The sequence below is a fragment of the Vanessa tameamea genome, chromosome 21 (assembly GCF_037043105.1).
Source record: "Vanessa tameamea isolate UH-Manoa-2023 chromosome 21, ilVanTame1 primary haplotype, whole genome shotgun sequence".
NCBI lineage: Eukaryota > Metazoa > Arthropoda > Insecta > Lepidoptera > Nymphalidae > Vanessa > Vanessa tameamea.
The window spans coordinates 19,295-88,881 of record NC_087329.1 but is presented as its reverse complement, the minus strand read 5'-3'; the positions used below and the strand labels follow the sequence as shown (position 1 = coordinate 88,881).

Sequence of the window (69,587 nt, the reverse complement as noted above, 5' to 3'; positions counted from 1 at the left end):
TAGCCTTTCCGGCCGTTTGCCTTTCCGGCTTATGAGAGTGAAGGACTAGAGAGAAGACTCGTGTTTGCGCCCATACTTTAGTACTAGATGTCTAGATGTGGTGTCCCCTGGGAATGGCCGCCGTTGCCGAAACGGTCGGGAGGAAATCGACCTCAGAGTTTGTTTTTGCGAATTCCTTGTATCGTCTCAATCGATCATAGTTTCGCTGACCCCCCTACTATTAACGATTATATAACACTATTAACTGACGTCCGCTTCCGTAATTCTAAGCTCCTATTATCTACATATATGTAACTCATCAATAGCTTTGGTGCATTGTGTCTGCGCGATATCGAATTGTAAGATGGCTTTGTTTCGGACATCTTACTTCATTAAGCTATTCTTGTACGCCTTAAATGGCAGTTAAGTCGACTTCTTCAGTTGGGGATGAATAATAAACATGTTCAGTAAGACCATGTTTAAACACATTCGCGTTCACAATCATATTCAAACTGTAAACTATTTTGGTCGCGAGAGTACAATAATTAATCGCGCTTTGTTAACGAAACTTCTCGTTACAGCGTACTTTAAATAAAACAAACATGGAATATTGCGCCTCCTATTTATAGCATTATATGTGGCCGCTCGATTAGTTATTACTTACTTAAGCACCAGCCGCTCCCCTCCGACCGCCGCGCCCGCCCCGACGCGACGTCTGCCCCTTTGTTACCTTTCTTAATTTGATCGCTTTCAAAAATAAAGCACTCTTACAAAACGATATTAATCTTGCTGCGACAACCAGTTTCATTATTTTATTTAGGTTTATTTAAGTTGATTTAACACTGGAATATTCTATTTTTATTCAACTATGATTATACGGATATATACGAATATATTCTGTGTATTTAACGTTGCTTAATATCGACCTACTGACACGGACAATACAAAAACATCGACGATAAGTTTTTGCATACAAATTGTGTCTAAAGTGTGCTAATGAGTTTTTGTGTTATTAGACATACATGACACAGAATATAAGTATGTATCTATAAAACGCATAAAATTTAAAAATCTATAGTTAATATGTTAATTTATTATATTTATGAAATAAACCTGAGGTAGAAATGATTATTGTATTCACTGTATACGTGTGCGGGTACAAATGTTGCAATTTTAAGCCAACTCCACACAACTGGTTTAGAAAGATTTTGAACATACTTAGTTTGGTCCTGATGACGATCACAAAATCCAAACATGCTTTACTCAAGTAGCAAGTTACAAGAACCTTTGAATCGTCCTTTTATAAAACTATATTCTGTGAAGTTATCACCGGTTTTGAATGTAGATTCTACCGAGAAGAATCGGCGAGAAACTCAGCAGTTACTCTTTTCCAACATTTGAAATACAAATATGTTGGTATTGTATCTAACCATAATATTATATTAAATATTGTATGTAGAATAGCAGCCTGTAAGTTATCCACTGCGGCAGAGACGGCTTAAAGCTCACACCATGGGTTCCAATTCGGTTCGGTGGTTGTCCCAGTAAATTAATTTCATCCAGTACAAGCAGACTTACCGCTGAGCACAAGGTGCAATATTAATATTAATACAAATGTTCGGTTAAGGTAATATAAATAATTTTAATTATTTATGAAATAAATCTCGTATACTATATGAGATGGATGTATTAAAAATGAAAAAAAAAATAATAAAGAATTACTAAATATTCTGTAATTACAAAATGAGGCAACACTGCAGGAAAACAAAACGAAATAAAGAGAATGTCACAGATGTTAGACATCGGCGATTGAGACCGAGGTTGTCAGGACGAGCGGGCGGAGCGCCGGCCGCCTGCCCGAGCTGCGCTGTTAGATGATGGCCTTCTTCGGCAACACCACGGGCTCGTACCTGTGACTTCTCGCACGATTCTTACACATCTTCACGTAGATGTTATAGCGTAGTACATAAAATCGATATCAATAAAACCCTTAACATATAAAATGCAGCCATTTCAATACAAGCCTTGAGCAGTTAACAATTTAAATGAATACCTATTCAAATTACAAACTTAAGTAAATTAGTTGAATACTATATTGTATTTCGTATACATAATGTATTTTGTTATTACTCACGATTTGTTATTGTCGATAAAATCTTCGTACGTTTTGTGTAAACATATATTACAATCGTTGTCAGGAGTTTGCGACGCACGTCTGAGTGTGGCGAGTCATCATAATTTTATGAATTAACTCCTATATATTTAGAAGTTTAGTAGTAAAGCCACCGCTGTTTTGGAATGTTGATTCTACCGAGATGAACCGGCAAGAAACACAGTCGTTACACTTATTCAATAAAAATACACGCAGAAATCATATATCCTTACGTGTCAATGAATATTAAATCTAAGCTATTCTATCATTTTATAGTTCTGTACATTAAACGTCATATGCCTTACTCGATTTTTGTACAGAGTTTTAAACATAGTTACAGACGAATGTAAACTGTTCAGCCGATTTTAATAACAGAAGGATATTCACCGTGCCCCAGGAATGATATACTAACACTGGGAAGACGAAAGCCAAGTGCTACTAGTTAATCGATACGACTCGTGTTTATACGACGTGTTTGACCGCCCTTATCGAAATATTCGATGTTTCTATGGATATACACGAGGTTGTTGTAAATATATTTTTAGTACCAAAGTATTCCTATTTTAAGAAATTTTACATTATTATTTCTAAGATTACAGAGAGCGGTAACGAATTAATACCGTTTTTATATCAGAAGTAACATATCATAAAATATTAAAGCTCAAACATCTTTAAATTTTTCTACTTCATGTGTTGGACGGACACCCGTATGTGCCTCGCTTGGATTAGCCATTGTCCACCTAGTTGGCTACTGGAACCACAAAATAATGTTATGTAAAATGTCAGAAATTGACTTATAATGACCACAATAATATAATATTAAAATAGTACACGCATCTAAATAGCGTACCACAGTTACGTTTCAACATTTATCTAATAATTTTATTAGTAAATTTAAGATCGTAAAGGCGGGGGAGATGATGCTGGCTCAGAAATCAGTAATTTCCGTAAGTGGTGATCACTCGTGCGAATGTCGTTAACATAAAATGATCGAAGGTATAATATTACTGCCATTTGCCTATTTTAGTTGGCCTTAGGGTTGCCAGGCCTAAATATAGAAAAGCCAGACTCGACATTAAATTGTACCATAAACGTTAGACATACTTTGTAGAATTACTTTTTCAGTACTATGGACTTGACTTACAGACGAAGTATCAAAGGAAACAAGAAGTGCTCGATCATGTAAACTATTTCGGTGCACTCGAGTATAGAAAGCCAAACATGACATAGGGAAACGCAATAAATGGGCTTTATAGTATCCCACTCGTCTTAATGATACTTATTATACTTTTGATATAGTATTTATTATTTTGAAGATACACTTTACCGTGTATTTTGAAATAAAATTTTATGACCCAACGAAAATAATGACACAAAAAGCGAGCTGTGAGTGATCGTTTTTCAATGAAAATACAATATAAATAATTATTATGCAATTGCGTTGCTAGGGTTAACACACTTTTATCTATAAAATATAAATATAAACTCTAATTTCATATGCTGTAATTTAAATTTTAGAATTATATTAAGAGAAGCCATAAAATCAATACTATAAAAAGTTGTACTTGTTTGAATTCAATTTTAAGTCGTACTTATTGACTACATTGACGGCCTTCGACGGGAATTAATATCCACGACGTAAACGACGAAATAATTGACACGAATCTTCTAATCGAAGGCTGAACATGGTTGTGCGTGTCCAGTAGACGAGGTACAGCTACTGGTGATGTCACATTATCAATGGAAGCTCGAACACGGGCCCGCTGTGGCTGAGGTCGCGCTAATTGCTACAAACATCGATGCGATTGTGTACCAACTGTCGCTAAACTAATATACATTACTCAAAGAACAAACACGGGAACAATCGGTAGAACTCAATTCCTCGTTTCATAATTTGAATAAAGTTTAAAACTTATTTAAATTCGACTTGATTAGTGAATTAACTGATAGTTATGGCCTAATCTCTCTTGAGGTTAAGGAAATGTCCTCACCTATCCTTTAACCTCTTAAAGGAAAGCATATTATACAAGTTATTCCAATGCGGTTTGATTTTTCATCCGATAAATACCTACAAGCTCCACTTGTGGGTTCCTTCGTCAATGAGCAACACACTAATTATTACAACAATTTTAACTCTGAAAAAACAGTGTCTACAGTCTACACCATTCAAAAACCATTGAATTTGTAAGAAAATATCTTTGACTACGTGCATGTAATGTGCTGAAAAGTAAAAAAAACTAAAAGAAGGACGAAACCGCTTAGTCCTCTGTTAGTTATTTACAGTTGCATCACAGCATAGCATCTATAACATTTATTAAATGTGTGTTTATGACGCATATAAGAAATGTTATAGATGCTGGATGTGAGTCTACATCGATTTATTTTAACGATTGAGAAAGAAATTAAAAAATTACAAGAGAAAGAATTTTGTATCTGCCTTCTGGCGCTAATCGTCTAAAGATTAAAAAATACATAATATAAAATTTTCTTTTAATTTAAAATGTACATTTTTGTTATATATTTTAGCTTTGTATTAAGTTTAAAGAACTATAAAAAATCCATTAATTGTTTCTTGTAAAACCAAAACTGAACATAATTATATACTAAATGAAAGGAACAACTCGAGTTCGTAAACAAATCGCCTGTCAGGCTGTCACCTTTACTGCGGGCCTATTCATAGCACACGGAAGTTCGGACAAAACGTTGCCTTCGCGAGCTTCTGTCGCAGAATCTGTAGCTATTGATAAACAAAATAACGAAGCGCCAGACGTCAGTGTGTGTTGTTGTGAATGTGTCCCGCATGTCATAACGGGTGTAGGGTGGTCGCATACAGATGTTCATTCACTCATTATAAATACTAAGTGATTCAACATAATGATGTCTCCCTACATTGTGCGCTCACTTTGTTATATAGAGCAGTTTGACAACCCGGCTAAGCACTCCAAAATGTTTATGTACTTTATTGGAGGTGAAGATAACCATCATGAGGAATCTTGCTTTCTGAGGCACTGCAGAGTAAACAAGTCGGTAGGACTTGGAAACTCCGAAATAGGTACTTCGCGTATTTCTTGAAAGAAAAATTTAAGATTAAAGAAGCAGTCAATCATAATTTAGGTATAGATGCTAATATGACAATCAAAATCAAACTATATACTTTATTTAAATAGTCTCTTTTGAATCGTCGTTTATATGATTCATTTCAAGTTAAATTTACCACCAGTTCTGCACGCAAGTTCTACCGAAAATAACCCCGTAATAACCATAGTTACGAGATCATTCGCTTTATATTGTCATCTTCGTTATGCCGTGACCACATCTGAGTAAACCTGACGGATTTTTTATCAGCTCGATGTTTCTAGAAAATATATTTTTGTTTAAAAAATGCAGTTGTCATTGACCCCGGGGCATGCATTTGCATGTTTAGTGGTCGGATGCGTTGCAGCTCGTCAACAGAGTAATTATGATGCGCCCGCGACCATCATCTGCCTTATAACATCCTGCTGATTGAGCTGAGTGTACGGGGTTTAAGAGCGAGAGCCATGTAATCGTACTAAAAAGCTCAATAGTATAATTAAATATTAGTAGTCTAAAGTTTCCAGTTGGGCATATTTTCAGATACCGAGACATGAGATTATTTTTAAGTTAATAATATTTTTCACTAATTGTTATTTACATGTAATCAACTAAAACGAGCCTTGAATTCATGTAGAGAATGTTTTATCAATGATAAACAATGTAATACAGAATATATTATGAGTTTATAATGTGTTTGTGATATATGCTCGCGAGCGATGCGTTGGAATATTGTTAGCGTGGACTTGGAATATGGAAGTATATACTATGTAGACACAGCGATCCTCTGTCGTCAGGGTCGGCCGATATCACGTCTATATCTAGGCAAATAAGTCTAACCGGCGATCGAAATTGAGTAAAGAAATACCAATCATATTTTTATCGGTGCACTCGAAGGCAAATGTTAACAGAATACTTTAAGATTATAGTTGCGTTTTTTATTTTGCAGTTTGTGAAGCGCAATCTAAGATTTAAAGGAAATAATTCATGCAACTTTGACAGGTAAATTTTTTGTAGATATTGTCATCATGAATAACGCCTGTTTAACTAAAATGTCGAGGGTGCCTGACCGTGCGGGCCAGCTATGCTCGTAGAAACTACGTCAAAATATGGCAGAATAAAAAGTAGTTTACATAAAATATGTAAAGCGGCATACGGGCCGCTTGGCGACGTGAAAGTCGTAGGGTCGATCCGCCCCCTCGTACCGTAGCGATGCAAATGTAAATATTTCCGAATCCGAACGCAGCCATAGACTACGATAATAAATAATAATAATTAATGTTATCTATGACGATGTATCTGCGACAATTCTGCTTCGTACGTGTAAGTTTTCAATTATCTCTCTCTCCCCACGTTGGCCATCGCTCGATGTGTGCGGTAAAAATAAAAATAAATGTTTGAATATAAGTACGCTTAAAATTAAAAACTTGACAATGATTTAATAAAATTGGAAAAGGAGCACTTCGGAACTCTGGGTACTGAAGCCAATGCAAAAAAGTGATAGATGAATGATGATTAAAATCCGTTCAAAATCAAAATACCTACGTTACTTATATAATTATTTTACAAACCAATTGAGAGCCGCCTCCTATTTGAAGTCTTTAAAAATCCAACAGGTGGCCCATTTGCCTTCTTCGTCATACCCACATCTATTGTTCAAGTAAAATAGATTCATGTAAGCGGACACACACGCACAAGACTATTATAGTTTTATTAAACGTTTAGAAGATGATGGCCGTCTACAATTTGGGTTTATAGTGTACCGAGTGATTGACCTACTTCTGCTATGAATCAGTCTATTTGTGTGTCCAATGCTTCGCCATCATTGAGTTCACTATTTATTAATTTATTTGTCAACATTAAGATAAATGATTCAATCGCAACTTGCGAAATAGCTTCGGTTTCACTACTAATATCAATTGGTTTATTTCAATTGCTGTTCTCTAACGATCCTCAAACCTCTTCCGTTTGAGACTTATCATATATTTGTACCCTAATCTAAATAAATAAAAAAATATTGAAAAATAGTAATTATTGAGTTTCTTGCCGGTTTTTATCGCCAGAATCTACATTCCGAACGAATGAAGGATGACGATTCAAAAGTACTTGTAAAGGCTAAAAAGTATATTTTGATTGAGAGTTTAGGAATTGAATGTTTTTTAAACGGTTTATCCTATAATTCTGTACTATGCATCAGATCGAGGTACAACTCCGTGCAGTTGTTGAGGGCACTCGCGTGAAGGTTGCTCGGTATCATCAAAGTATAGTAGGTGGTGCGCTAGTCGAGCGTGGATAATTTTTACGACGACATTGGAAGGCACGCGGCGACGCATGCGCGGCACTGGCCAACCTATTGATAAGATAGTCGCGGGAAATACGCGTGAAGGATGCCTTAGTAGTCGCAGGAAAACTTCGAAGACACCGCCGACATTATAATACAGCATTGTTGTGGAAATATTAAATCTACATTATGATACACGGTGAACTGGACAAAGTATAAAGAGATTTTGCATTTAAATCGCATACATACAAATAAAACCGAGGCCAAGGCTTGTCTTAATAGAACCTCTGCAAATCATGAATTATTCATACGACATCAATGTTCATCAGAATCAAAATTATATATTTTCTAGAACATGATGCGCGACATATTTACGGGTACACAGTTGAGGTGGTATAGACTTCTTATAATATCAACATACTCTGCCAAGGTGCACCTATATTATTTTTTTCTTTAAATAAATGATCGTGGCTTAGATCATTTTTCTTTATAAATGATTATCTACATAAGTAAGAATATTGTTAACCCAAGCCAGTAAGTGGGCACGGACAAAGGAAGTCCTCAACGCGGTCAACAGGATAATATTATTATATACGTGTTTTATAATCGCAATATAAAGTGTAGCGTGATTATGTAATTTTCTAAACAATACTAGTGAAGGTTATTTTAAAGGAATTACAAATCTTTTTATTTCATCCTCCAAATATGCATAAAGGTTGTTTTAATAGGGGATGAGAAAATGTCCAAAGATCAGTATCGAACTTGTGTTACGTCGGGACCTTTTAAGCTGTACAGATTTAGAAGTAGTTTTATTTAAAGCGATAAAAAAAAAGTAAAAATAATTAAAGACGCAATTAATTCTATATTAACGTATCGGCGAGTCGCTGCACAGCGCACACGGCGTGACGACAGCCGAGCGTGGCCAGCGCAGCTCACCTTCATTTAAACACTGATACAAACGTGACTGTTTTAAATGTTAAATTAAGTGTTTTGATCGGAGCACTCGAAGGGGAATGTTAATCGGTGCGGAAGATTCACGGATCACGACTGTAATAACACCGCGTTACTTTGAACATATACATTTACTAATTGTTGCAGATCACTTTGATGCAGAGCCGTGTACGCTGTCTGTGTCTGTAACAGACAGACATGCTCCCAGACATCTTTAATGTTTAGAAAGGTACTAAGAGATCGGGGGCTTGTAGGTACTCAGGAATGTAATCAAACCACAGCATCTTGATATCTCAAAAGTAAATAAGTATTAATTGAGGCGGTAATTAAGACCGTGTCTTATATACCTAACATATAAGTTGACTATGATGATGAGTAGACAGTAAAACCACCATGTATATACGGCGTGGTGGTTTCAGTTGTGAAACAACAACAACAAATGCCTTACGTTAAAATTACTAAATATATTTTTCTGTCGTAAGGTAAGAAATGACGTTTTGGACTTCAGGTACTATTCCGGATAAGTTTACCTTGTACTGTAAGTACAACAAACGGCAATGTCGAAATTCCAGGATAAAGTATCTATTCCTCTTAACAAAAGACACGAGCGATCATCGATGTGTCGTTTATTATAAATTTGGCCGCTGACGAACGTTGTTTAGCGGGAGCAGTTAAACACTGAAATGTCAATGTCATCGTTGATTTGACATCGGATATTTTTTAACTGATCACTACTTATAGGTAAAGTGATTAATTTAAGCAATTATCCTGCGGCTGCTTATTAATTGCAACAGGATGATTGCTTACATTAACTGTTGCACATCACATCACCAGACATACATTTAGCGTGATGTATTTATAATTGCGATTTAATTGACAACTAGTTATATCCATTATTAATTATGTAATTATTATACAATAATCTAACAACTAATTAAACGTTTAAAATTTGAATTTTATAGCTTTGAACGAGTATCAATTAACATTTTTGTAAATACGTGCGAATCGTACAATCGTAAAAATAGTTATTATATTATATTATAGCATTTCCTCGTTGAATCGAAATTATCCGATCATCTAGGTAAACAAATAAGAAGCCTCCTGTCACCAGTGGAGGTAGTCCTACAATTAACAAGGTTGAATAATTAAAATAAATAATATAAAAGTTCGACTGGCCGATCAATTAATTTCCTACGTATTGAAAGTTTCAAGATTCTGAAGTGTAAACGAAACGAAATAATAAATACACTTTAACAAAAAAAAAATAAGCCCTAGGATACGACATTTTTGAAAAAGGTGAAACAATATTTCTTGATAGATGATTACTCATTTCAGAAAGTATGCATCATTACAAGACGCTCGCCCGGAGATACACTCGCAATGATGGACGGTCATGAATACAAACACAGTGTTGGAGGATACACCGCTTTACTCGCCGGGCGCCGGCGACTGCCGTTGTTGTGTACACGTTTATACAACATTTAGATTCTGACATTAGACTACAACATACCTCGGATTTCGTAAAACAATCAAGCGCGGGCACGAAGAGCCGTTGGTTAGGTACCGGTGCATGGAACTTTCCCCGGAGAATAGAGAGCGCTAGTTGGTCGGCGGACACACGTGAGCGCTATGATATCTTCGGTTCGGCTGGATATTCTTCTCCAAGAACGGCCGCCGTGACCGGTCTCGGTCGGAAGGACGTTATCATCTTCATTCCACTTACAAAGATTGTAGGTTTGACGTTTCATCTCGTTGAATAAACACTTTTTGAAAGTTACGTGAAGTTTGAATCCAAATCCACGAAACAAAACATCCGATATTTTCGAGATGAAATTTATATTTAATTACTTTTTTGATTAATGAAATTATTAACAATAACAATATTTTATGCGGTTTATTTACGTTTTAAAACGAACATCCGACAGTGATACCGCAGTTATATATACGGAATAACATCGTGTACCCTTATATGGTCGTTCATAGTTGGTAAATGGCAGAGGGTGCAATTAAAGCTGCGCATGCGTGCGATGAGACAATTGATGTAGGTAATAAAATTGAATAATAAGCGGAGAGCTTTTTGTTTATGTTTGTAAATGTCAAGGTCGCGGTTGACGCCATTTTATTAATTAATTTCCTACATATTGAAAGTCTCAAGATTCTGAAGCGCAAAACTTATTAACAGCAGCCCTTGTGAAGGTCGGATACAAAGGTGGGATTATATATGGGTTTGACAATGGAAGAAAAATGGTAAAATTGTCGCTATAGTGATTACTTACCCGGTAATTTGTAAAATTTGTGTCTTTTAAAACCAAAACAGCTGGTTGATAAGGATCGAATTTAAGACGCTGACTGAAACATTTATTGATAATCGTACATATGTATATATAGTACCCACACATTGTATAGACTACATAGAATTAACTACGTATTTGATTTTAGGCTTTTATTTATTTTTAGAAGTCGTTAGTTTCCTTTCGTCCTTGCCCCGAAAAGTATGTAAAGTCTATATTGCAGACAAAATGTACGCACACATTTTGTTCGCGACAATATCACCTGTGCACTTGTGTCGTTAAGACTGTGCGCCGTAGCCGAGATTGGTCGGCATGAACATTATATATTCTCTGTTGCACTTTCCCACACGTGTAACATCCCAAACTAAGCACTGACCTCGTTTCCAACCCACTAACTTTGCCTCTAAGACACAGTGCTCGTCGCCAATGTAATCATAATATTGAAACTCATTTAACATAATGTGTAAAATGTCGTTTCAAGGTTTATAGAAAATAAAGTGTTACTTCACAATTACAATTCTGTCAGAATATAAGGCAACGAGTTTTATGTTTAGTTTAAGAAACCAGTACTAGAGCAAGTGATTCACGAGATGAAAAAATGCTAATACTTGTCAGAGAGAATTTTATCAGAAAATAAACACATAGACTCAAATCAGCATCAGTTAATGAACTCTCGCGAGTGCGGCGATATTAATAGATTAGTAGGTCAGTGTATGCGAGGGCTGGCCGCGCTCGCAGGGCTGTCTCTAGTGCGTTCTTATAGATTATATTAAATACTTGGCAGCTGCCAAACCCGAATTCAAACGGACAAAGTTAGACAATGGCGCTGTGAGAAATATCAACTTTGGGAGCTAAGTTGTTATGTAACAATACTGAGTTTGCTGTTTGGCGTAGGATGTCTGATGAGCGGCTGGTTCCTAACAACAATGATGGGCTCGCACAAAACCCTATAGCCAAGTGAAATTTCTATTTCTATAATTTTAATGCAGTGGTCAGACGTGACGTAACGTATATATTTAAGTTATACTTAATTGATTTTGGCTCATGCAAAAACTACTAAAACAAATGTTATAAAACTTCCATATTATTTTAGATATTATACTTTTTAGTGGTGACCACTTAGTACTTACCATCAGGTGGTGCATTTTCCTGTCCACCTACCTGTTAAAAATAAAAGTCAACGTAAAATAATTTTTAATTACAAACGTGGCAGCCCTGAGCGCCGCCCGCGCCGAAACTCCGCGAAGATTTTATTAACAGATAAGAAGATAAATATTTAGGTCTCCTGCAGTTTACTCTAAGATTACCGAGAGTAACTTAATTGTTACAAATATTTAACAAAGATGAGGCGATTTGTTAAATTGCTGTTTACGAGGGCTCGTTTTTATTGAGAATTGCGACCAATTTGTAAAGTTTTTCGATGAATTTCGTTTCAATGATTGATTTTCTTATCTAATTATTTTATGTTTAATGTCGGGAATTGACTGGAATTTAGAACTTATTATCTATTCTAATTTTACTTGTATTTCTCTATTTTTATCCGGTTAACAAAACGCACATATAATACGTCTGGCGGTTCCACGGTACCAATTGGTCAATGACTTCTGATTCACTTTATTTTTTAGATTGATTTCATAGCTTTCGCGTTTGTGGTAACTCAACGCATTTTAATATGTAAACCGCGATGTTTCCTTTTATTGAGCAGTCGTTGTCACTGGATAACAAATCCTATTATCGACCAAGGTCTTCAAAATATGTTTTGGTTTAATAGCTTCAGATTAAATAATTAAATAATCTGGCGATACCCAAACAAGAATTTCTGTTAATTGATATAATTAACGATGAACAAGATGATTATGAAGCAGTTATTGTAATTTATACAGAACACAGATAACATTAGTATTTCTATTGTGATTGCTAACTGAAAATGTTAATTTGTGTGATCTCAGTCCTAAGGGTATGATAGTTTGAATAAAGTTGAGTATCGAAAACAAACACATGTTTTGGTATACAAATACATATTTGTTTCACCTTGTTTTGAACATTGGTCGACGTCTGTTACAAAAGCTTTGTCTACAACAGGACCCCGCCGATCGAACTTCATTTTAATATAAAAAATAAATATCGCTAGGTATCATCGAAAATATTACAAAAAACTATATTTTAAAGTGAATACAGGTGAACTAGTTCGAGACCGGCACGTCCGGATAGAAGATAATCGTAATCCCTTTACTAGTAATTAAGGTCCCAGATTAAGACACGTAAAAGCGTAGAGGATATTAATGGAATTAGATGGAAGCCATGCTAAGAGGCGATAATCCTCGTATTATCTATTTTGGTCAATCGTTATCCATTTCAGAGTTCAAGACATTTGAGATCAAGTGGAATTAAACCAAGAACGAACTATGAATGACTTATCATTTATACATAAATGTATACCGTCCGGATTTCGTCCGGATGAAAAAAGATATTTTATTTTTATCCCGATCGCACGCCATGACTTAGATCGGGATCTGTTGTTGTGACCCAATGTAAACCATCCAGGGACTCAAATATATCTATACATTTGATATAAAATTAAATTTAGTTACGTACACACACACTACAGAACATTTGTATATGTAAGTGCAACTCATATCTTAACTGAAGATGGGTCGCGGGTTCAAGTTTGAGCAAGCACTACTTCGTTTTTATGCACATTATTTGTGTTTCGTACAAGAGGAGAGGTCTCTGCCCCACAATGGGACATTACTTTAGGTAGAGGGTTAAAAGTGGGCTACCTGAGTTAAGGTATCTGCGAAATTTGAATTTTAAAGCTACTGACTGATGTTATTCTTGGGCCGTACCCGGTCCCTATAACCTTCCGTATTCACGACTTCTGTGTGTATATATCTAGATGAACATTAAAAAGTGACTTCTTCTTTGAACAATGCATAAGATCAAATTGGAAGCTAAAAGTATTACAGGAATTGAAAGTATTTTGAGAAAGTAGTCAGAAACGACTTCTTGTCAACCTTTTTGTCGACTTACTAGTTTTATAAACATTAAACGAAGACATACGACATCATGCCATGATGTCGTATGTCTTCGTTTACGGTTCGGTACACGGTACAAACGCACGGTGGTATGTCTTGCAGTGCTAATATCTGTAAGCGGTACCACTTACCACCAGGTGGCTCATTTTAACATCTGCATTCTAATTATGAATATGAAAAAGAATTTAAGATAGTAGCTTAACGGCGTAACGATTATCACGTAAAGTATTCCTCAACAAGCGGATAGGAAGTCAGAATATGAATAATTTCGAAGGGAATTTAGGTCAAGTTTCATGTTACACGCACACTCGCGTACCGAGAATAAAGCACAGTACACTCCTGTCTACTCAGAATAGTGGTGCTCCGGCTCGCGGAAGGAGGACACGTCTCCCTCCGATGTTTGCTGACCAGATTAGCGTTCTTCCGGAACATCTACTAATATTAGAGAACGCTACCGGTTAACGATTCTGTTTTAATGTAAAATGTTAACACTCTGTTATGGACATAGTTTTGCGGTATTTTATAATTGGATTTAACGTATATTTGGTGATTATTCAAATAACTAGTTAATAAACATGATCTAAATCATCAAAATTGACTATTATGTTTAATTTGTATAAATGGTATAAATTCATGATAATGTGCCAGCCGGCCCGTCTGCGCTTGGCGCGCGTCTTCATAATTATAATACCCCCTGCCTTTCTATACGTCTTACGCTATTCGTGTCGTAATAGTTCCGTTTGAATCGGAACTCCGTAAAATAAAATATTGCCACTAAGTGTTTATTAAGTCTCTATATCAAAAAGCAACGTGTACTCGGTAAACCTCCTACAATATGACTGTGCACTCGAATACATTGAGCCTATTATTGTGTATATACAATTATTTATTAATAACAAATGCGAATGAAAGTTCATCTATTTATATGAGTATTCGCGTAGGCCTGTGACAAGGCCGGGGAATAATAATGAAGACAGACCGATATCTTCCGCTGAGCGACGGCGCCACCTCCTACGAGACCGATTCTTGGCACACGACTCGTAAGCCTCGCCGTCCACTGAGACTGTCTCATACATCCTTACACACCGATATAAAAAGGCAAAGACAAAACAGTTCACGTTTTTTATCCAGTATTTACTAACAATATAGATATTAGGACTACTACTAGTAGACTAATATTTAAATCAAACTACCCACGTACTCTTCGTTTGCCTGTCCTTTGAAGATGTTACTCATTCAGTGGTTTCTGCATGATATGCGTTTCAATATAAGTATTATAAGTATAGATTAAGTGAATTATTTAATTCTGATTTTTTTATTTGTCGCTGAGTTGGTATTGTGAAAGTAATTTTATTTAGAGGTGACAGACGGCAGCGGCTCACGTTGGGTGGAGTGAGATGAGACTTAAGGAGAACACAGTTGTAGATATACATATGTATATTATGTACTCGTATAAGAATAAGTTCATGATTTATTTAAATTACAATATAACAAACGTGGTTTATTCTGTTGTTAATAGTTTGAATTAGAAAAATAAAATTTCACTCACCTATACCAACATTATAAATGCGAAAGTAATTCTGTCTGTCTGTGGTTCTTTCACCAAACCACTGAGCGAGTTTAATGAAATTTTAGTAAGAAGCAGGCTTGAAGGAAGGTCATATGCTACTTCTTTATGGCTAATGCCGGACGAACGACCGCAACCGCGGGCGACAACTAGCAGCTTATTTATTTAGCAAAAAATATTCATAACAAATAAGACCTTGTTTGTAGCAGCATCAATGTTTATACTTTTGAGAGTTTCGGTAGCTTACGTGGTCGCTGCACCGAAACGATTTAAACTTCGCATTTGTTTTAAATTTTAATGAAATCCTTCTTCAAATATTTATATCGCTGGTTTTATTCTCAGCTGTTGAGAGCACTACGTCGCCAGCTAGCACTCGTATATTCGTAACACGATGATTTAATTGTAGGTTTTGAAATAAAACTTACAACGCACTTGGTTTCAATAATCTTACCCACTAAATTTTTTATTTAATTTTGACAGTAAATGTGACTAAATGTTTAAAATCACTCCACAATCAATACTCTGGCCGTATTTGTGTGTTATTTTATTGATTTGTGTAACTTTGTAGGCACAATAACCAGAAATAATTTCTAAGCCAGAGACGTGATTGTTCCGGACGGCCCTTCTTGTTAATGTTGAAGTAGACTCGTTAAACCAGCTTTATGTTCAACAGTCACCTGTTAACCGGTTCCCGGCGCTGCACAGCCCGACTCTGCTATGTTTAGTTTAATCGTCAACTCGCACATGCGCAGTGCGCCCATTTATAAAAATAAATCTTCCATAATTTGGTAATTTATTAAAGAAAGTCCATGTAGTGGGAAAAATGAATCCCACTGAGGAGGAGGTTTGGGTCTTATACGTTATCCGCCGCGCCACTTCAATGGGTTGGTGGTTACACATTTGGTACTTTGTTATCCAACACACGCAGGTTTCTTCAATGTTTTCTTTCACCGCCAAGCTTGTGAGAGATTACAAAACTATGAAAGTTATGCTTACTAATTTTGGATAAAAACATTATTATAAAATCGATAAAAACCAACGAGTATTTAACGGGAGGAATGTTGGCAACTAGAAGATGGATGCTTTGTGAAATACGTGACTAATGTGTATGGGATTTGACAACAGACCGCCCGTTACGCATTTCGTGTTATATGAGTGCATATCTACATAAGTCTAGTGTCCCTTAGAGACCATATCACAATTATATAGGTAAATTAAACACAGTCCACAGACATCGGTGTTTTAAGAAATAATTACCATTCCTTACATCGCCAATGCGCCTCTGGCCTTGGGCACGAACATGTGTGCCTGTAGTTAAACACACACACCATCACGTGAAGTTGAAAATATAAGCTGACGAACACAACTAATAAAGCTATTATAATAAGATGATGGCGCCAATATCATGATTGATGGCATTAATAGATCTTGATTATTATCTTATTCACTTCACATAACTCTCGCAGTCTATTCATCTTGTATGTTGTTGTATAGCTCAAGTAGCCGTGGTTCCCGAGGACCTGGGTTCAAGCCCCAATCGGAAAATCCATTTTATTTTATTGGAGTTTCTGTCAAGTAATTCTTCGTCGTGTCAGTTTTTTAGTTTCTTCGTGATGGAAAAGATAAAAGACAGTGCCCTTATGTTTGCACATATGCCTGTGCACTATTATATATTCTGTGCAAATGACTGGTTTCGCTTGACAAAGGCCGCCTCGTGCTCATATATTTCTAATGTATATAAGAGAATTCTTACCACCATTCCACGCGGTCATTTTCTACCGTAGCGTTTCCAAGATTTTGTTTTGTATAGGCTTATTTATATCGTCAATACAAACAATTCTTATGTAAATAAACGCAGTGGGTGTCGGCTTAATGGCAGAGTCCGCGAATATGCCTTTCTATTTGATTAGCTATTTATAAATGACGCCATCTTGTCTCCGTGCCTTTGACAACAACATATAAAAACTTTGGCTTGTAATAACCGAACTAAAGTAAAAATATTTATGTCTGTCTATAATATATTTTGGTAATCATTCATAAAACGACATCATTGCATATGTTTGTCTGTGAGAAAGTAGTTTTAGTCGGTGGAAGGCATCTTTTTTTTTATGTTAGAGGTAGCAAACGAGCAGGAAGCTCACCTGATGGAAAGTGACTACCACCGCCCATGGATATCTGCAACACCGGGGGGATTATAGGTGCGTTGCCGGCCTTTCAGGAAGGAGTACGTTTTTTTCTTGAAGGTTCCCAAGTCGTATCGGTTCGGAAAAACCGCCGGCGAAAGCTGGTTTCACAGAGTGGTTGTGCGAGGCAGAAAATGTCTTAAAAATCGCGCTGTTGTGGATTTTCGGATATCTAGGTGGTGCGGGTGATATTTGGAATTTGACGAGATGTCCGAAGGTGAAATTCAGTAGCCGGGATTAATCCGAACAATTCCTAGGAACATTCCCCGTGAAAATTTCTGTAGAAGATGCAGAGCGATCCAACATCTCTACGCAAAGCCAAAGGATCAAGACTGATCGGAAAGGGCTTGATCGTCGATAATTCGCGCCGCTCTACGTTGGATACGGTCAAATGGAAAGAGCTGGTACTGGGGAGCACCCGTCCAGAGTTGAGAGCAGTACTCCATGTGTGGCCGAATTTGCGCCTTGTAGAGTCTTAGACGGCCGACGTGAAATACTGTCTTGCCTTGCTGAGCACACCGAGCTTTTTCGATACCAATTTGGCTCTGCCTTCCAATTGACCGCAAAACTGAACGAGGCTTGAAATATCAACGCCAAGTATTCCGATACTAGCTGTGGCGGATAACGGAATGTTCTCAAATCGTGGAGATACGACAATTTGCGTCTTTTTGGGGTTGAAATGGACTAGGTTTAGCCGGCCCCAGTTCGAGACTTTGTTTAACGAAGACTCGATTTTAGACACAAGTTTGTTCCGGTTTTGTAGTGCCACACTCGGCGGCAGCCCAGGAAACGAGGTCGTGAATACCGCGCAACCGGCACTGTACTCCGGACGAGACAGTGGTCCGACGAGCCTAGAGGGGGTTATCGACGATAACCTGGTAGCCATCCGGATGGGAAGTCAGCAGAAGGTCCAACAGGGAAGGCGTATGATCCTCCACGTCTGGTATTCGCGTTGGAGAGGTGACCAGTCGGTCGGTTTCGGCATTACCGCTATGGGACCTATAAAGATTATTATATGATACGCGTAGATTCGCGGATGGTCGTCGCACAACCATTATGTTTTGGGGGGGAGGGGGTTCGGGCCTCCGGGACACTCACATACCGGACGAAACGCAGTAGCATAGCTACCACTATACACCAATTTTAAATGAGAGAGTGGTACTTCCCCGGGCGTGCCGGCCCATTCAGCTGCAACCCGAAGGTATGCAGTGTGGCACTACCACAAGTAAAATCATCATCAGTCCATCTGTTCTGGATCAGTTCAAAAAGCTCTAAACTCTATCCGGAATCTATCAAATTCAAATAGTGCACTATTTCAGACTTCAGCACTTTTGCCTAGGATACACGATAATAGTTCACAAGATTCTGTAAAACAAGAGTTTTACAGAACGTTGGGTACTTTGATATCTTAACTTCTCATTTACAGACAGGTGTTTCACAGTGCGCAGCCGTCATTATACGCTAGTTGTTACAGCCAACGGGGGCGAAGGTAAATAGCGAGCTCGTATAGATAGCTGCCAGAGATAAAAAATAGTTAATACAATGCTCATATTTAAGTACAGATTGTGATAATATAAAGTGGAGAATCCCGTATCGATTAACGTAATTGAGCCCCGACGCGACGCAGCGTGTATAAAAAGTTTATAAAAAGTTAATTTGTATCAAAGCCATTACAGACGCTGATAGAATAATATCCGGTCAAACGAATTATTATCGCTGAGCCTACGAGAACATAAAACTTATTTTTTTGATTTTACATATTTTACAAAAGGGAACGAAAATTATTTCAATGCACAATCAATTATACATGAGGCAAACTATTTATAATTTTGATTCAGACTACGATGCACTGTTCCTCATATTTATCTGTTTAAATTATTTTTCCTCCTTGAATGTGTTGGAATAATCAATAAACCTCTTCAAGAAAAACATGGCTTTCATTCTTAGTTCTCTTTAGATTTTTTTACCTGCTGTATTTATTGTACGCTTACTCGCATAATAATAAGTGTTAAACAAATAAAACAGTTTTATATGAACAACATATTGAAGATATATCCCGAGTCGGGCCATCAAAATTTACCGGGTTTTTTTTGTCAATAAACACTATCTCAGTTCCTGTTCATCGAAACTTCGATAATGTCAATTTTTTAGTGAATAAATTGTTACCGCGGTAAATTCGGCATCACTACAACATAACAAATACAATAATTAGCGTAATTTCCTCATTTACGTAGTAAGTATGTGTTATTTTGCTTTCTTCATTAGTTTACGAGTACATTTTTGTTTATACAAGAAACACATGACTCGAAACACATGACTCGATCACGAAAATCGTCAACATAAAGTAAGTAATGTATTCTCTAAAATCGAAAATGTGTTACAACGAGCCGAGTAGTAAACAGTTTTTTTCTCAATCAAGTACCTAATCGCTCGTATAAACCGAAATTAGATTTCAATACGTATTAGTTGTAATTTGTAGTTTCCCGCAACGTCTAAGCGCTAACTACTGAACATATAGAGCACAATGCTCGGCCTCACTCTACAAACGCTTGAGCTTCGATTCCACTTATTTAACTTATAAAACTACTTTTGTACCTACTAAGTTTTTCGTAGTATTCTAACATAAATGAACACATAGAAAAACAGCAACAACAAAAATGACGTGCAATTGAATTGAATAATAAGTAGGTCTCACTGTCAATAAACTCAGTTGTATTCTTTCCGTCTATCGACGTTTAGGATTGTTTGGTTAAAAATCAATAAAATTATTCTGTATGAGAATTTAACCGAAAATAAACCTTACTGTGTTCTTCATTATCAGTATTTATTCTAATGCGATTATATAATTACACTTAAGCGTAAATAAGATTCATAATGGCTTGAATTCGTTTTAGTTTTAATACATAGTATTCTTGCGTGGATGTAATTGAAAACGTGGCTAATTTCTTGTTTCGTGTTTCAGAGAATAATTTGAGAAGTGGTGGCGTTATATGTTAATCATTGTTCAGCTTTACACAAATTACACTTTAGAAAATCTTTAAAGGACGATGATTATTAGTTTTTGTAGTGCACGTGGGGTAGATGAACCTATCGCATATATTATCTCTAGAGAACGACTTAACTTCTCATCGGTACGCTTTGCTGGTTTACGTTTCGCTGAACCCAGAACAGTTCCTCAAAAGTAAAACTAAGCGAAATAAAAAGTTTTCTGTCCTCACAATACACGCGTCACTCAGTTTCATAAAACAGCAAAGCTGCGCTACTCTTCTGGTTTTTATACAGTATCGGGTGCGTTCACCAGCTTAGGTACGCATAGAGGCCAAACATACAACAACATCGTTCCTCTTTATTTATTACGGCGACTTCCCCTGCCTACGGTCGACACATTATATGTACTTGTTTGAGCGACTACTAAATAAAAATGCATGAAAACCCGTAATTCCAAAATAATTATTATTCGCGCAAAAAGCCCAAAATGATTTTTTTTTTGGTAAATATCAACTTTTTGTAATTTCTTTAAAATTTTAGTAATCAGGAAATATTATATATTTTGAACTGTTTACGTATTAATAAATATTCTTGTTGAAAAGTATTTTGGAAATATTTTATATTTAAATGAATATTCTTGTAAGTCTAGATTTGAATCCCAATATTCTTTGTTCGAAATGACTCAACAGTTGGAGAGAGATATAACTGTCACACCGAATCAATTACTGGCTGTATATACTTGTTCCTTGTAGCGCTTCAATCTCCTTATTCCATCAATAGAATTTTAAAAGCCTATGTAACTATAGTACGGTGTTATGGCTTTGTTTGGCGTTAAATACCACGATTCTGAAGCAAACAAGCATTAAGAGACGCCAAATCTACTGAAGTGCTTAGTACCTATATAGGGACCTAATATATGGCAGCTATATGATTATACATATCGGTTTAGAGTAAGAGGCCATATTTTGGTATAATCCGCCCGAGTAATTATTATTTACTTATTTAGTATATTTTGGTAAACAAAGAAGCATTTATCAAAACAAAGTATGATACTTGATATCGATAATATCGTGATGGCAATAAATTTCACTCCTAACATATTCTCGACGATCGATCGCAATGTAACTCTTAAATCGTTAATTCTTACAATATGTCTTGCATAAGATAATGCTCGTCCAATTGATTATTTTAAATAAAGATGGCACTAACGAATGTTCCAACGTTAGGAACATTTGCGGACTGCAAATTGCAGTTGAGCGAGTGCTTTATAATTTATATTATCCTGATTCAAGTTGATATTTACATAAACAGTAACGAATTATTGTAATTTAACTGTGGGATCGACACACGCTACCTGACTTAAAAGAACCCGAGGGTCTCCGATGTTTGCATGCGGACGCGCCGCGCCGGGACCCGACCGTCTCGGTCCTCGCCGGCGCAGGAGCGGTGAGGGTGTGGGCGCGCGGGGGGCGGTCAAGGCCGCGGGCGCACGCGGCGATGGCGACGACGGCCGTCGCGCGACTAGTCCGCTCCGCACTCTCGCAACCATCGCTCGTGTTCAGTGGTGTCAGTGTGTGCCGTGCTTCCTTGCTTGCTAAACAGTTAGCCGCCAGGTCGTCGACCGCGCTAGCATGAGCGCGAGCCCACCGTCTGCCCTCAAACAGCTTTGACCAAAACCCACCAGGTGAGTCCCTGTTGCACTCCTAATATTTAATGGGACAGCCGATACGGCCCCGCATTAGATTGGCTCTTCCATCAATTGACTTAAAAGCGCAATTTGCAAGTCCGGTTGATCGCAGTGATGGATTGTACTAGTCAGGAATATAAAATATGGAAACATTAAAAGCGGGTCAAAATCGTGTATTAGGAATAAATTTCTAGCTAACTAATGTCATTTTCTCGAAGTTCAATTTCAAAGTCATTAATAACTATTTGAAGAGCAGGTTACCTTAGCAGATATTAATAGGTCAGTCAACAGATATTTCGACATCATAACAAGACACTGGTCGAGTCATTACATGCCTGAAAAACACTTGTATTCAAATTTTTATTAATCTAAATAACGTCGCAGCCAAAACTATATTTTCATTTATGATTAAAATATCAAAAATTTGATAAAAATATTAAAGTTAATAATGTTCAGTGAAAACGGGTTTTAGTATAAACTCGTTGATACAGAAAGGAACTAAACTTGATTTCGAATGCATATAAGGAATTTATTTATTTTAAAGACTAAATCTAAACATCTATATCTCGCCTGGACGGACTTGCACAACAATTAGCTTTGACAGCGAACGATAGTATCGTAAGTGATGATGTAAGGCCGCGAGCAACGAAAGCGATGGGCGAAGGCTTTGAGATGCGCGGCGATTGTGAGATCCGTTCGGAGAGGAATTGTATCGTCTGCTGTGTATCGTCACACTCTTCACAGCAGATGCCCTACAATCGCAAGCGCTCGACTGACATGATATAACATCAATTTGGGTCAAATTTTTAAGCTTTGTTTACAATAAAAATAACAATTTAACAAATCATAGTATAGTAATAAGTAGCCAGGCAGGGAAAGGATAAGGAACTAAGCTTTGTTCGTTCGTTTACTCATAAGTCTTCTTATTTTCAATGTACGAGAGCTTCAATTATCGAAATTACGATGTTTCTCGTATATATGTGCCACGAAACATTACAAATATTTTATGTATAACCGTTGCATTTTAATGTTGTTCCATACTGCGCGTGCGGTTAAACTTATTGGATTATCTCATTTCAAACGTGTGGATGAATCACACAACTTCCTTAAGAGTATATCCGTATTTGTTAAAATATCCGAACAACACACTAGAATAACAAACACCAATATTCAATTACATGCGACGGCATTATACAGATTATACTGATGTTATAAGTTCTTTGTAAAAAATAAACACTCAAAGTCGCTTCGAAGGGAATTGATACGAGGTAACAATAAATGGAGACATCTTGGAATGCGAGTTAACGTTGGGATTGCGTCTGTTGTCATTCGTTAGGAAATAATTAAGCGCTGTGCGAAACGCGTATCAAGATAGAATCAACATTTGCGTCGTGCTATTAACAATACGCCGGCCTCAGCTAATGAATTGACAACAATCTCTCCCCCACGTCGGAGCCGCGCAGACAATACGTTATGTATTACGCGCTGCCCCGACTCTCGCTCGAGGACGCTCTTCCAGTGAAAATATTAATAATCACCGATCGTGAGAACTATTAGCGATAACTCTGTTAAGAAATCTTCGCAAACTAGGATTAAGAAACAAAAGTCGATCATCAATTTCGGTCACAAGACGTGACGTCTGCCGATTGTACTGGCCCCGTCTATCTAATATATAATTCGTTAGTTTGCGTACACCGAGCTGGCCATTCGTAACGAACGCGCGGCGCCGCCGGTGCGTGACCCGCTAATGTGTCCAATAACGATCAAACTGCGCTGTTGCTGTTGTTACGATACCGCTGTTCGGTTTAATCGTTGTATCGATTCTATTAGAAACGTACTCGTATGCTTCATTAGGCTGTTTCGCACTACCGGCGTATTAACCTCCATTAAAATCTTATTCTTTCTTACTTTGTATTATATTTTACACATTATTGACGTGTAATTAACCATAAAATTTAAATGAAGTAAGCAAAACCGCAAAGCTTGAACAAATGAAACAATAACAATATTAACATGGATTAAATTGCCGCGAGCGCCTCTAACGCGCCGCGGCCGTAGCGATAGCGACCAAACAATGGCGTGCGATGCTGAGATTATTTGCCTTTCGTTCCTTACATTGAAAGTAAATGAAACAACAAAGATCAATTTATGGGTATTAATATATTCATTTGAAAACAACAAACAAAAATATTAAAAAATAATTATTGGAGAAAATTTTCAGATATATAAATAAATATATCAAATAAGTATATATATATATATATCAAATAAGTATATATATGTATATATCATAAGTACCTATTTAATGAGCCGAGATGGCCCAGTGGTTAGAACGCGTGCATCTTAACCGATGATTTCGGGTTCAAACCCAGGCAGGCACCACTGAATTTACATGTGCTTAATTTGTTTATAATTCATCTCGTGCTCGGCGGTGAAGGAAAACATCGTGAGGAAACCTGCATGTGTCTAATTTCAACGAAATTCTGCCACATGTGTATTCCACCAACCCGCATTGGAGCAGCGTGGTGGAATATGCTCCATACCTTCTCCTCAACGGGAGAGGAGGCCTTAGCCCAGCAGTGGGAAATTTACAGGCTGATTATGTTTTATGTTATGTTATGTACCTATTTAATCGAATTATCATCGACACAAAAAACTCATTAAATACGTATACGTACATAAATTAAACCTGAGCGTGTAAATATGTAAAAACTCGAAATATAGATTTCCAATTAGAAATCGGAGACTTCATGAAGTGGCAAGTTTTATAACTTAGATATTAGCGATACATTACCGATACCCAAAATCAACACGAGTGCGGAGTGGTAACGTTCGATCGAGTTTTCGAAGAAACTGTGATTGATAATGATCTTGTCAAGCACGATTTGCGGTAATAAGTAACAAAGGGCAAAGCGTCTTCGACGTTTCTTAACCCAAAAGGTCGGTCACTGAATCTACGGCGTCTTAATACAGAAATAAATTTGTTGCAGTTATTGTTTCCGTTCTACATTTGGAAAAAGAAATATTGTACAGTATTTATCCTTGTGTGTTTATTGAAATGTCACATGATATTACATTACGCAAGTAGTACCTGCTGTATCGGCGGCACTAACGTTATAGGTCACGGACATTCCAGACGTACACACTCGTGTAATTACACACAAACACAACGCAGCGCGTCCTCCCAGGATTGGATAACTAATCAACCTGACACCGTCATGATGTAGGATCGCTCTATGAATGTTAGATTTGGTTTCGTTTTAAGTGATCGAATAATGTTAAAACGAGTTATGCCGCGAGATACTCAGGCGCAGGCAGTGAAATGTTTGTTTTCTCTGCGGGAGAAATTGCACGCGCTCGGCAACGACTGTCCGTATTGAGTCTGCAATTGGATACCTCCATTACGTTACGTTCACAGTTGTTACTGCATTTCCACATTTGTATAACACCGAGTGAAGCTGACAGGCGATAGCAGGCAGTCTCCGTTTCCATCCATTTGTAAATATGAATTAATAGCACTTTCAAAGCGATACGATTACCTGGCTCGAAAGTTTCGCGCATCACTTTATTCTCATGTTATACACAAATTTGACTGAAATAAATGAAGATTGTGTTGGCGGCCAAGTGCGCTTTCTCTAAGAATTATAAGAATTGAAACTGCTTGAAAATAAATCACAAAGGAAGCGACACAATGAAAGAGCCGCAGAACAACAGCGCTGGTTGAAACAATAGTGGTCGCCAAGAGTACGCGCCGCTCGCGCTGTTGCGATGTGCGTGACGTCTCAACTGGAGACGAGCCTTCTACAAGACTAGCAGACGCAGCATCCTTGGCGTGTGCGGTTTTAGATCAGATCCATCCGAGATATATTACCTCATCTATCAGTGAAATGTACGGACAATACTCTTAAATTTGTATACACATTAACTTTAATTCTTGAATATGTATACATATTAAATTCGTTCAGTCTTTGCGAAGACATACGTTTTAAAAATCATTCCTGGTACAAACAAGTCTCTGATTAATGATCAAATAAACAATGATGATGGGAGCTAGGATTTTAGATTTCATAAAAATGTAGTTAGAGCAACTCTAATAGTTGTATATTTTAAAAATATTTTTAACAACAGTCTACTTCTGTATATATAGTGCGCGTGCTCCTTGTAAAGTAAATGTAGGAGATAAAAGAATTGCTATGAGGTGTAGCGGCCTTTCTCGATCGAGGCCTTCGCAGAGAGGATTGTTACCGCCCGCCGGCCTCAGACAGACACCGCGGCCGGTCTCTGTATTAGGGTTGATAATCATTACACTATTTCTGTATCTATTCTCAAAATCATGTGTAGGAAACTGTATTCTTAAATAAAAATGTCAACTTCTTGTCTTCAATTAGTATTAGTATTTTCTTATTCGCGTAAGTTTGCGTAAAAACCAAAGCCAAGAAACGCTCACACATTCCGAAGTATTTCGATAAATAATATATCGTCTACTGCGAAATTAGATTATGATTTATTGATTGTCATCGTGTGTACATTAAATGTGTCAGCCCTAGGCTGTGTAAGTGTGCCGCTGCCGGTGCGCCCGCGCAGCTCGCTAGCCGCTCTACATCCAGTGTCGAGTTTCAGTCATTTAATTAAACCTCGTAACTGTTATACTTCACTCACCTCAGTGGTCGGCGGCGACTGGGGCTCGTGTGACTCACGATTGCGTGCATCTATCGATTGTTTGTTTATCTAAATATATGTATTTTTATTTTAATGGAAGTATACACAATTTTTCGAGAAAAAACTAAAGAAACCATTGTTAAATATAAAGTGTGATAATGAGCTTGCCTTAGAGACATCAGTAGGAACAAGATAAGTTAACATCACAAAATCATGTACTTTAAAAAGAGATGGACAGAAGTGAAAGGCCATTAACTATGTTATCTATATACGTATATAAAACGCATGAAACGACAAAAAACGGCTCAATGTGAATTGAAATTGTATGTGGTATAGCATTTGTCGACACCCGTTGTTTACAAGTACAAGAGTTATAGTTACATATACATACAAAAACAAACTCCCATCCGTTTACTTAACGCTTTCTCCGAGTCCCGCTCAACCTTTGACTTTTTGATATTTGAGATCGCAAGCGATATTGACCCGTCAAACGTCGGGTTACCGACGACATTCGAATATTCGCAAACGTCGTAGTGGCATTTCTAACGCCTCTTCCGGGACATATCACGATTAACGCTTCGGTCGGCGCTACACAAGTGTATATCGATCTATCTATCGACGTGCTTGAGAAATGTTGAAATATCCGTTAATGCTCTCCTCACACGGGAGTCTGCATTTCATTATAGCCTTTGCTTCTTAAAGCGACCTATTCCCGGAGTGCTTGTTCTCGATAAGTTCTGAAGAGTCACTTTAGTTTTTATTCGTAATGTCTTGTGTATAAATTGAATCCATAGTGTGACCATACCTGGGATCGGCGCAGGAAACCACCAACATTTAACACGTCTGCAAACACAAACACCAGCTGATAACGGATCCCGCGTCGCTGTGTGCGGGCGTAGTGTGTTAAACAAATGTTATCATAGTTTCATTAATTCTACTATCTAATGTTTTCACGAGTGCATTAGAGGTGATTGCGCGCTGACAAGGTGTCGCACATTGTCGGATAACATCCGTTGATAACGGCGACAAGATTTTTTACTTAAGTAACGTGTTATTATGTTTGATATAGAATCATTGTTATTGATCGAGCAAACTCCGAAATTAACATAATAACCGACTTAAACCCGCGGCTTCGCCGGCATGACGTCTCGTCAGTGCCAGACATTGTTTCAAGTGGACCACGACATTATCTCGACAATGTAATCATTAAAATACCCTCCTATTTCATCTTCTTAGGATTTAAATCTTAAAATGTTGTCTGGAGTTCATTTCCGTAATCCAGCTCCATACATTCAGAGCGGCTATACGAAGCCTTTCCGCCGGTCTAGTGACAAGCGTGCGCGGCCTCAGGTCTTAGATTCCGTATTTGGATCGCAGCACGGGATGGTTTTGTTTCAAAAAATTATCAGCTTCTATTCAGCCCAGAGGTAGGAAAGGCTGGTTGTTACACTCTCACATCACGGACAGCACATCAGAGTAGAAATCCTGAGATAAGTAACTGACCAACAGGCAGCAACAAAGAGTGCGCCAGTTGTTGCCCGCACGATTGTGTTAGGTTTGGTTTAGAGAATATAAAAATAGTTTATAAATACATCAAATAATAGTAATAATTTTATATATCTCATTTAAAATGAACGACCGAGGACGAATAATGAAAGTCATAATGTCGCGAAGCCGTGCTCGAGCACCGTATATGTTAGACACACTAATTTGTTTCATTAGCAAACCAAATTACATTCCCGATAACCGCTGATAATAAATCTGATAAAGATAAAACGTAACGCTCTGCGCCGGCTCAGTCGGAGCCCGGTGCTGAATATGTGCAGAAGACTGCCGTGCAGACGACCGACGTGTAGAATATTGCCGCGCGCAAAAGTTTCGGGGTAGCGGTCTGACAAGCAAGCTACCTGAGCGAACAGTGGAGAACTATATCGAAGAAAAAATATCCTTACATTCTCGTTTCCCCGGTGTGTGTTCGCGATGGAGCCTGTCAACCCCGGCGCTCCCGTAAGTTGCATTCTAACATACTTCACGTTTTCAATAGCATTGTGCTGTTCCTGTTCCGCAGCGGATTCCTCGTTAAGTCTAATTAGTTCGGTATGTTTATTTTATCTGATGTCCATGTTTTTAATTTATTATTTTTATCTGATTAATTGTGAAGGTTATTTTTTGTAATTAAAACGTTTTTTGTTCATTCCTGTGTGTCGGTGTTGGCGAAATAAACACATATTTGAATTTAGTTAAATATTTTAAATAACCAATTTTATATAAATGTATTTTGTATATTTGAGTTGAGCCAGAGATTATAGACTCCAAGTCCCCGTGGAAGAGTGACTAATGACTTACACCGACCGACTTGCAGCCGACAACAGCCGCGGGTGCTGTCCCTGATAACATTGATGAGAATCGCTCCGTCTGTTATTGTTTTTATCGGAGTACTCACTTTAGAATCATAATTATGGTTTAAAAAAAAGCAAGACCTCGAGGCGAGTCGTATTGAAATAAAGTTGTGCATCCATTGTAACTTAGGCCTCATAGTTGCAGATAGCTCGTAATTGGCGAATATAGTAATTAATGTGTTATAAAAATTTCATTGTATTTGGTTTCTTTTAAGTCCAAAATTTCCAGTTAGATTTTCTTGATTGCGGTTCGTATATAGTGATGACTGATGATTATCAAACATACTTTTCGTTCAGTCCTCTGAAGCCAGTCGTCGTCAGTCCCGTCTGAAGCGTAAGTCGCTGAGAGCGAGCGCTACTTTTCTCAATATATTAACATAACTAGTTCGCCGGTAAGAGCAGGCAGCGATTAGAGCGCTCGTGTTAAGCGGGTGCAGCTACGAATGAGCGCGAAGCCTACTTCCGCGGAACTGGAACGCAGTTAGTCTTCACTGCGCGAGCGCATCTCACATTTCTAATTTTTTTATTATATAATGACTAAAAATAAACCTTGACGAATACATAACCAAGATGAATTTAGATCGCTACGTCAATTGTCTGGAAAACCATCTCTAATAAATGTCATCTCAATGAATACGATGTCACCGTGCTCTGTCAAACTGCTAAAGATTGGGTCAGCACGCACGTTCAGTGCACGTAAATATATGCACTTACGTATTTGCTATCACTCTGAGCTGTTTAATGACATTTTCATGAAATGCCTCGTAAATTCCTAATTGCTATTTGCTCGCATGAACTGGACGGCGACGTGAAGGCCGAGGCGTTTCCAAGTAACGCGCATCACTCAGCTGTAGTAAAATCTAAGTCTTTATCGGTCGATTTGTAGAATTGTGTGTCTGTGTTCGCGCCGTTATCGACGATTTAATCGTTTAATAAAACTATATACCTAGAGTACCTAATGTTTATTTCAGGTAGATTTTTGACAATCAATAAGCAAGTGTAAACACTTCTATATTGAATAAAGATTTTTGATTTGATTTGATTTGATTTGACATATTCAAGAACAAAAATCGACATTCATTTTATCGATATATTATATGAACTTAATGAGATTAAAAGCGAACCAAACAATAATTTCATCAGTAAAATTGTTAAGCTAACGATCGCTGAGGAAACGGCTAGTTAAATATTCTGTGACATTTAAAAAAACATGTGTCCAATAGTATACAATACGTTTGAAATCACTTTCTGATTATAACAAATAGAGTTTTATTAGTGAATGTTTATTGAACATCGTCTCGATGTGGTTTACTTTGTGTATATTGACTTTTCATGCAATTAAAACGATATAAACTTAGAGTGTAGGTACAACCTCATAGTTGTTGCAAGTGCTCGCGTATCTCGTGGGTTATTTTGTGATGAATCACCAACCGGTCCGACTCACACGTAGTATCGATGTCGGTGAGGAACAAGTGAACAACGGAATTCCAACCTCACTTTACAATAGGAAGTGTAGGAAACGAATTCCTGCTCTTCAGCAAAACTATGACCGTAACATCGGTCGTTTGTGCTCTCGGTCGGCACGACTGACGATTTTTTTAAACAAAGTTCGCGTCCAAGTTATTATTTGTCGAACAAAAGACACCGGCCTGACTGACTGAATATCAACGAACATCTCAAGTTACACTTGAGACTTGGCCTTCGGGTAGACTTCGGTATGGACACCATTGAACAGTATATAATTGATAATGGTTGCTGCTTGCTTGAAATATTCGTTATATTTATAGCGACCAGCGACCGCTATTAACGAACTAACGAAGGACTAATGTCAAGTTTTGAGTATCATGTAAGAATTGACATTGACGCGCTCGACTGTGTGACGTGCGGTCGGCGCAGTTGATACGTTGGAAGATAAAAGATAAGTTGTAGTCTCAAATATAGAAATAGACGACATAACAAAACAGCCCGATAATAACACGAATCACACAACACACACACACACACATGTAACGAAATCCGTGATTATTACAGTTTCGGTTTCAAATCTCACCAACCGTCGATACGTATAGATGGCAAAGCAGGTTACATTCATCCAAATATATATAATACATTGAGGATTAAACACAGTTGAATATTAATAAGAGCTACCCTACCGTACAAATCATTAAACGTGGAATGTTGGCCGGAATGGCACATACCAATTGAGTCGCTGTTCCGTTCTCTGGACGCATAATGAACCAGCCCTCGTGTCAGAAAATAATACCACAGACAGAGAAGCGCCCGACACCTACCACTGCGTGTCCAACTCGCAATGGAGTGCTGGTCATTGTGGACCATGTATATAAGCTTACGAGAGGAATGTCTTCGTCTGCTGTAGTAGTAGTAGTATACTAGTATGGAATGTGCGCTCACATTACATACATACTAGTATTGAAGTTACATGGTTCTCAAAGCAATGATAATAAAATTAACAAATGGTATATTCATCGTTAAAAGTTATCTTGTGTCGATACTTCGCGTCTACAACGATAGTGATACACTATATTATGGTTAGCGATGTGCGTAATGCTGTACGTGCGGTAACGAAGTACGTTACGGGCCCGCCAGTCGATGCGAAGTGTAATCACTATGACGGTACAATCGTTAACAAACCGACAGCCGTGAACTCGCTGTCACATACGAGCGCCCCGACCCGGCGTCGCTCGCGGGTATAATATAAATGAAAGCAATATTCTGTAACCTTGCAAATTGCAAGGTTTAATCATCAACAGTTCAGAGATTTATTAACGTTTATTTTAAACATACAATGTGTTAGTTTTAAAAATATTGTTTTATGCTAACGTATGTTTATGTGTCAGTTATTTAAACTTTTTTACAATAATATAATGAACAGCAAATAAGGTAAAACGGGTAAAGTAAGTCAGACCCGAGACGTAAAGGAATATGTCGATAAAAGTTAGAAGGTGGTTTTTTATAATGAGTCAGAACACCGTCACGGCCTGCGCCGCGCCGGCACTTGGGAGTAGACTCAGACGAGCGCAGGGCTTCGACAACCGGGACAACACGCCCATATTTGTAGGCTATGAATTATTTAGTTCATACAAAAAATATATACTCAAATCTATAAAAATTAGAAAGTTTTATGTTTGTTGATAGTTATAAAAGTGCCAACAAGGTCGTAATAAAAATATAAATTGCTTTATTTAAGTAGACTCTTTCAAAAGCTTTTAAACTGACATTTAAAAAAAAAAGTAAAATGTAGGTAAAACTACAACCTGTTCGAAACGTACATTATACCGAGATGACATGAAATAACACGAAAGTCAAATATTTCATCTCTCTTTCTCAGTAGGTTACAATAGGAGATGCAAATATTAAAATGTTATTTTATTTTGTAGACGGCAACCCTAACCGAGCGGCTCTCGTGACGCGTCGTTGGCGAGTGTCCTAAACTAAGGTCATTGATTTCAGCAAATATTTAACAAACTTAACCGTACACTCGACTCGGAAGTCTTGGTTTCATTTTCACTAATAGAGATAAATAAGTTTAAACAAATGTGATGATTACCTTAATCGGAAAGGAATGTTTTTATAATAAAATTGACTCGTAATACGTTAACAACAAACCAGGGAACGCCTGTGACGCTCTCTAACCAACCAAACCAAACAAAATCGTAGTCTTATTCTTGAATGTTGGTTTTTATTTTCTCTTGTTATGAGACATTATTACTTATATTTGAAGCAATGAATCACGTGTATAGATCATACGGCGATACGCATGAGATACGTACCTGTATTATGTACCGGTAATCACTCATATCATTTCTGAGTAAAGTCGTTCGGTATGTATGACGATAGTGAACCTTATATTTTCGGTTTCAATGAAGTATCAACGGTGGATTTCAAATATTGAGCTCTGGTTCAGTAACGCCCGCCTCGAGCGAGAGGTCGCGTTACCGACAAGCGAGAGGGGCGCATGGTGTAAGGGGGAGGGACGAGGACAGAGGGAGGGCTATTTACGGCCGCTGCAGCTTCACGGCCACGACATGACAGTCAGCGTTAGGGGTGATGCGGTTGATATCGAAATTGTTCAAATAATATATTTGAGAGCCCATGGGCACAAATTGTGACTACACGCAGAATATAATTATACTTGTAGTAGAACCCATTTTGTCTCCGGTAAAAACTAATTGTTGCGATTATTTTCCAAATATAAAATGAAGTTCAATTACCGTTAATAAATCAGGTTACAATGTTCAATGTTTACATTTCCGTTACATTTAAATATTTATGTTATCTCTTGTGGTATTACCGCACGCCGGGGCCGCCAGCCCTGCGCTACTCCCGCGCAGGCGCAGGCGCAGCCATAGCGACTGCAATGCGATCTGTTGTATAGACTCGACGCTCTTAAGACAAAACAGCAGTCGAACATTAAACATTCTTTGATCACCCACTCGAGAACGGTAGGGATACTTCGTCTTCCGTCTGATATTGTGGCGTGTGATTCGTCTACATGTTGATAGTTTTTGATTGAAGTTCTGCCTCGATGATTTATATCATTATAATTTTAAACAATAAAAAATGATAATAATAATAAACTATCAAAACAAGTATTATTCGTGTAAATCGACTTTTAAACTTTCGCTTGACAAGACGAATTAAATTTTAAGCTAGCCCTGATTAGAATGTAGACACCAGTGAGAATAACCAGCAAGCAATTCGGTGGCTACTTTTGGTAATACGAGTACATTTATTAAATCGACCCTTTCGTTTGAGATGAGTTTGGTATATACGTATTAGATATACATATTTATATGAACTGCATCTGGTCTCGATCAACTGCTTTTTATATCGGAAACCTGATCGAAATTCCTTCATACACGTTTAGAGTGGTGGTTTTTTTCTGCCTAGCGAGCAAAAATCAAAGGAATTGCAATCGTCTGACCAAGACGTCACATCCGGTCGTTCACTGCTCATTAGATATAATAATTGTCGTGTCGTGGCCGCAGTCTGTAATTACACTGCAAATAAAATAATTTGCATGACCGCGCGCTCATTGCGTACGAACATGAAACCTACTTGCTTTTTGTAATAACAGATATGTAAACGTTTAATATATATTTAAGTATATAAGCAAAGTAACACGCACACTTAGGTAGGCACATGGTTTCTCATAGACCGCGACGCTAAGTCCAGGCCCGGTCCCTTTCAAATTTTATTTTCGGTACAACGTGAGCAAATGCAAATGACACCTTGTGTCGATTGACAAACCGATATTCAACTAAAACTACAACTTAAACCGAGAGTTTAAAGTAATGTTTGAAAATAAGTATCAACATAATAACTTGTCTCGAATCGATAACGATGTACTTGTATACTCGGGCTGAGGTTCTGAGCCGGTTGGGTGAACGTTAAACGTCATTTATTGGTTTCGGTCGGCATCACAGCTGTGTGTCATTTGACGAAGTGAGCTCTGCCAGCGTTTAAATATAAACCGTTTGCTGTTAAATTTCCTTTACGAGTACACGGTTACAAAAGCAGCAAGAACTCTTCCTGCCCTCTCGCGGTTACTGCAATCTCGAACCTGCTAACAATGTAGGAGAACTGTTTCATGCTCTTAACAATAACAATTATTATTGTAAAGTTTCAGTTAAGTTTCATGTTATTTACCTTACAAACTGAAGCGCTGTTTTGTTATGAATTCGCTGTGAGCGGGCGTAGGCCCGGATTACGTTGTAAATAACTCTAATATTTACTACACACGCATCCTATTTGCTGAATTTGATAACGCGCTATGGACCTGCAGACTGCAGTGCTGTTGCTGCAGTGCTGTTGCTGCAGTGCTGTACGAACTCGTCCGCGTATCATTCGTGAAATGTTGAAAGCGACTAACGCTGAGACGCCTTTTGAATTGCGAAGCTGTATGAAGCCTTCGAATGTTAACATTTGATATAAATACAGACAGCGGCACAACTTTTAATTAATGTCCAAACACCGGCCGTTCGTCCTTTGGAGTTAAAATGTATTAATATATGATTCTCACATCTGACTTTTGCATTAATTATATTTAATGTGCCTCGGACGGATCGTGACCTTACTGGACGAGAACGGGTCCAACTATTTAAATATATTTTTCCACCTTTGGCAAATACTTTCCATTCTCATACAATGTATCTCTTCCGGGTAAATAAATGTATTTAACAAAAACAAAACAATAATTTGTCTTAAACTTTTAGGTCACTAATTGGTTTTAATAGATTTCAGTTTTATCATCCACACAGACTTGATCATTGAACGAACAACTTGGATCAAACTCGTAGGATGCGCAAGACTAAAACTAATCAGACATTAAAAAATAAAAACAAAACAAAAATACCAGGAAGCAGGTCCACTTGTTCTTATTGTAAGACCTCTCGACGTTTCGTATTGAATATCAACGACTTGTATCAAATGTCAACGCGTGACTTATTACAACGAGTCGCTGCCTACTTACATTATTAGTCAATCAAATATTCAAATTTTGTCTTTTATGTCAAGACAGCTTTTGAATTTTACGTTCCTTAACCTTTGATGTTAGGTTAATGAATATATTAATTATTTAAAACAATATAAAAAGTGACCCCCGATTCAGAGTGTTCGCTTCTTCATTTGACATTTAATTTTAAAATTTATTTTTAAATTTTAAATGCTAGACATGCGTCAATAGGTATCTTTGTAATGTAATCCTTCTCGACGGAATGTAACGGCTATGAATTAAAAGTGCGTCGTGGAAGCGAAATAAATTGTAGACTGTCTAATATTGCGCGCGCATAGTAAGCAAACCGGCCTGCGCGTGCGCCATGTGCGAAGCGTGTAACACCGATGATACTTCTAAACCTTCCAATTTTGCGTCAGTGTTTTTTTTCTGATCAGTGTACTTAAGTGTACTTAATTAAAATATAAATGAGAATGTGTTCCGAGGTAGGGATATGAGTGGTATCAATATACTTTATCAAGATAAGTTACCAATATTTAATCAACGATTGTGGCTTTCGAGGAATTAGGTATCGGTTACCTTATTGACGCAATTCATATTTATTGTAGAATGATTCGAATATCGGCGTCCGACGTTCTTTGAGGTCGTCTTTGATATGAAATTCCCCTGTATAATTACAGATGGCCTCAGTACCTAAGTACAATGGCGGATAAAAGATCCAATACAGCAGTATATTGTTACAGTTAGAGGATGTCGCAAGCGCGTGCGCCCGCGCCGTCGCCGTCCAGCGTGAGGCAACGGTCGGCCTCTCATCTTCATTGTTATACATCTCGATTCGCGATACATTCATCCATCCATCTCGCGGACGTAGTTCGGTTCGTAAAACATCAAAAACGCAAACATCGCGCAACACTTTCTTTCATAAGTCTGTATCCTCTAGACAGTCTCTAACTTCCCGATTGAGCAATAATCCTTACGCCGTCAAAGTGTCGCTAACCATAGATCTTTGATACTGAACTGGTTCACTCACTTTTAAAACTGGACTACAATGACACAAAATATTGATGTTTGGCGGTAGTATTACGCAGTTGGGCTTGTGCCCTGGCCATCTGGCCCCTACCACCGACGACCGATGTTTTATCAAACGCGTATTACATTTTAATATCGCGACAAACATTGCCTCCTGTGGATCGAAACAACACAAGTCACGGACGTGTCTGGCTCGGCGTCGGCGTCGGCGTCGGCGTCGGCCCTCCGTGTATTATACTCTGTATTGTCAAGTTGTTTGTAAACATCATTGTGATGTTTACTCAACATTATCAGTACATATGAATTTAAAATAATTAATTAAAATAAATAAAATAAACTAATTAATTAGACATTTACTGAATTACACTTTAATGTTAAATATTTATTTAAATGTTAGACGAAGAAATACCTACATGGCTTTTATTAATAAATATTTTCTAGAGGCTAAAATAAACCGTTATAAATGTGTTAAAAGTTATATAATTCAAACGTGTTTGAGCTTTGATTTAATTTGAGTATTATAATTAATATAATTTTAGTGTATTTTTGCAAGATCACCCGCAGGTACAACGGAAATGTTTGCTAAAACGACTACTTCTTGTTTGTATTCGCTGGAAAACCACAATCGCTCGTGTCGCCGAATACTTTTGCGTTCGCTCCTTTCGAAATGCGCCTCGGGACCGCTTGATAATACTCGTACAACCATATCACCCCGAGGGAAAACGACAACCTCCTCTAACCGATACCCGATCCCGGTCGCTGATTCCCTGCGCTTTGCACCCTGCCCACTGAACGTACTCAGTTACATGATTACGGCAAAAGTCACTTCTTTGATACCCTATCAAGGTAACAAGATCGTTTTCTATCTCAGAACTCTTCACCGACCGGACCCCACCGGTTCCACCGGTTACGGTAAGAAAACCTAGAGCGAAATAGACGATGCGACTACGTTATAGTAGTTACTTCTTTAAAATTGTTGACTTTTAGGTTAATTTCACATTTAACCGACTTTTTTTATAATTGATGTGTTATCGCCTTGATTCTAAAAACACGAATATATATCAGTTATAATCAGTTCTAGAAATATCAATCGGTTTAATTTCAGATAAGAACCAAAATAAATTGTCGACACTTTTAAAATAATTCTGTATTTGTTATTAGCGTGTCTGATAAGAGATAACCAGATAGCAGCATATCGAGCTTTAAACGTTTTATTGCACGTTTGTTATTAAAACTAAGTAGTAGATAAGATTATTTGGTTAACTGCCTAGCTGGTCTAATGGCTAGCTTAATATATAATGCAGACCCCGGGTTCGCTCCCTAGCTTGTGTCATTCTAAAATCGGTCAGTCAGTCAGTCAGTTGAAAGCATTTACGAGTGCACGATCTAACACAAACATGTAGTTGCTTTTTTCCAATAACGGTTATTCAAAATGAATATACTATTCATTTTGAATAACTTATTCTTTAGTATTTTAGCAGGTATATAATTTATTTTCAATGTTAGACTGCGGAACTCGCCTGTAACAGTTATTGTATCAGGCGATCGTTAAGTAACGGTGACAGTAACCGTCTCCGAAGTCGCCAAGACTAATCACACTGAACTCAGTGCGAGTATATTGGCATTGGATCAAAATTTCAGCGGATTGGATGCATGTTTGGCCCAAAGTTCACTCACCAATAGTAAAGAAACATTCAAATTATGGAAGTAATTGTCAGTTAACAACAACAATAGTAAAACAAATAACAAACCTTACATGTCTCGCTTCTGGTGAAAGGCCTTCTCCTCTCCCGAGGAGAGCTGCTACACGTTGCGGGGAGATTATTTCGTCACACATGACGGTCTTATTTATATATTCGTTATTTATATTCACGTGAAAACTCTTTGGTGTTGGAGTCTCCGCGGTCGGTTACGACTTACGGTCCACGTGCCCAACCTATGGAGCATCTCGTTGATGTTTATAGATGTCACATAAATATAATTGAATTTGACATTACGTGTAAAACGTTTTAGATTAAAAATGAGTAAGTATTGAGTTCTTGCCGTCACTTATCGGTAGAATCAATATTCCGAATAAAATTAACTTTGTCAGATAACGATTTAAAAGTGCTTGTAGGAGCCTACTGAAATAAAATATATTTTGATTTAAATTTGTCTAAATGCCAAAAATTACGACTGTAAACGGGTTGATTGGATGGAGGTTCATATCGGGAGGTCAGTGCCCCCTTAAAACAAAAAACTCGTAAATATGTCTCTCAGATCACTTTTGACATGTTTGATCTCGGTAATTGTAAAGGCTTATGCAATAAGTAAAAGGACAATTTTATTTAACTGCCGATAACCTACATTATATTTGTGTGACGTTGTGTAAGGAGTAGAGCTCATGCCGTTGGGAAACAGTATCAACCTGATGTGAACGATACCGACAGAGTCTGTTATCTAACGGACGCAATCACTTCTGTTCTGCAACTCCGCTCGTACTTTGGTGAAGTGATGACTGTGGTGAAGTGACACAACTGATGAGGAGAGAACCTATGGAGCTAATGTCGTTTAATAAATTAAAATTCTGAACCGTACAGCGGGTGATTTTATCAATAACTGACAATAACATTAAATTTACGTTTAAATAATTAATCGATAGGAACCAAAAAACCACTTATTATTTGTATAAGACTAGCGAGTCCCTGCAGACGTTGCTCTGCCTGTGTATCTAGCGCTTATAATTATTCTGAAGGCAATCGTTTCCAGAGGATATAAAAGTTGATTTGCTGCAGCGCCAACAAGTGACGCGCCAAAACAAAATACATAATAGGAAAGCCTTCATCACGAAAAAATATAATATATCAGAAAACTTTTACCCTACTACTACTCTGAGGGTGTCGCTTCCACACCTTCAATCTGATGTATTTCCTTTGATAGAATTTATTCGACAATCGTATGGCGCCGTGAATATTGTCAATACTGGTTGTGTGGCGGTTGTCTGACCGTGGCGCTCGTTGAGTTAGAACTTACCGTTGTGGCCGGCGGCGGCCGATGTGGGCCGCTAACTGTACCGTTTGAATATATCTGACGTCGAATAATCGCCTTTACCGGCATCACAATAAGATTTATATGCATTACATTGCTTGTTATTAAAATTGATTATAGAATATACAGTTGTTTCGCTCTGAGACTCGGTGGAAGGTTGCGAGTTGAAAAACCAAATAATACGAATACAGGAAATAGACCAAAGTACGATTACAAGGGCTTTGTGATTTACACACACGAACAACCGAACTATTAACGTAATACGTAACAAAATACGCTAAGTACTTGTATATAAAACGATAACAGAGGAAAACTCGACAAATTCAAAATAAATACTGACTAAAGCTTTTCTCACTGATTTCCCTTGGGTTGAACTTGAAACCTCAGGATCTGCATCCTTAAAAGGTAACCTTAGAACAAAGAAGCAGTCGAATCACTTAAACTAGTGATAAATATTATTCGCATCAGTTACACGAAATAATAGTTTTAAACGAAGTTGATGGGAAAACCGATTACATTTGAATGGCAACTTATTTCATTTCATTCGTAACATAAATGTATATGACGTCATCGTCGGTCTACTGCCGACGAAACATCGCCGACGGCGCCGACGTCACGCCTGATGGGAATCGCCACGCGCGTAGAAAATCCGTGGAAGTGTTTCCCGCGACTTCGCCCGCGTCAAATTTATTTATTTCGTATATCCAGTAATGCACACACATAGACTCGGTGGTGTAGCCTTAGAGAGGAAACATACGCACAGAGTTACTTTCGAATTTATAATATTAATTTATATTTACACAGCAAATTCAGTTTAGTTTGTGTTCTACTATATATTCCGTGCATATAGCATTTAATGCAATCGGAAGTTATGTGTGTCAAAACATCATCGAGCTCGACGATGCAGCCTAGCGTCAAGCTTTCAAGTTACATAAGCGCTGCGCATGCGCCGCACTGAGCTTCGTGAAAGTTCGCACAGAACTTCGTATCTACGAGTCATATTGCTAAATAAACAATCTTATCTGAAAGGTTATTTTATTACAGTTCACGCAATTTAATGTTTTTGTGACGAAATATTAGTATTAATAAGGAGCACAATATTTGACAGAAGGTAGCGACATAAGATAGAATTGTTAACATTTAACAGCAACGTGTGCTCGAGTTGATCATTTTTTGTTTTAAAAATTGGTACAAACGTTCCCCACGACTCGGACGCGCCCGCGTTACGAGGACGTGTTTAATTAACGATATAATGTTGCAGTGCGATATTATCTACACGGCGATTGTGTCGTCTTGTGGGACCCGCGCGCGCGCGGCCGCCGCCGAAGCGGAAGTTTATTTTTTCTCACGTTGGTTCTTTTTGTTAGACGATATTACACATAATTAAACCGCTATCGAAACAGGTTCAGCTTTAGTTATTAATACAATGAAGTATTGTTACATTTATACGTAATATGATGATGCGCGACGGTCAAAAGATCGCCTTCTGTCGCGCAACGGAGATTGGCCGACTTGGAGGTATTCAGTGGATACTTGTGCGCGCAGACGTATAACAAAGCAAAGTCTTGTGCAAGTTGGCTAAAGTTTGACGGTGACCGTTGAAGAGGTCGATCACGTCGAGTTGGGAGTGGAACTTCCACTTTGCTAGTGTGCGCCGCGTTAGCCTTAAAGCCGTTAGCCGTTACACTTAAAGGTACCTAGTAGTTATGTATATAAATGTCCCACTGCTTTGCATGCCTCTTCGAACAGATAATCGCGAGGGTCGTCTTCCTGCCGAAAACAAATTAAACAAAGGACCACCTTATTCAATGTATCTATCGGACATTACGTTAGTCGGGTCCGCTGAATGCAATGCCGTGCTCCGCGTCGAGTATAATGTAATATCGAGAGACCAGGGGCGCGGTGGAGCGGGGTGTATGGCTGATACGGCTGATACGGCTGACATGGCTAATTGGTTGAGCGACGCAGCGTGTTATGTGTTACGCTGAATATTGACCTCCATCCATCATCGAAATTAACGAACGCTTCCGATGCGCGTGCGCGGACTTGCTGTGTACTACGCAATGCGGCGACCGCGGCCACCACCCCTCCACTCGATACATCACCTACTATCGATTTGGAAGCTTATCTTATCTTCCTGCTGTTTGTTCAGCTCGACTCTGTAAACCCACCTCGCGATTCTTATTAAATACGTTACTGTAGGTGTCTATTGTTCCTTGAAACATTTCCAGCTAACATTATACCCATTTTATATTTAACTTATTAATTAAAGAAAAATATATTTTAGTTAACTGAAAAAACTATAAATCCTCATAAGAATAAATAACTTTAGTATTTTAGATATTAGAACTTTAAATATTTGATATACTACGTTTTATGTACATACATATTGCCTCTCACACTTTGCGATTCGAACAGTTTAATAAACGTTACGGGATATTTAAATAAACTTGTAAAAGTTACTCAGTGCGTGTTGCACGTTGCAATAAATAGCAGAGCGCGGCCACACAGACCGCTCGGCGAGTGGTTACATCTCATTGTTTGAAATCGCTAACTAGAGTAGAGTTTATCAGCGGGCGCGCTGTCCGCTCGTACGTCATGCACAAGAGCAACATCGAACGATTGAACTAACTTTGATGATTATGTTTTAACTCGTTATCTAATTACGAAGTACGACTGAAATAAAAACAGGAACGCGTGTAGTTTGGGCTTATGTAACTGATTTCGAGTTCGGTAGCCGTGGGAGTTGAGAATTCAGTTGCATTTCGATTATTTCATCGTTAGCGGCATTATATCACTTATAGAGAGAGCCGTTGAAACACGTTGGCGCAAAGCAAATACAAGATACCCCGAATAGAACTATCGCGCTCCGGATTGACGCAATTTGAGTGTTATTTTTAGTATTTGCATATTTTTTGTATCGTGTGGGCTCATTAAAATTAGGTCAACACTGAGTACATGCAAGGGATAGAGGCAGATCCGAAAAATATTATAACCGCTCAAGCTAATTTAATTCTCATTCCGAATTTTGTATTGTAGAGCCTGGCAACCATGAAACCACGAGTTTCTCACACGTCGGGCAATTGTCTCTATAGTCTCACACAATAAGTAAAATCTTCGCGTTTGAACGACGTGGCCGCGACCCTGACCACTGTCTCTCGAGGTGGAGGCTCAGGTCTGCGTGCGGACTACGGACTGCACAGAGCGTAAGGAGCGTCTACACACCACAGTTGCTCGTTTGCGCACGGTTGTATTTATCTCGAATAGAACGCGATTTCAGCGCAATTATCTGTCCCACAAACGACATTGCCTGTTTTGTTTACATATTCGGTAACCCAGACAACGAACATTAACAAACGACATAACTGTATCCTGATATTTTCTATATTTTGTTAATTTGACGCAAGGCGACCGGCAAATGGGTCACGTGACAACAATTGGTACCTCCGTGGACGCCGGCGCTGTCGCTTAGGAGTCAGTATACAGACCATTATTTACACCGTGGATGTGCCATCGACCACGGAAGTTGTACCCCTTGCCTCTAGTAACACTGGCTCTCAACTCTCGATTTTAATAAAGTAACATAAAATTATTTTCATTAAATTACTCATACATACACGTGTTGCCTTCTAAATTTATCAATTCCGTCTGGTACGAACTAATTGCAACTACAGAGAACTAACGAGAGCTAACTAATTCTATTTAGAAAATTGCGGCTTTCATTGTCAGCAAATAAATAGTTGTTAAAAAATGCAAGAGTTGGCGCGTGTTATAGTCACGTCATATTATCCTACTGACACAGTTGGCGCGATCTTCCATATTGCAACATCCGCTCCGACTGCAGTCGACACGCATGACAACTTCTCATCTTCGATATTCTCTAATTCCTAACTGCAACAGTCGGTACGATTGATGCTCGGCTGTTTGATCGCGGCCCTTTGTCGAATACGTAAAAAACAAGAATCTAGCTGAACTAACATATACAAAATAAATATATAAAGATGTATATCTGCCAAACACTGATAATACAACCGTCAGACAGGATTGTGCAACGCGTCGGCCAGTATCGAGGAGTACACACGACCACTGTATAGAACTTAAATGCGCTTATAATATTTGTCAATACTGCGTCATCTTTGTGTACGCAGCGGAACCCGCGGTGCGCGGTAATGGCGTTTATCGTAAATCATTCGCAGACGTTCGCCTATTTCGCAAACCGTTGCGCACTTCAAACATCGCGTTATACTGCAAATTGTTCCTCAAAGGAGATGTGCGGCTTGACTGAAGTCGACGACCGATAAGTAGACTGTTTATTCATATTTATTAATAAAACGGCAGCGGCGTGTCTGATCCGCAGCGCTTCATAGGTCGGTGTTAGTGAGCACTAAGAGAGACACAGTTGCGACGCCAGTCGTATTTTCTTAGGCTTTTTGCGATTGTTGTCAGCATTGAAAGCAATCCTATAAACACGTCGGAGTACCCCATGTTTGTGCTACTACGCGCTGTCGAGTTTAGCTGCGCTGGTTTAGTAAGCTGACAGCTCTGACACTTATTCTTGAGATAAGTATATTCGTTTCTACGATTTTTAGTTTTCTAAATAATGTTATTTATGATAAAAAATATTTTCTCCGGATCGTTGTAAATATTGGATTAATATGATTTTTGAATTGATGTTCTCTGAAGTTGTTAGTTTAACAGCCTGGGCTACGCTATTGCGAGAAACTGAATCTGGTGGATTTTTTGGTGGTTCGACTGATACCCGTAGGTTTCTTCGCGATGTTTTTCTACGTCAATGCGAGTGGCATGGAATTCAAGTCCGTCGGCCATTCTGAAGTCATCATTATTATCGCTGTCTCACTGCAAGCCGCTTGTCTCTGTACTCTGTACGCTGGAATTGTCGATTGCCTTGCGCGGGCGCGGACTTCGCACACGTCTATATATTTTGACCACTTTCCGTACAGTACATTAGATACCTGCGTTAGCGTACATGCGTTATGCGACGCAAGGTATAACTCGTTTAGCACAATATCGCGGGTTTCACAACGGCCAGTTCGAGCGGCGCAGAGTCGAAGGCTACCGCTGGTCCACTGCATTTTCTTTTGTTCTATATTTAGCCACGATCGACCTCCTTTCAGACGCAATAGATGAGTTTGGTAATGTCGATTGTCGAATGAACGCGTGTCCAGCGTCTCATGAACGAAACGTATCTGTTTTCTTCTTAAAATCTTTATCATCATTTGAAGAAAGCTTAATTTTCAATATAAGGACTTTTAGTACTGACAAATTGTCAATTACGATATTTGTATTTCACAAGAAATTATCTGAAAAAACGTAATTGTTAGAATAACGGTCACTCCGCTCTTGCACCGGTGGGGGGGGGGGATGGCAAGTTCAGTGACAACATCGCCCCGAGGCCGAACAATTGATCACACAAGGTGCGCGGACGCAGAAAAACAGACGTAACTGTCTGCGGAATGAGGACGATCAACTGGACGCATTGTAACTAAATGACGATGTAACGAATTGATTTCCCGACTTCGATCGCGTCGACAATGAAAGATCGCGGATGCTTTGACGGGAAGCACGGGCATGGCTACAACCGCCATGTTTTTATCGATCGCTTTAGAATATCGATAGCACGAAATATCTCATTTTGGTGTCGTCTTCTATACTTTATATCAAAAAGTTACTAGTTATAGAATTGTATTTGGCGTAAGCTGAGAATGTTTATTCCAGTAACGACAAATACCTACACATACATAAATAAAGTTATATAAAGTATTTCTTTACTTTAATTTTTTACACTAGAACGAATTACGAAGAACGAATACGAAGAATACAATAACGAAATACTTAAATTCACATCGATATTTCTTCCAATTATTAGGAAATAAAACGGATGGCCATTTTCTTGACATTCAAGTCGAACTCGACGACGCTCGCGGGAGTTCCGCTCTTAGTGTCGTTGCCATCTGACCTTTCCTCCCCGACTAGCTCGAGTCGCTCCTTAAAAGGAATGTCAAAGGTCGAGAGCGTACCTTCCTCGCGTTCCCGGTAACTAGTTCAGGCCGTTTAGTACACGTAGTTTAGAAACGAGCCGTTAGCACTGAAATATTTTAGGTTTCTCTAAAGCACTAACGACATACGACATAATATGTTACATAGTATTAGATATGACACGTGCACTAGAATTATTTAATTTATAATGATGTGCTTATCGTTTAAGTACTGAATTAATTAAACTGTAAAATTACGCTTTTGAGTAGATGGGTAGACACTTTTATTTATACGGTAAGTTGCTAATCTGTCTGTATATGCTATTAAAATACGTAATGATAATGTGGCCTGAGTTACCTATGAAAATATTAATTAAAGTCATTTGTTGGGAAAAACGAAATGACTTTCCGAACAATCGAATAAGTAATGAGTATTAAGTGGTCACGCAAGGACTACGTACTATATTACCGGACAGTGGTGCAGTACCATCCACTGTGGATGGACATCCACAGCCGAGTTTGAAAGCGATAGGCTCAGGTCACGGTGCGTTCATGTTTTATATTGAGCCTTTATTTCTTTACGATATAAACACGTCGTGGTCGGAGGGGAGACGCGGAATTTCTCTAAAGAATTCTTGCAATTCCGTTTCTCGGTCGTCATCGTCAATCTCTCGTTAATGGCATGTTTGCGAGCGCACTATTAGACGGCACCGCGCTCAACGCCCACCGAAACATAGCGCCATATATCAAAGTCACCCATCACGTTATTGTATCACGAAAGCTACTCAGGTTTCAAAGTTTACAAATGATAACAGTCGGTCGCGCTGACCATCATTTATTTAATAAAAACAAGACAGCCCGAGGCGCCCTTACAGAGCGCATCGTTCATCGCTCGGCATAGAACAGGTATCGCACTGTGAGTGGACATCTGGTGTTACAATCTCGGCGTTGGCCCCGATCACCGCCTTCTCGCCAGCGTGTCTGCGAGCTCGGAGGTTCCTACATTCACGTCATTATGATGATAATCACAAATATGTCATGACGCTAGAGTTAGTTGGTACAGTAACTAGCTAATGCCCGGACTGCCTTGCTACTCCCAACCATCTGTTGTAGGGCGGTGGTGTTGTGACAGCTACCGTCGAGGAGTTGCCTATAACGACTGGCCAAAGTCGATTGAGTTGAAAAACTCAATCGAATTAACGCATAGAATACCCGTAGAGTAAAATCAAGCAAGCAATATGTATGTAATATAAATTTTTTGGAAAGTCTAAAACTTATTTCTGTATACTGAGGCTGCAGTTAACAGACGTAGGAATGTGATTATTTTTCACGCTATGGTCGAGTAGTTCGCCGTTAGCGCTGCGCCGGCGCAGTGGATTCCTTTGTGTGTAGATTAACAGCATTGACATGGAGCGCTACGTGCGATAACGATTTGAGGGAGTGATTGAAGAATTGGTCATGACGCGCGTGCGGCTGCCGCTGCGGACGCGCGTGCGGTAGCCGCTGCGGCTCCCCTCGGTGGCTCTTTAGTCATTCGATGCGATTTTAATTCCATTGGCCCGTCGCCAATCTGTTTGATGCTCGTCTCTCAGTTGATCCTTAACACTCAGGATATGCGTCAGTTGATATTTTTTTGTTCCTGCGAATGCGTCACCCTAGGGTGCTATTTCGGTTGAAGAGCTTGTTTGTTTTATTTTAGTTCGGACGCGCACGTTTGCGTAACGTTGCATCACTGCGCAAACGCCAGCGCAGTTTTGGCAGGTTTTTAGGACAGCGCCTTGCAGTCGAAAAATTATTTGCATACTTACGATTGTATTCTATATAATCGTGACAATTTTGTCGTTAACTCTACAACATTGTATAATAATTTAAAATGCCACTTAAATATTCTTTAATGGTGCCGTTTTATAAACACAAGCGTACGATATTGTTTCGTAACAAGCAATAGAACCCCCCGAACGAGTCGCCGGAGGGAGCGCGGCCGCAAGCTGTTCCCGGCAAATCTTAACAAAACAGCGAAGTTGTTTTCCGCCGTCTCCTCGACGCCCGTTCTTGTATTTCCAGTCTGACGTGTTTTGTTTTAGGAAAAGGCTTAGGGTGAAGGGAAAGGCGGTTAGACGCGAACCGGTTCAGTGTTGCCAACATTTCACACGACGGCTTGGATTCAATATCGCAAAGGGTCTTATATGTACGTCTTTCGGTTTTAATGTTTTGAAATTTCGAATTCACCTAGAAATTATTACAACAGTAAGCAATATTTTCCTGTTGTATGTCATAAAAATGCAGAATCCGTTACGTCACGTCACGTCAATATAACTGAGAAAACGTATCACAATGTCTCTCTTTGATGCGTTTTATATAAAGTATTTAGGGCATATTTTGAAGAGTACGTCGAATGTGTGTTGAATGTTGTTAAAATAAATATATTATGTTTCTAAATTAAGATAAAATAACCAATGAAATTTTACGAACTAACGCAGCCACGTTCACATTAAATGAAAATCAACTGATGAATTTATTCTAATTACGGGTATAGTCTAACTACCGTGTTTCAAACCCGGCTGACAATGAGCTTTCACGCGTCTAATTAATGCTTATAATTCATGTCCTCGCTTGGCGGAGAAGTGCCAAACCGTCTCGACAAGAGGGGGGAGGCTGTTGCTCAGCTGTGGGACAGCTGCCGTTGCAACGAGCTGTTAGTTTATAAAAAAACAAATTCAAATTATATAAGATGATGATAATGATGCTTTTCTCTTTGTGTACGTTCAGTATTGACGCGTCTCCGTTTGAACAAATACAAACGATATGCAAACATTTGCGTGTAAAAGTGAAAACGATATTAATATCGATGTCGTGACGTAAGCATGACGTCGACATCACGCTTTAGTTTGGTGAATTAACAAAACACAATCTCTCCTTCTGTTTAAGAGTAGGAATTCATTGTTGAAAGGTTTAAGTGATGAAAATCAAAATATATGTATTTCAAGTAGGCTGTTACGGACGCTTTTGAATCGTTATGCGAAAGAATTAAATATCAAAATCGATATATTCTTTGCTCAAGGGGGCCCATAAAGGCATTCATGAATCATGAAAACAAATTTGTATCGTCATGTTACAGTGTTCAATTAAATTTTACATTTACCGCCGGTTCGGAAAGTAGATTCTACCGAGAAGAACCGGCAAGTAAGTAGTTACTCTTTGAAGGTAAAGCCTCCGCTGCTTCGGAATGCAGATGTCACTGAGGAGAACCGACAGGAAAGTTAGCCGTCATTATTTTGCTCCAATCAAATAACTAATATTTAATTAAATTGACATCGCCTGTATAGAATATCAACAAATACTTCTTTTGATGTTGTTTTGAATATATCACATCATGTCGTCACCGTATTTAGCTAACGTAAACATATAAGCTACAAATAGCTACAAATTGAGTAATAATTCCACGTAATTGCGCTGTGCAGTGCGCAGGCGCATGCGACTTGCATAATGAAAACGAGCCCCCGCGGGTACAACGACCCCGCCATAGCCTCCTTGTCCTCTCGCATAGCCCATAATGCATATACTATAGTAAAATACTCATATACGGTCAAGACCTCCCCGCGCCTCGCTTTAGTTCAGTTATTTCAAATAACTGCCGGAATGTATAGTATTCTTTTTATTAGGACGACACAGTTAATGAAACACAATTGAGTTTCTCTGTAAAAAGAGATTTATTTGTTTAATTTAAAATAATAAAAAATAAAATAAAAGTTTGTATTTACCTACGCATTATTTTACAAAAATAAAATTTACGCCCCTGTAAAAAGAGAAACGACATTTAATGTTTATTTATTAACAATGTCTGTTCCTAATCACAAGATACTTTATACTTTACTTTTCACAATCACGAGATTGATTCTAGGTTAATATTTTTCATGGCTAACAAAATTTAGTTGTCATGTCACTGCGCGTTCGATGACGGTTTATGCGCGGAATTCAAATTAAAGAAAAATACATTTTTTTCTTTACATATATATATATATGTGTGTGTGTGTGTTAACCGCCAAGGCTCTATCGGTCTCTATGGGTAAAGTTTGGTATCCCTTCGGTTCTTCAACCCTCAAACATCGATACAATATATTGTTTTGAGTGAACCAGTAAACTTACGGGTAGCTACAAGTTATTTAACATCTTCGGTCCAATATTTTTATAACAGCAAAGCTTTTTGTCGGCAATACTAATATTCTCATTTTGTCCTCCGGCTGAGTAAAGTATGGCGTAAAGTGGGTATGGTAACAGCTAAAGGCTCGAACCTTCGAACCTTCGATTCACATCGCTAGGCAACCGTAAACCGTTGCGCTGTTGACTCTTAACAGCATGATGGCAAATAATACGTGTTGGGATATTATATACGTATATAAATGTTCGTTGTAAAATATAATACCGGTAACAAAAAAGGTTCAATAAATAAGTTTTGAAGCAAAATTCTGAGGTGCATGCTTTCGAGTAGATTGTTACGAAAGACGCAACAAGGATATGATATCACTGCCCGCAGCGGGTCCACCTGCCTCGGCATCTCGGTAATCGTGACGCGACGAGCTGCTGTGCGGAGCCATTAGCGCTCGTTCACGATCATCACGAGGCATGTGATCATCGTCTACTAATTGCGATACGTTTCGTCGGTAATTCAAGGTTTCCGGGTCGTTAAGTCGCGCCCAAACTTCGGAGTTTTACCGAACAAAAACTTTAATGCGTCTCCGAGGCGGGTAAAGTATCCAAATTGCCTTTGGACTTGTTTTGGTAATTCTTTATCCGGTTTTCCTAGAATTTTTTATCGTTTTCTTTAATATATCATCGACATGATCACGATCGTGTTTTTGTTCGTTTATATGGATCGATATCGACGGCGATGAGCATTTATATATTTTTTGTAAAGGAATTGCCCAGTTTAGTACTACGATGTGTGCATTATTGCGTTTTTGTAATGAACGTTCCTCCGAGCAGTTTTCCGTTTGAAGTTCTCTCGAACGTGCTCATGAAGCCATCTTCGAAGGCGACGTGTGTCATCTTGGCACGTAAAAGGTATTAAGGAGTTAAAGATAATTTCAATAAATATTGTTAAGAGCCCATGAGCATTATTCGCATATTTTATTATTCGTTTAGTCTTTATCGAGATGTCCAGACTTCGCACACGTAAAAAATACTTGACTTCGCGCTGTATAATCTGAGATATATAAACACAATCCTCCAATCCAATATTTCCGTACTGCGCTAACTGCTCGCTCATCTGTACGGAGACACACCTTGCGAATATTTTCAATGGATTTATTTAAGTATTTCCTAATATTTTTAAATCTGGTTCGAATTGAAAAGTCTAAATGGCAAATATATATATATATATATATATATATAAACATAGATACGCCGTCGCTGACTGTTCCGAAGAAATTTTAGACACTGCCAAATGTCTCCTGCTTTTTTGTATCTTTTTTAGTAGCTGAATCTGAGGAGCAGTTGTAAAATAAGAAGAAATTCAATTGTATTGAAAAACATTACGCACATAATTATAACATAGAGTCATAAATACATATATATTACATATCTAAACACATACATAATATATAAATTATATCTCATACATGACATTGATATAATTATATCAATGTCATGTATGTTTGTATATACAACAACGTAGACTGTTTGTATTTTGATGGTATTCACATGAACGTGATAACAGTCGATCTAACGTTAGGCTTCGCGTCGCTAATGGCGGGTTGATGTTTCGGTGAAAGATACGTAGGCGCGTTAGTAAATTGTTTGCGATTAAATATTTTATTAATTTATTAAGTAGTTTTATGTAGTATAATCGATAGCGTGGCGATAAACTCGTATCTTTTTCCAGCTGCGGGATATTTTACAAACACATTTATAAATAAAGCGCGCCGTCTTTGTAAGCAGTAATGTCATACGAATGCAACTCCGTAATATGATAGTGTTATGTCCTCGTCGCGACCGGGGCCACTTCGCTTACTTAGAATTCTAACTACATAATTTACAAACTATTATAGACGCTGTGTCCTACATAAAACGGAACATAATCGCCTGTGTCATAAATCACTTGATTCAATTTCGCCGCGTGTACGCCACCGACCGTGACCGTTCCGTGTGAGCTGTTCGACGTGAGGCCGAAACGTCTTTAAATCATAACCAAATTATCCTTCAGTCATTTTTAAACGAAAATACGCACATTGGCTCGAATACAGCCGTCAATCGCAACAGAGTTCATTATACGGTTAAGGTATAAAAAATTGAAATGTATGGCGTCGACGCAAATATACTCATCATAAAAACACAATGGGACGTTAGGCCGCTGACGGCGCGACGCCGCCGTCGGCGTGGCGCACGGAGCAGATCGTGTAGTCTTTAAAAGTCGATGTCTACATCCAGTGCTCCAGCGACGCGTGCGTATGTTTTGCAGCTATAGAAGTCACTAATATAATTTAATGAAGCGTGTCATTACTTGTTCTTTGCTTTTATCTGATTATTATTCCGAAAGTAAGTATGTGTGTGTGTGTGTGTATGTGTAGTAAATCGACGAATTGACACATTCATTGTAATAAATGAGTTGATACATTCTTCGTAATAAGATATCTTAGACGTCGGTTCGTACTCTAGACCTGACCAGTGATCGTACACGAATTGTAAGTCGGTGTCGATTGAATGACTCGATAATATCTATCCGAGACGAGACCTCCGAGGCAGCTTGTTGAATGTTGCGAACAACAAAATGTTTTACTCATATATAATCTTAACTTCGAAATGCCGTTTCTTTGTTTCAGTAGATGTAATGCCAACTTAATTAATCCTCGCTTCGTAGCTTGTACGTGAAATTGGAGGTTATGTAATGACGTTAAATCAAAACTAAAAAATTGAAATATTCTTTATTCAGGTAGGCTCATAAAAGCACTTTTGAATTGTTATGTTCCAGTGTTGTATTAAATGTGAAACTAAAGTTCGGTGTCGAGAAGGACCCACATACACACAGGTAAACTCAGTAGTGCTCTTAGTAGTAGTACTCTTAGTAGTGGTACTCTTTTCCACCATTTTAATTACAAAGTATGTCGGTAAAATTCAATTATATTTTAATTGAACTTAACTAGAAATCAATAAATACGGACTTAAGCTTTAATTTTTTAATAGGCAAGTTAAAAGTAATTGTGCCCGAATATTATTAGTTTACCTTTTTAGCTCGGGCATTCAGCAGTAGCGACCTTTGATAAGGCATTTGCTACAAGTGATGCAAGAACTATAGTTACGTGCGCGGCGAGCTTTATGAGCGACCTCGAACGACGCACGCGCTTCCGAAAATTACTTCCGATACGGATCTTGTGCCATGAGCTCGGCCCCGCGCGCCACGCGCTGCTCTGCGCTCTGTGTTCTGCATTATACTTAAGATTTCAGTTCCGATTTTAACTAATATATACCGTAGTTATACTTCGGATTTGTGAGAATTTTCGAGAGACAGTTGTTTAATTATGATGACCGAACGCGGTCCCGACGGCTGCAGAAGATATTATAGTGTTTGCGCGAAAACAAGTGCGCTCTCTGTTCCCTCACTCGACGAGGGCGAGGGAGAGGGCCCAGAGCTTAAGCGCAGAACTAGAGACCCGGCAGTGATACTATCGACTTTTAATCGAGTGTTTTTCTCATTGAATTATATTCTTATTGGTCCAGTCAGACCTGAGTTTGTTCCCAGGACATCAGATACTTCTGGTTTAAAATCGAACTAATTACAATGAAGACGTTCGATTAACATTTCTTTTTGCAAATACTTAATAAGAAAAATCTGTTACTAGCGATTGCGCTCTTCCAATAACTTAGCAAACACTTATACGAAAAATTATTTATTACGAATTTTAAGCGGCAAGTGATTTTCTTGTTATTGTATATTTAACATTCGAGGAAATTTCGAGCTCGTTGCTAGCTCGTGGATTTAAATATAAGTATATGTTAAGAAAACAACTCAGTATCGGAGATACAATAACCATAGTTCGTTCTTGTTTGATAACAACTAAAAACTTGACATCCGCGTCACGCTGACATCCGCGGCGACAGCTAACTTCTGACATGTCCTTCTTTATATAATATTGTAATATACAAAGATTTATTGTTCTGTAATGACTCGGCTAGAATTCAAAATTTATTAGTGACGGGATTTAAATTATAGTGACATAAATGAAAAACAAATTTACAAACCAATATGTTTGATATCCGAGATAATTTGCCGCACGCATGTGGACACTGAGAGCGAGTGAGCGGCCGCCGCCTGCGACCATGTAAAGCGCGTCATAGAATCGTTTAACGTTACGTTTCAGTGTATTAAACATATTTGAAAATATGATGTTTATTGCTTTCAGGCCATGCGGGGGTGGTGCGCGCGGTGGAGCGGGTCGGGGCGCGCGAGGCTACGGTGGCTGGCAGCGCTGGTGTGCTGGGGCGCGCTGGCGGCGCTGGCGTTGCCGCGGCTTCAGCCCGCGCCGCCGCGCGCCCACCCCGCGCCCCCTGCGCGTCTCCTGCTGCAGTCCGAGGCGGCCAGCACGCCCGCGCCGATGCCCTCCACGCCTCCGTCCGCGCCGCGCATCGCCACCGACACGCGCGTGCTCACCGAGGACGAGCTGCGGGCCGACGCCGAGCGTCGCCTGCCTTCGCTGCCGCTCGCCTACTGGCACAAGCATCGGAATGACAAGAACAAATTCTACAAGAAGAAGGATTGCGCGCCCTTCCCCTCTATATATGATCTCGAATTCCACAATACATACTGGCAAACTCTTCGCGTCAAGACCGACGTATTCCACTTTTACGGCGCTTACATGGACGCGCGTAACACGTCACGCATCGGGCCAGCCGTTCGCGTGCTCGCCGTGCACGATCGTATCAAGCCCACGATGACGACGCACTGTCAGCTGTGGTTTGAGGAGCGCGAGGCGCCCGTGGTGGTGCGCAATCTCGAGTACAAGTATGTGTGGAACAGCAAGTGGGGCAACTACAGGGACGGCGTGTTGCAGCCTTATCTGCTGGCGTGCGTGCTGCCGGCCGAGGTGCGTCACTTGGTGCCCGCCTCCGTGTCCATCGTGGTCGATCCCTGCGATCGCGCCACGAATAACCTGCGCGTCCATTACGATCGTCCCAAGCCGCCCCTAGCTCAAAAGGAGTTCGCCGTCTGCGTGAAGGGGCTGGACTTTCTGCACGAGGACCTGTCGGTTCGTCTAGTGGAATGGATCGAGTTAATACGGCTCATGGGTGCGGACAAAATATTCTTTTACGAACTGCAGGTGCACCCGAATATTACGAAAGTGTTGAATTATTACAATGAACTCGGTGTAACCGAAGTGACACCGATAACCCTGCCCGGGGGCCAACCCAACCTTCCCGGCCTGCAACATATGTATCTAAAGAAGAAAACGACACACAAGCGACAAATGGAACTGATTCCGTACAACGACTGTCTGTACCGTCATATGTACCAGTACCGGTGGCTGGCGCTGCTCGACATAGACGAGGTGATCGTGCCGTTGGAGGACGGCGACTGGAGCTCGCTCATGAAGCGCGTGCTGCCGCTCTCGCAGCCGGCGCCGGGCAAGCCGCCGCGCTCGTCCTACCACGCCTCCAACCTCTACTATCTGGACTCGCTGCGGCACGAGCACGGCTGGGAGGAGGGGGTGCCGCGATACCTCCACATGCTGCAACACGTGTACCGAACGCGCAACTTCACCAAGCCCGGCCAATACGTGAAGGCGTTCCACGAGACGGAGCGCGTGCTGGCGCTGCACAACCACTTCCCGCTGGCGTGTCTCGGCGGCTCGTGCTCCTCGTATGCGCTGGAGACGCGGCACGCGCGGCTGCAGCACTACCGCGCGGACTGCGTGACGGCGCTCAGCAAGTCGTGCGCGGAGCTGCGCGCGCAGCCCGTGCGCGACGCGGCGCTGTGGCGCTGGCGCGGCGCGCTGGTGGCGGCCGCCGACGCCGCGCTCACGGCGCTCGCCTTCCTGCCGCCGCACCGGTGACGCGCCGCCCGCCTGCTGCGCTTAGTCTTATACCCTATTCGATGCTAGTATTAAACGTATTTTTATAGTTTACCTGCGTTTTTTTTTCTATTTTCGCTGATTTAAACGACATCTTTGACGACGATACAATTCTTATGTATATCACTACTGGCTCGGAAGTAGTAGTTTTTATCTCTAAGAAAGGTCTCTTTTCCACAAAACAATTACAAAAAATAATGTAGTGTAGTGTAGAGATATGGAGACGCATTTTTGTATACAAAGAATGTCCCTGAATACTCATGATATTAAGATGACGCTTACGGCGCTCGGGGGTGAAAATTGCAGGAATGTCCTGATATTGGGCAAAAGTTAGTTAGTTAGAGAGTTAAACATTCACCTTTGATGGTGAATGTTTAACTTTCTCTAACTCCATTTACGCTGTTAACTATTTATTCTGTTATTCAAAATTATAAATTCTAACTTGCATTAGCATTTATTATGAGTAAGTGTTGTTTATTTATTTTATTTAAAAAAAATGAATTTATCGTGAAGGGCGCGACTTCGTTCCCGAGTACACTATACTTCTTATTTCTACATCCATAGATACTTCCAATGGTGTGAGATTAATAGGCATTAAATTCGAACACTGAAGAAGATCGTACTTTACAAAATAACTGACATTCAATTTTGAGTTCGTATCTATAGTAGGGTGTATGTATAAGCATTATACGATGGTGAAGATGATTGCAACAATTATACTTCAGTGGAACATTAGTACAATTTCAGTTCAGGCGCTTTTCAAAAGTAAATAATTCCCTTTTATTATTATTATTACTTTCAATCGATGCGTATACGTATCTAACACGAAGTATTAATACAAACTGTCATAAAAATATTTATACTTTAGATAAAATCAAAATGAAGTCTAAAATGTTATTCCGTGAATTGCGTACATTGCAGCGCCATCTATGACAAATTTGTGAACAACAATAAAGCTACAATAGATGGCGTTGATACAAAAGTTGGTGTATATTGTATGTAGCAAATAGGTGCTATTGAAAAACTAGTGATAAAAATACTAATTAGACTTAAATGGGCTATTAAATGCACTTAAATGTCCTAAAATCGTCCTTTATGTATCAAGTTAACAGCAGCTACATCGAATCCATACGAAATAAATAATTTATTTGATACGAAGTCAAACAGGAAAGTTTGTTGTTATTTTTGTCACTATTGACTTTACTTACTCTTCATAGAATTACTACTACTAACACACTACTAATGACATCAATGTCCGCCCTCGACGAACATCAGTGACTGCGTGATGTCAGAGTTCATTGCGCGTCTCACGCGGGTCGACAGGCGCTCACTCTCATAATCTGATGAAACGATACGACCAGTGAGAGTTTTGGGCTTCGGCGGAGGGCCGATGGCTCTACGTACCGACTCACTAAAGCAATGGAGACATCGCTTCTGAGAATATCTTCAAAAAAACCTTATTACTTTTTATTGTTTCACCAAGGATGTCAACCCCAGCTCTCGGGATCTGCAGCCTTATAAACTAGTCACTTGGCCATCGTGAAGCTAAACGTAACATTACAAGTAATATGTATTAACTACTAATGTAATGATGAAGTTAACCATTGAAAAGTATTGGGCAAAGACAAAACAGTTATGTATATTTTTCTCCTCTGTTATCAATAAAATTTGACAATTTCTTAATAATTATTACGGTGGAATCTCGATGACTAGGAATAATAAAAAGTCCCTCGGCTTGCCTTTTCCGAGAAATTGATAAACAATAGACTTAGCCTCTGACTATCTGAATCGGTTATCTGTTTCAATCGATGCAACGTCAGGACTCGGGGACCATTTGTCAGTTGTTATTAATTCGTTTCTTTCATTCGGAAATGAAACCTCACCTCACCATTATGTACCTGTTTATATTTATTGTTGCACGTGTCAGGAAGTACTTGTACTTGTATATATCAAAAAGGAAACATACGACTCAACTTTTTACAAATAATTTAATGTTTTGGAAAAAAATAATTACACACGCTGCACTTAAGTTTTGTAGTCAATGGTGTACACGGATGAACTAAAAATGTTAATTTAACTACAAAGGTTTTTTTACTGAGTCTAAAACTTGTTATGTGAACATAAGGTTTACAAGAGTTATGCCAAAGTTTATGAGAAATACATGAATGAATGCAAACAAAGGCAGCGTAGTTAAAAAGTATACACGTCAAACAGCTTCAAGTAAATGCAGACTGTCCCCTAACGAGCGCCCCGAGTTTTCCGCCACAGTTAATATAAACGATTTTTTATGTTCTCATCATTCTTTCCATGTTCTCCCAGTCAACTGTCGACTTCAACAAGGTCACTGGACTATCGTCACATATCCTGTTGACCCTCAAAGTAATGACCGCCGTACAGGGTCAAGTCTAAATAGAAATCTTTATCGGCCGTTAAATTATCTCACTCAACTAGCACAAGTTCGAATGTAAAAAACGTCTTAAATTATATGAAAGCTGTCCCCTCGTCTATTTTTATGGCTGAAATTGCGTAACAATCGTTTGAACAATTTAGTTCTAGATAATAATAGTAACATAAAAAAATGACTATATTTTTTTATATTTATATTGAATGCCTTAAGCGACCACTTTTCATTTTACTGGGATCATGTAAAGTTACTTTGAAGCAATGACGACATTCCTGGTCTCCTCTACGCTACTACTCCGGACTTCTCTTTTGCGTTACTAGTTAAACTAGCGACACACTAACTGCACGATCTTTTAATTTTTTAATAATAACTGTAAGTTATTTTTGACAATAAAGAAGCGTAAACCTTTGAACTATTTGATGTTTGTTATTCGATAACATTATTATATAATGATTTACGCATTATAGAATATACATATGTATACCTATCTGTGGTGTACTTATAAGATAATCTTACTATATAGTATATTCTAAGAAATAAAAGGCTCAGAACCGGTATCCAGTTTGGAAATCATAATATAAGTCAATTTATATAAAAGTAATGTCTATGTTTTTCTAAACTAGACGAAAATATAATAAAGCCAGATCGTATCCGCGAAGAGGCTCTGACTCAGCACATATCACCTTGTGCCATTTCACGGAACCCCAGCAGAGATATGCGCACTTTAAATATGTATAAACTAATATGATTTTTTATATTAAGTATTAATAATAGCATTTCGTATGTATGAGTATGTAATGTATAAGTATTACGCCTCGCGAGCCTGTGATAATAAATGTGTTGTATTAAAATGAGTTTAAATTAGACACTAAATTAACTCCAGTCACGGAGCCGACAATAATACTCGCCAACAAACCATAACAAAGCACCAGGATAACAGCAACCGAAATATTGTCATCGCAATTACGACCAGGTAGGTATGCGACACAATAGGCCATGAAGGCACGGCGAGTATTTAGTACGTGAATAGTGAATAGTGAACAGGTACCGGACGGTCCGGGCCGCACAGGGCTGGCGAGGCGATAAGTTGCCTGCACTCGCACCCGCACCCGAGTGCATACAATGAAATAATTATTTTGCTCGTTATCACTGATAATTAGCAGCCGACTGCAGCCATTCGTGAGTAGGTTTTTAAGAAATTGATATTTCCGAGTACAAGATAATTATGTACTTTTGTTTAATTATTGATAATTTTTTAAATGAAATGTAGGTAAACAAGAATAATTACAGTGAGTCAGGGTAGTTGAAGACACAAAGGACAAACAATTCAGGATCAGGATGGGTCCGACAAAGATCCGATATTCGGGAAGTATTTAACAAAGCAGCCATACAGTTATGTCTCAACATGTTTACGACAATATTGTGTACGTTCACAATAGCATTGATCATTGTGACAGAATCATCATTCATTAATTTATAAACACGAGTAGTAAGGACAACTAAAAACGCCAAGTTTCCAAAGCATGGCAAGGTTCGTTTATTCGTTTTTATAATAAAGGTCCGCAGATATTTCATAATTCATATTCCTTAATTGTGGGTGTGAGGCAGATAAGCTGTTAATGTTTTAACTTTCAATAGTAAGCTTATATACTTGAAATACCAACTATTCACTCTTTTTTTAATCTAAGGTTACTGCGCTTGCGGTGCTAGTTCTATGAATTACTGTGACGACAGATGATGATGCCACATTATTAATCTGAAGATTCTCTTCATTTATTTAATATAGAAGAAACAGCTGGTCAGAGATTAGACAGATGTGGCTGCGCAAATGTAGATTTTAAAGCCAAACCAGAAAGTACGACCGCTAGCTCACACTTGTTGCAATTCTAGTTAGTATAAACCCCGTCGGTCATCGTGATTGTGCTCTCTAAGGTACATTTGCGATCGTCTCGTTTATCCTTGAGTCGGGCTGGTCAACTAGCACCGATATCGCATGCTAGGTCCTGCTCGTGTATTTGCCGAGTCGCGATAACAATATCGGCTGCCCTCGATGCCTCCTTCGTGTCCGGGTGCATTCATTAGTTTAATTTAATTTGAAAACACATCACTGAGATAAACTGTTTAAATAATATAAGATATTTTTTGTTGACATTCTTGAAGGTGAAGGGCATAGGTAGATTTTAGAGCAGCTAAGCAAGAAAAATATTATATAGGACGTTCGAGTAACACCGGATCGGTAAAAAAACCGGTTTTTCAAAATGCTTAAGATCGGCGCATCTTTATCGGCTTATTTACGAACGGAACGATTACTCTGCTAAAGATACAATGTGAACTTTAATCTGACTTTAATCAGCGGCTGCTGATAATAAACACTAATTAACGTGTATTTAAAATATGAATAAACTTCATTCTTACAAAATCATTCACAAGACAATTTTATCCCACAGCGACATATTTTCTTATAGCAGTTCTTCGAATAGAAACAAAATTTCGTATAGCTTAGCAAAAATGCAGGACCAGGTAAAAATTGCGAGTCGACGTAGAGGCAGCCCTGTCCGCTGGCACGGCGCGAGGCCGAGTATGGTGGTCGACGAGGAAGTCGTGGAGCGCGGCCGCAGTCTGCTCGCTTCTTCCCACCAGTTGCCGTCGTCGTGACTGCTGCAGTTAGTTCATATACAACTCTTAAGATAAGTAAGTTCTAGATTTTAATTTATAATTAAGACGTACCTCTAGCCTTCAGTCTCGTATAATCATATTTTCAATAGCGACAATATTTATATTTGCATAAATAAAGTATTGTAGAGCTGCTAAGCATCTCTATAATATCTTCAGCTTAGTTCTAATGCCATATCCTCCATATTACAATATTTTAGCGTAAGATTTCCGTGGATTTAGCTTTTTTGGGTAATGTCCATTAGCTCGAGGATATTAGCGTTGGTCCCGTTAGTTCTCGTTTCCTTTCTTATGACGGGTTCCGCTTTTTAGCTCTTTTTGCTATATTAATAAAAATAAATGTTACGCAACAAGATCAGTCGCACCGAGTCGCGGGCGCTACTCGCTATGTAATCATAAATCGCTGACGCTCGTCTTATGCGTAAAACTAAACATTATTCTGTTTACAGACAACAAAGCTAAATTGCTAATTATTATTGGTTTAATTACGCGTGACCTTATCATCATCTAGATTACTCACGCTATCGTGAACAGTCATGGCGATGGCAAAGTCCAGCGCTCGGCACGGATACCAATGCGGGGCCTTTCATGATCACAACAAATCTTGCAGTTCAGAGTTCAGTCTTACTCTAACACATCCGCACTTTTGTAACCATCGACTTTTCAATGATCTTAAAATGACTGATAACAGCGCACCTATTTTGCTGTAGGGTGGATTAAATGGATGGATAGATTCTTGAAAATTCTCCGTCACCTAAGAGGGTGAACTGGGGATGAAAGTTTGTACGGAAGTTCGTCATTTTTGATTTAGAGATATGAAAATCAGTACTAATGCTTCTTTTCTGTCGATGTTTTCGATATCCCATCGGACACGAAGTGTACCGACTGTATGTGTAGAAGTTCTTGAGCTAATATGTGTGTACAGCAATTATAAATGCATCATAATGCGCGATAGACGCACAGCGGTCGAGTGTGCTGTACCGAAGCTTCATGGCTCGTCGCTCGGTGGTAGGGCTTCACTGCCAAGTACCAGAGATATTCCACGTGAAATGGATTTCAGATCGATGATTGGCAGAGAACGATGGGTACATTCCTCGCTCCGACAGCAACCACATGCACAATCTACATTCAGCCGGTCCAATTGCGCGCCAGCTTGACTAAAACACAAAAAAGGAAACACTTTCAAAAGGAACATTTTCGACAGAACACAATTCCGTTGAAAAATCTAATTTTATATACTTTGATTTTATCTATTGATTATTATCAGATTATCTTATTAGATTCACTCCATATTTTAATGTAACAGTGGAAACTTTGTTTGGCTTTTGTAAGACTTATTTTGGTATCAAACGTTTGTGTGTTAGGTATACTATGCTGTATGTTTATAATATAAATAAAATTCAATAAATAAGAACATGTAAGCCTGTCCCGCTTGGTTATAATGAAGTAAATACGTAATTATACGTTTATTCCAATTCAAAAGTGTTTCTTTGAGTCTACTCGATTAATAGAATATTTTTATTTTTATGCAAAGAGTTTGCTTATAATTTTTTCAAGATCCATTTGAAAAAAATCACGTCGCTATTATAAATTAATTATTAGTATTTATTTCTGACATTAGACATTACGTATTTTTATATCGATAGGAATGATTAATTCTTAAAAATTATATATATCTAAGATTTTTAAGGATATTTTATTTGAGTTAGTAGGAGAGTGCTTTATTTCGATAAGCGCTGTAAACGCCCTCAGTACTCCTATTCGTAAAACCTAACTCACTAATTCCAATCCAGTTGTTTTCCTCCTTTCTCCAAGGAGAGATGGAATTAAATATTCCTATGAGATATAGACCGCGGTGAGGAATGTATATACGGCATTACGTGTAAACCGCGCTGAATGCGATATTTCTGCTTTACACTTTATCTCGCTTGCTGACAACTGCGCGCGTCCTTGACCGCGTGGGGTCGGACTTGGCGAATGTTATGATTAGCAGAATAATTAAATATGTACCTACTGTCACCTACTGGCTGCGCACTCGTAGCGTCGCCCGTCGCCCGTCGCGTCGCTAAGTCGCTAAGGATGGAGCAAATATCTCGCTATTGACTGATATGACTGATTTTTAAATCTTCATACAGAGAGACGTTTGTTGATCTGTTCTTTATGTCAGATTCGCGCAAAAACAACCGTTTCGTTTCAGAGGCTTAAGATCCGGTATAGACTTCATGATATGTATTATTTTAACAAATAAATACGTGTATGTTATCTATATACTTATATTATAATATATTAGCTTTAATCTTATTATATTTAGAATTGTAGTACCTGACATTAAGATTCTTAAAAGTTAAATATGTAAAAGTTAAGTTAAGAGTTAAAATATCAGCATTAATGTTAACGTCGTTCATCAAATAAATTAACAAACATATGCCACGACATGACGGCAGTTCGCAGCGGCCGTGTTCGCCGCTCGCGAGTCTCTCTGTTCGGACGGAACATTCCAATGTAAATATACAATAATTGTTAGAGAATCAGTAAGAATAATCCAGCCGTCTGATTTCCTTCCGGTCGCTGTTCGATTTGGTGTCTCAATCACTTAGCGAATGTAATGCTTCTACAGAATGAGGATTATGATTTTGACTCAAAACTCGATACCTGCGCCTCGACTCGATTCTCACATTATGAGCGATCGATCTCGTTTTAGTGGCATATATCACGTGTGTGTCACTTGGAGTACGGAGGGTCAGCGTTCAGCGCGGAGGGCTCTCTGTTATCGCTGACCTCCGACCGCTCGACCCGCGGGCGTGACCGGCTGACCGGTCACACTGGTGACTACAGCTGCTCTTATGTCACGTTTAAAATTGACTTTATGCCTGTAATGAAGAGGTTTTGTCGCCCCTAGAGTTTGTTCGACACGCTCGAGGCTTCTGCCGCTTATATTAGGTTATAGCCCACGAGAGTATCTGTACGCATCGCTGTTCCTTTATACTGCACGGCCTGAGCCATTTGTCTCAGACAAGTTCTATTTTTGATTAACTATTAAGTATGTTCCAAATACTAATGCTTTTCAGGCTGTTTATAATGTATGTGAAGCGTAAGTTAAATAATAGAATTATAAATCGAAAGGAAACCACTGAAAATATTGGCATTATTAATAAGGTACCGCCGGGTCTACAGCACAACAAGCGCCAGCAGTATGCTGGTAATCTCCCTTAAACACCAAAAAATATTTCATTTCCATGACTCGACGACCAACGGCTATGCGGCCCTAGATTGGTTTAAGGGCATGCCGTCATAAATATATTCGGTCCATCTGCCCCTGGCATCCATAAAAAGGCGCCTTGGCTATATTGATAGAATATATAAACATTTTTTATTTTGTTTAGTTCAAAAATTTTATTATAATTCAAATGCCTTTGGGGCTTGAACTTTTCCCCTTCGTGCCAGCAAGTAGAACTCGTTTTAGAAAAGAAATGATCCGAATGAATAATAAAAGTTGAGTACGGCGAGTCCGCCCTCAAAGCGCTCCCGATGCGACCAAAGGATCCTCTTGTACTATTTGTTATGTAATCAGCGTGGCTGTACTGAAACACTTTATTCGCCGTTTCAATTGGGAATATTATTTTAATATTTTTTTTCGATTAATAACTTAGAGGTTCTTTCAACATAATTAATTAGTATATCAGTGATGATATTGTCTATGCTGGTAATTATCGAAATCACGAAACCTTTGACGAGGAATGCGCACTACAAGTGGCAGTATCTAAAAATTTGGAACGTAGTCAATCAAACAGTATCTCATCTCGTACCTACGAGTACGTAATCCGGCTCAGCTGACAGCGGCTCGTTTCGCGACGTGCGCTCACTCCGACCCGACGTTATCGCACGCAAGTTCAAACACCCAAAACTTGACATTATGCTAGTATTGAATGATTCAACATTTGCAAAACGGAGTAAGAAATTACTTAAGAATAAAAAAGAGTAAGAAATTAATTAATTAAGAAGTTACACATATTTTGGTTCTTTCGTACTTCATTCGGCCCGACAATCAGTTTGTTCTGTTATTATTAAATTGTACAAATAATACTTAAATGTAAGTATTCGCCCAGTCGGTCATTCGGGGTCGATATTCGTCCATATTTATTACCGATTTTTTTTTATTTTTTTATTTTTGCATAAAAGTTTACATTTACAATAAAAGTTGTCGTAAATTAGTTTTAACCAATGATCGCTCGTATAAGTACATGGATACTACTTACGAAACATTGCCTTCTCTCGCGGGACAGTTTAAACGAATACTCGACATGCTTACAATAATAAGATCGATCGAGTCTTCCCACTCGCCGAGCCGTGATCTATCGTCGGTCGCATCTGTAGGAGGATGTTAGGTCAGGGCCGTCGTTATCTACTGCAAATTACGGGCCATTAGATAGCAAGTGCACATTACCTAATTATTGCTAATGTGTTTGTACTGTGTAAACAGGGCACAGGGCAGCCGGGCCGTGTTTACCGTGTGCAGGAAAATTTCTCCCCAGAGACCCGCTATCAGTTGCGCCCCCCGCGACCCCCGCCCCTCGGCCGCCGCACCGCGACTTAAATAGCGTGGCAACTCCCGGAGCCAGCATACTGTCCTCGGCTCTCCAGATACCAACATTACCCTGCACCACATCTTCAAAATGGCCAAGTTCGTTGTTCTTTTCTTCGCCTGCTTGGCATTTGTAAGTTATAGTCGATTTTTATCCTCGTGTTTTTGTTCATTTCTGCAGTCCTTATAAATTTGTAATATTTCTAACATTGTTTTTATCTTTAGGTATCAGCAAGACAAGTCCGCCGCGAAGCTTCCACTCTCCTCCAGGATGTCGAGAAGAATGCGGCTGAGTTCCAGAAAACTATCACTGAGCAATTCAATGCAATCACCAACTCGAAGAATACCCAGGAATTCAACAAGGTGCTGAAAGAAAGTTCGGACTCCGTACTGAAGACGCTCTCGACGTTCTCCAGCAGCTTACAGGGCGCGGTAAGTGGCCTCCGCTAACCTAAGTACTCTTATCGCCCGGCTGCGGCTCAAAGGCTGGAACTTGTTATCGCTCGCTCGCCGTTCCCAATGTCAAGATTATTACACAGGCGATTGAGATACTCCGCTATTTTATTCCAGTGATAAGAATATTAAACATTAAAAAGTATTATGAATTATGCGTATTATACGGAACAGGGTTGTATAAATGATACAAATGAATTAATTTTAATATATAGCTAGTTAACTTAATATTCAAATTGACCTTTCAAAGTAAAAGTGTTTTTAAATTTCTAATCGGGCGCGGCAGGTGTTGTCCAGCTCTTTAGTGATCGTGTTGTAAAGTAGACCGTTTGTTGTGAAACAGATTCAAGACGCCAGTGGAAAGACTAAAGAGGTTTTGGAACAATCGAAGGCCAACTTGGAGCACACAGCAGAGGAGTTACGTAAAGCGCATCCCGACGTGGAGCAGCAAGCCAACGAACTGATGCAGAAATTCCGAAACGCCTTAACGAAAACCGCAGAGGTCAGTATGAGGAACATTGTAGTGTGTATTAGCATTATTAACTTTAGCACTGATTGTTAACGGTCCGCCACAGTCAGTGACCATCGCGCAGACAAAATAAAATGTTATTGTATATCAAATCAAATCAAATCAAAATATACTTTATTCAAGTAGGCTTTACAAGCACTTTTGATTTTGATTGAATTTAACAAACAATTTAAAGTAAAGCTACCACCGGTTCATTATGTTATTCACAACTTACATACATAACATTGCATAATAATTCGTACACCTGATTCAAATACAGCAATTGTCGTTCACAGGAATCCCAAAAGATGGCTAAGGAAATCGGTGCTAACATGGAGCAGACTAACCAGAAACTGGCGCCTCAGATCAAGCAGGCCTACGAAGATTTCGTCAAGCAAGCCGAGGCGGTACAGAAGAAGCTGCACGAAGTTGCCAACAAGCAGTGAGCGCGCGCGATGCGGCCATCCCTTTTGTGATAAACATAATATGTCTTTAATAAAATAGTTATATTATTATGAGGAAGTTATTTACCAGAGCAGTCAGCCAGGAGAAAAAGGACCTAACGGTTAAACTAACGACCTACACATCAAAATTATTATTAGATTTTCTGAAGATTTTTTTTTAATAATAAGAAATTGGTTTTTTTTTCAAATACATGTTATTAAATAGTTTTCTATCGATATCGGAATTTTTCTATTAATCCTTTAATTCTAGTACAGTGTATTGTTTAAATATAAACATACTAGTAGGTACTATAGACTAGTTTGTTTTTTGTATTCATTCCCAAAATGGACACTAATAGCTTAGTCTAAATAAATCTAAGCACAGTCATGTTTTATAAACGCCATACAGTTATGACTACTGGATGATTACTTTGCACGCGTATTTAGTTACGTCGAAATTACAAACTTTAGCGTAAACGTACCGAAATTAACTCATAAAAATTAAAACGAATTATACTTATTCACTACTTAAGAGAAGTTACACAAATCTTTTTTTCATACCAGGGATGCTATCATTGAAGATGTATGTGTGGTATATGTTATACACGTTGCTATGGGAAACACTCGTATTTATTGTTACTCGGATTGCTATGCGAAACATCCTTCTTAGCAATAAACTAACAAGCGATTGAACGTGTTTTTCTATTATCCACAAACATCTCAATGGCGACGAGGATAAAAAATCATTAGAAACCAAATATAAGCGAAGAAGCAATCAGGCGACTCTATTGCATATTGCATTTAAATTAATTAACTGCCTAAAAAAAAAACTCACTTGAAAGAGAGTTTAAGAGATCAATTTGTTTGTGATATAACCAGTGAAAATATAAGACTAAGACTGTTTACGGAAGAGGATATCACGTTCGATATGGCGTTTAAGTTATCAATAACTATGGAGGCGGCAGAAGCGGATGCGGCTTTTGTGCAGACGGCTAGACAACTCTGAAGCGGGTCCACGTGGAATGCGTGAAGTGTACGAGAGAAAACAAAGCAAGGCGAAGTTATTTCATCAGGTGTTTCCGGAACACAAGGGTGACAATTGGTGGATGAAATGTTGAGCTTGCGGAGGACATCATAAAGATGTTTCTTGTAAATATAAAATGTACGCCTGTCGGGTGTGTAATAATAAAGGCCATTTACGGAAGATGTGTCCGAATTTAGACCAGAGAATGGCAGTTCCTCATTTTAATAAAAATAATGATTTACACTCGAATAGCAGCGAAGACAGTATAGCTAGTAAGGACGAGGTCAGTAATATCTCGTTAGAATAAAAAAAAAAATAATTGCATCCTTTACTATTGACATTTGTATAAATAACGTTATATTAAATATGGAAATTGACACAGGAAGTGCAACATCGTGCATTATATAATTAATAAGTAATTTTGTAAATTGTAAGATTCAATTATGTGATTTAACGTTGCGTTATAACACAGGTGAAACTGTTAAGCCGGTGGGTAAAATAAAGGTTTTGCGTTCTTACAAAGATATTAGTGAAATGTTAGATTTATATCATAGATAGTGGTAAAGCTAGTTTATTAGGCAGGCAATGGATGTGTGAGTTATAAATAAATTATTCTATGCTAAATTGTCATAATATTAAAGATGAAAATTTTAATTTGGAATCTTTTAGTTTCACATACTCTAAGGTTTTCTCAGATGGTCTAGGGAGATTTACCGGTGGAACTGTTGGTTTTAATTTAAGACCAGGCGCCCGGCCTATATTTATGCGAGCACGTCCGTTAGCTTACGCTCTTCGCGAACCAGTTGAGAAGGCTTTACTTGAATTGGTCAAAGACGGAGTTATTACGCCAGTGAGTACTTCCGACTGGGCAACACCAATTGTTCCTGTTATGAAGAAAGTGGTGATTTTAAATTGACTTTAAACGAATGTCTTGAGGTGGATCGTTTTCCTTTACCACGTTCCGAGGACTTATTAGCAAAGTTGTATTTCTAATCACAACGCACAAAGGCCTTTTTATGTATAATCGTTTAATTTATGGATTGGCATCAAGTCCGGGAATTTTTCAAAGGAAGTTGGAGTATTTTTAGACGATATTTTTATAACAGGCGTAGATGATAAATCTCATTTAAATACAGTTCATGAAGTTTTAAACGTTTACAAATGTATGGGTTAAAAATTAAAAAAGAAAAATGATCTTTTTTCGCACTCAGTTACGTATTTAGGATTCGTTATTAGCAAGCAGGGTGTACAATCATGTCTGTAGGGGTACTGGTCCCTAGCTTACTTGTTGTTACTATTCGTAGATATTTCTTGAGTAAAAAGAACACTTTCTTGCTGGTCGGATCGGAATGATTTTATTTTAAAAATGTGTCGATATATATACAAAAACTAGGAATAATATTATCCAATGAAATAATTACAGTGCATATTTACAAATTCTTTCGTCCAAAGAAAACGCTTACTTTTCTACCAATAGAAAGTTACACAAACCTACAATGATAAAAATTATGATTCAGCCAATTAAAGGTTATACATTAGAATTGAAAATATTTTGGAAATTAAACTACGAATTAAATGTTCGATTTTTCGACCAATGACGACGCCGCAATTTCGTATGTTCATTTCGTGTGTTGACACGAAAATCCGATAGAGCGCGCTGGGTAAGCG

At 38.7% G+C, this 69,587-nt stretch overlaps 2 protein-coding genes across 3 annotated transcripts; both read left to right on the top strand.

The window, feature by feature from the left end:
- Positions 1-21,992: 21,992 nt before the first annotated feature.
- LOC113393645 (uncharacterized) lies at positions 21,993-55,884 on the top strand. 2 transcript variants are annotated; one of them, XM_026630641.2, is made up of 2 exons: positions 21,993-22,183; positions 54,168-55,884. In XM_026630641.2, the coding sequence occupies exon 2, from the start codon at positions 54,171-54,173 to the stop codon at positions 55,812-55,814; it is 1,644 nt and encodes a 547-aa protein (XP_026486426.2). In that variant the 5' UTR covers positions 21,993-22,183; positions 54,168-54,170; the 3' UTR covers positions 55,815-55,884. The 2 variants fall into 2 exon arrangements, with proteins under 2 accessions (XP_026486426.2, XP_026486425.2); XM_026630640.2 differs by lacking the exon at positions 21,993-22,183 and adding an exon at positions 28,644-28,852.
- Positions 55,885-65,370: 9,486 nt separating this feature from the next.
- LOC113393647 (apolipophorin-3-like) lies at positions 65,371-66,965 on the top strand. The gene is made up of 4 exons (XM_026630643.2): positions 65,371-65,624; positions 65,717-65,923; positions 66,288-66,446; positions 66,749-66,965. The coding sequence occupies exons 1-4, from the start codon at positions 65,583-65,585 to the stop codon at positions 66,896-66,898; spliced, it is 558 nt and encodes a 185-aa protein (XP_026486428.1). The 5' UTR covers positions 65,371-65,582; the 3' UTR covers positions 66,899-66,965.
- Positions 66,966-69,587: the final 2,622 nt, after the last annotated feature.

What these genes read in the sequence shown, in the direction of transcription:
- LOC113393645 (XM_026630640.2), top strand. Translation starts at nt 28,826, where the DNA reads ATGGAGCCTGTCAACCCCGGCGCTCCC. An exon ending in CTGTCAACCCCGGCGCTCCC is followed by an intron (nt 28,853 to 54,167) that starts GTAAGTTGCATT and finishes TATTGCTTTCAG; the next exon opens with GCCATGCGGGGGTGGTGCGC.
- LOC113393647 (XM_026630643.2), top strand. Translation starts at nt 65,583, where the DNA reads ATGGCCAAGTTCGTTGTTCTTTTCTTCGCCTGCTTGGCATTT. An exon ending in TCTTCGCCTGCTTGGCATTT is followed by an intron (nt 65,625 to 65,716) that starts GTAAGTTATAGT and finishes TTTTATCTTTAG; the next exon opens with GTATCAGCAAGACAAGTCCG. An exon ending in CCAGCAGCTTACAGGGCGCG is followed by an intron (nt 65,924 to 66,287) that starts GTAAGTGGCCTC and finishes GTTGTGAAACAG; the next exon opens with ATTCAAGACGCCAGTGGAAA.